Raw genomic sequence first — 72089 nt, 5'->3', positions numbered from 1 at the left:
TTGTAACCAAACTCATAGCGATGGGGGTGAGAGTTCATAGTAGCAAATAAAAATTAAAAAAAAATGAAAATAAAAAAATTAAAAATAAAAGGTTATTGAAATTTAAATCTTGAACTTTAATTTTGAAGTTTGAAATTTGAAATTTGAATTTTGAAATTTGAAATTTGAAATCTGAAAAATTTTGAATTTTTAAATTTTAAAATTCGAATTTTGAAAAAGTCAACAGTATAAGATAAAAATTTGAAAAAGATTTAAATTTTGAAAAGGTTTGATTTTTAAAATTTTAAATCTAAAATTTTAAATTCGGATTTTGAAATTTAAATATTGAATTTTGAAATTTGATTTTTTTGAAATAAGATAAGATAAGATTTTGAAAAAGATATGATTTTTTTGAAAAAGATTTGAATTTTGGGAAATTGAATTTTGAAATTTTAAATTTTGAGTTTTAAATTTTGAATTTTTGAATTTAGTGAGGAAAGAGAAAAACAATAAAATGACACCAAACTTAAAATTTTTAGATCAAAACGAAGAAAACAACTAAGAACAACTTGAAGATCAGGATGAACACGAAGAACAAATTTTTGAAAAAAAATTTAATAACTAAATAAAAACCAATAACCTCTTAATTTATGAAAAAGCAAAAATAAAAATAAAAACAAAAATAAAAATAAAAATAAATAAACAAGCGAAAAGCAAATATTTACAATAACCAATAATAAAGCACACGTTTGCAGGTATAGCTTCTAAACCAACAAAAGTCCTTTCTTACAAACGTTTTGGTTGTCACAAGTAACAAACCCCTTTTTAAAATTGATAACCGAGTATTTAAACCTCGGGTCGTCTTCTCAAGGAATTGCAGGGAGGTGTTCTTATTATTGGTTATGAGTTTCTAAATTGGGGGTTTTTAATGTATAAGATAAAAAGCGAGAATAGTAAATGGCAAGAAAGTAAATTATATTAAATTAAATAGATAATAAAACTCTTGGCAAGGTATGAAAACTGGAAGTCCTATCCTGGTTATCCTTATCAATTGTAATGAGAATTGGATTTTCCTCCCACTTTGTTAACCTCTAATTATGAAGGTAAGTTATGTGGATGAATTAATTCAGATTCCTCAAGTCCTAGTCTTTTCTTGGGAAAAGTTAGAGTTAGTGGAACTCGAATTAATTCTTGAAGAATTCCAATTTTCAATTAACAATGAGTTTGATAACTCAAGAGTCTCCAATAACTCAACCAAAGCCAAAAGGGAAAAATCCAAATTATTTATATAATAAATAAAAGAAAGCAATCATAATTCTGAAATACATCAATTAGCACTAATAAAGATATCACATATGTAACATGGAAGAGTTCATAAATTAAATTAGAAAAATAAATAAAAAGAACATTGAACCTGTGATGAAGAAGAAATAATCCTAAATCCTAAAACTAAATCCTAAGAGAGAGGGGAGAGAACCTCTCTCTCTAAAAACTACATCTACTCCTAAAATTATAAATGTGAAAGCTTATTTTTTATAAATGGATGCATTCCTTTACTTTATAGCCTCTAATCTGTGTTTTCTGAGCCGAGAACTGGGTCAGAAACAGCCCAGAAATCACTGGAGAAGAAATCTACCACGCTGATTTTCGGAACTGCGATGCGTCCGCATGGAGCACGCATTCGCGTCACCTAACGTCAGAGAAACTATGGCATATTATATATCAAATCAAAGCTTCGGACGTTAGCTTTCCAACACAACTAGAATCGCGTCGTTTGGACCTTTGTAGCTAAAGTTATAGCCGTTTGAGTGCGAAGAGGTCAGGCTGGACAGCTTAGCAATTTCTCCAACTTCTTGTATTCCTTCCACTTTTGCATGCTTCCTTTCCATCCTCTAAGCCATTCCTGTCCTGTAATCTCTGAAAACACTTAACACACATATCAAGGCATCTAATGGTAATAAGAGAGGATTAAACATAGGGAACTTAAGGCCAAAGAAGCATGTTTTCAATCAAAGCACATAATTAGGAAGGAAAATGTAAAACCATGCAAATAGTATGAATAAGTGGGTAAAGAGTTGATAAAATCTACTCAATTGAGCACAAGATAAACCATAAAATAGTTGTTTATCAAGGGTCTACCAAGTAGAATGGAGGATGTGCTTCTATTTTCTGTTGGAGGCATTTCAAGGATGTAAAAGTCAACTGGAAAAACCAAATCCTTGATCACCACAAGTACATCTTCCGCTATTTTCATCACTGTGATCACACTTTTATTGGCTAAGGCAAACCATGCCGCCGACTTCTTTAATGGAGCTAAATTCAATTGCACATAGATAGAAAGCGGCATGATGCTTACACAAGCTCCCAGGTCACACATACAATCATGAAAAGTGCGCCCACCAATACAACAAGACACCAAACAAGGTCCAGGGTCACCACATTTCTTTGGAATAGGTTCCATCAAGGAAGAAATTAAACTACCCAAGGATAATGTCTCCAATTCTCCTATCCTATCCTTGTGTGTACACAAGTCTTTCAAAAATTTTGCATACTTTAGAATTTGTTGAATAGCTGGTGCACGAAATTGTGATCTCCAGGCTCGAACAAATCCTGGTAATGGCTCCAAAGCTTGGTGCTCTGATCTTAATTCATAATTGTCACAACTTCGATACAACTAACCAGCAAGTGCACTGGGTCGTCCAAGTAATACCTTACGTGAGTAAGGGTCGAATCCCACGGAGATTGTTGGTATGAAGCAAGCTATGGTCACCTTGTAAATCTCAGTCAGGCAGATATAAAGTGATAATGGAGTTTTCGAAATTTAATAATAGAAGAGGGATAGAGATACTTATGTAGATCCTTGGTGAGAATTTCAGATAAGCGAATGGAGATGCTTTTGTTCCTCTGAACCTCTGCTTTCCTGCTATCTTCATCCAATCAGTCTTACTCCTTTCCATGGCTAGCTTTATGTGATACATCACCACTGTCAATGGCTACTTTCGGTCATCTCTCGGGAAAATGATCCAATGCCCTGTCACGGCACGGCTAATCGTCTGGAGGCATCACCCTTGCCAATGGCTTCATCTTATCCTCTCAGTGAATAATATGCTCACGCACCCTGTCACGGCACGGCTATTCATCTGTCGGTTCTCGATCATGCTGGAATAGGATTTACTATCCTTTTGCGTCTGTCACTAACGCCCTGCAATCGCGAGTTAGGAGCTCGTCACAGTCATTCAATCATTGAATCCTACTCGGAATACCACAGACAAGGTTTAGACTTTCCGGATTCTCTTGAATGCCGCCATCATTCTAGCTTACGCCACGAAGATTCTGGTTAAGAGATCTAAGAGATACTCATTCAGTCTAAGGTAGAACGGAAGTGGTTGTCAGGCACGCGTTCATAGGGAATGATGATGATTGTCACGTTCATCACATTTAGATTGAAGTGCGAATGAATATCTTAGAAGCGAAATAAGATGAGTTGAATAGAAAACAGTAGTACTTTGCATTAATCTTTGAGGAACAGCAGAACTCCACACCTTAATCTATTGAGTGTAGAAACTCTACCGTTAAAAATACATAAGTGAAAGGTCCAGGCATGGCCGTATGGCCAGCCCCTCTGATCTAAGAACCAGGCGTCCAAAGATGATCCTAAGATCCTAAGATGATCAAAAGATGTCTAATACAATAGTAAAGGGTCCTATTTATAATAAACTAGTCACTAGGGTTTACATGAGTAAGTAATTGATGCATAAATCCACTTCCGGGGCCCACTTGGTGTGTGTTTGGGCTGAGCTTAAGTGTAGCACGTGCAGAGGCCATTTGTGGAGTTGAACGCCACTTTCTTTGCCAGTTTGGGCGTTCAACTCTGGTTTTGGATCCTTTTCTGGCGCTGGACGCCAGATTTGGGCAGAAGGCTGGCGTTGAACGCCAGTTTACGTCATCAATTCTTGGCCAAAGTATTGACTATTATATATTGCTGGAAAGCCCTGGATGTCTACTTTCCAACGAAATTGGAAGCGCGCCATTTTGAGTTTTGTAGCTCCAGAAAATCCACTTTGAGTGCAGGGAGGTCAGAATCCAACAGCATCAGCAGTCCTTTTTCAACCTCTGAATCTGATTTCTGCTCAAGTCCCTCAATTTCAGTCAGAAAATACCTGAAATCACAGAAAAACACACAAACTCATAGTAAAGTCCAGAAATGTGAATTTAACATAAAAACTAATGAAAACATCCCTAAAAGTAACTAGATCCTACTAAAAACATACTAAAAACAATGTCAAAAAGCGTATAAATTATCCGCTCATCACAACACCAAACTTAAATTGTTGCTTGTCCCCAAGCAACTAAAAATCAAATAGGATAAAAAGAAGAGAATATACTATAAATTCCAAACTATCAATGAAACATAGTTTCAATCATATGAGCGGGACTTATAGCTTTTTGCCTCTTGAATAGTTTTGGCATCTCACTTTATCCATTTGAAGTTTAGAATGATTGGCATCTATAGGAACTTCAGATTTCGAATAGTGTTATTGACTCTCCTAGTTCAGTATGATGATTCTTGAACACAGCTTCTTTATGAGTCTTGGCCGTGGCCCTAAGCACTTTGTTTTCCAGTATTACCACCGGATACATAAATGCCACAGACACATAATTGGGTGAACCTTTTCAGATTGTGACTCAGCTTTGCTAAAGTCCCCAATTAGAGGTGTCCAGGGTTCTTAAGCACACTCTTTTTTTGCTTTGGATCTTGACTTTAACCGCTCAGTCTCAAGTTTTCACTTGACACCTACACGCCACAAGCACATGGTTAGGGACAGCTTGGTTTAGCCGCTTAGACCAGGATTTTATTCCTTTAGGCCCTCCTATCCACTGATGCTCAAAGCCTTAGGATCCTTTTTATTTGCCCTTGCCTTTTGGTTTTAAGGGTTATTGGCTTTTTCTGCTTGCTTTTTCTTTTTCTTTCTATTTTTTTTTGCCTACATTTTTTTTTTCTGCAAGCTTTGTTTTTTTTTGCTGCTTTTTCTGGCTTCAAGAATCATTTTTATGATTTTTCAGATTATCAAATAACATGTCTCCTAGTCATCATTCTTTCAAGAGCCAACATATTTAACATTCTTAAACAACAACTTCAAAAGACATATGCACTGTTCAAGCATTCATTCAGAAAACAAGAAGCATTGTCACCACATCAATATAATTGAACTAAGTTCAAGGATAAATTCGAAACTCATGTACTTCTTGTTCTTTTGAATTAAAACATTTTTCATTTAAGAGAGGTGATGGATTCATAGGACATTTATAACTTTAAGACAAAGTCACTACTACTAATGATCATGTAATGAAGACACAAACATAGATAAGCACATAACATAGAAAAAGAAAAACAGAAGAAAGAAGAACAAGGAATGAATCCACCTTAGTGATGGTGGCGTTTCCTTCTTGAGGAACCAATGATGTCCTTGAGCTCTTCTATGTCTCTTCCTTGTCTTTGTTGCTCCTCCCTCATTGCTTTTTGATCTTCTCTTATTTCATGAAGCATGATGGAGTGCTCTTGATGTTCCACCCTTAGTTGTCCCATATTGGAACTCAATTCTCCTAGGGAGGTGTTGATTTGCTCCCAATAGTTTTGTGGAGGAAAGTGCATTTGAGGCATTTCCGGAATCTCATAGTGATGAGCTTCATGCGCCTCTTGAGCTCCATGAGTCGACTCTCTTGCTTGCTCCATCTTTTTCTTAGTGATGGGCTTTTCCTCTTTAATGAGGATATCTCCCTCTATGTCAATCCCAGCTGAATTGCATAGATGGCAAATGAGGTGAGGAAAGGCTAACCTTGCCATGGTGGAGGACTTGTCAGCCACCTTGTAGAGTTCTTGAGGTATAATCTCATGAACTTCCACCTCTTCTCCAATCATGATGCTATGGATCATGATGGCCCGGTCTATAGTAACTTCAGACCGGTTGCTAGTGGGAATGATTGAGCATTGAATAAACTCCAACCATCCTCTAGCTACAGGCTTGAGGTCCAATCTTCTTAGTTGAACCGGCTTGCCTTTGGAGTCAATCTTCCATTGAGCTCCTTCTACACATATGTCCATAAGGACTTGGTCCAACCTTTGATCAAAGTTGACTCTCCTTGTGTAGGGGCGTGCGTTCTCTTCCATGTATGGCAAGTTGAACGCCAACCTCACATTTTCCGGACTAAAATCCAAGTATTTCCCCCGAACCATTGTAACATAGTTCTTTGGATCCGGGTTCTTACTTTGATCATGGTTCTTGGTGATCCATGCATTGGCATAGAACTCTTGAACCATTAAGATGCCGACTTGTTGGATGGGGTTTGTTAGAACTTCCCAACCTCTTCTTTGAATTTCATGTCGGATCTCCGGATACTCATTTCTTTTGAGTTTAAAAGGGATCTCAGGGATCACCTTCTTCTTGGCCACAACATCATAGAAGTGGTCTTGATGGGCTTTAGAGATGAACCTTTCCATCTCCCATGACTCGGATGTGGAAGCTCTTGTCTTCCCTTTCCCTCTTCTAGAGGATTCTCCGGTCTTATGTGCCATCAATGGTAATGGAAAAACAAAAAAAGCTATGCTTTTACCACACCAAACTTAGAATATTGCTCGCCCTCGAGCAATAAACAAAAGAATAGAAGAAGAAGAAGAAGAAATATGGAGAGGGAGAGGGAGAGGTGGTTTCGGCCAAGGAGAGTGTAGAGGGGTGTGTTTTGTGAATTTGGTGAAGAATGGAGGTCTTTATATAGGGAAGGGAGGGGGGGTATTGGTTTGGCCATATGGGTGGATTTGGGTGGGAAATTGGTTTTGAATTTTGAAGGTAGGTGGAGTTTATGAGGTAGGTTTATGGGGAAGAGTGGATGGATGTGAGTGATGAAGGTTTAGTGGGGAAGAGAGATTGAGGTGATTGGTGAAGGGTTTTTGGGAAGAGTGTTTATGGGGTTGTATGAAAGAGAGTGGTGAGAAGAGGTGAGTGGAGGTAGGTGGGGATCCTGTGGGGTCCACAGATCCTGAGATGATCCTGTGGGGTCCACAGATCCTGAGTGGATCCTGTGGGGTCCACAGATCCTGAGGTGTCAAGGCATTTACATCCCTGCACCAATTTAGGCATGCAAAATGCCCTTGCACACAACTCTGGGCGTTCAGCGCCAGGTTGGTGCCCATTTTGGGCGTTCAACGCCCATTTGCTGCCATTTCTGGCGTTGAACGCCAGAACCATGCTTGTTCTGGGCGTTCAGCGCCAGAATGCTCCCATTCTGGGCGTTCAGCTTCAGAACTATGCTCTGTTCTGGCGTTTGAACGCCAGACAGATGCTCCTCCAGGGTGTGATTTTTCTTCTGCTGTTTTTGATTCTGTTTTTGATTTTTTTGTTTATTTTGTGACTCCACATGATCATGAACCTAAGAAAACATGAAAAACAATAAAAATAAGAATTAGATAAACATTGGGTTGCCTCCCAACAAGCACTTCTTTAATATCAATAGCTTGACAGTGGGCTCTCATGGAGCCTCACAGATGTGCAGAGCTTTGTTGAGACTCTCCAACACCAAACTTAGAGTTTGGATATGGGAGTTCAACACCAAACTTAGAGTTTGGTTGTGGCCTCCCAACACCAAACTTAGAGTTTGACTGTGGGGCTCTGGTTGACTCTGCTTGGAGAGAAGCTTTTCATGCTTCCTCTTCATGGTTGCAGAGGGAAATCCTTGAGTTTTGAATACAAAGGAGTTCTCATTCCATTGAAGGACTATTTCACCTCTGTCAACATCAATCACAGCTCTTGCTGTGGCCAAGAAAGGTCTTCCTAGGATGATGGATTCATCCTCTTCCTTTCCAGTATCCAGGACTATGAAATCAGTAGGTATGTAAAGGCCCTCAACCTTTACTAATACGTCTTCTACTTGTCCATAAGCCTGTTTTCTTGAGCTGTCTGCCATCTCTAGTGAGATTTTAGCAGCTTGCACCCCATAGATTCCCAGTTTCTCTATTACAGAGAGGGGCATGAGGTTTATTCCTGAACCAAGGTCACACAGAGCCTTAAAGATCATGGTGCCTATGGTACAAGGTATTATGAACTTTCCTGGATCCTGTCTCTTCTGAGGCAATGTCAGTTGATCCAGATCACTTAGTTCATTGATGAACAAGGGAGGTTCAACTTCCCAAGCATCAATGCCAAATAATTTGGCATTCAGCTTCATGATTGCACCAAGAAACTTGGCAGTTTGCTCTTCAGTGACATCCTCATTCTCTTCAGAAGAGGAATACTCATCAGAGCTCATGAAGGGCATAAGGAGGTTCAATGGAATCTTTATGGTCTCTAGATGAGCCTCAGAGTCCTTTGGTTCCCCAGAGGGAAGCTCCTTATTGATCACTGGACATCCCAGGAGGTCCTCCTCCTTGGGTTTCACGTCCTCTCCTCTCCTCAGAGGTTCGACCATGGCGCTTATGTCAATGGCCTTGCACTCTCCTTTTGGGTTCTCTTCTGTATTGCTTGGGAGAGTACTAGGAGGGATTTCAGTGATCCTTTTACTCAGCTGGCCCACTTGTGCTTCCAGATTTCTAATGGAAGACCTTGTTTCATTCATGAAACTTACAGTGGCCTTAGATATATCAGAGACTAGATTTGCTAAATTAGAAGCATTTTGTTCAGAGTTTTCTGTCTGTTGCTGAGTTGATGATGGAAAAGGCTTGCTATTGCTAAACCTGTTTTTTCCACCATTGTTAAAGCCTTGTTGAGGCTTTTGATCCTTCCATGAGAAATTTGGATGATTTCTCCATGTTGAGTTATAGGTGTTTCCATAAGGTTCACCTAAGTAGTTCACAGGGTTCTCAGGATCATAGGCTTCTTCTTCAGAAGATGCCTCTTGAGTACTGTTGGATGCAGCTTGCATTCCATGCAGACTCTGAGAAATCATATTGACTTACTGAGTCAATATTTTATTCTGAGCCAATATGGCATTCAGAATATCAACCTCAAGAACTCCCTTCTTCATAGGCGTCCCATTACTCACAGGATTCCTTTCAGAAGTGTACATGAACTGGTTATTAGCAACCATGTCAATGAGTTCTTTGAGCTTCTGCAGGCGTTTTCTTTAGGTGAATGGATCCACCTGCAGAGGTGTCTAGTGACATCTTTGATAGCTCAGATAAACCATCATAGAATATATCCAGGATGGTCCATTCTGAATGCATGTCAGAAGGACACTTTTTGGTCAACTGTTTGTATCTTTCCCAAGCTTCATAGAGAGATTCACCTTCTTTCTGTCTGAAGGTTTGAACATCAGCTCTTACCTTGCTCAGCTTTTGAGGAGGAAAGTACTTGGCTAAGAAAGCCGTGACCAGCTTATCCCAAGAGTTCAGGCTGTCTTTGGGTTGAGAATCCAACCATAATCTAGCTCTGTCTCTTACAGCAAAAGGGAAAAGCATGAGCCTATAGACTTCAGGATCTATTCCATTAGTCTTAACAGTATCACATATCTGCAAGAATTCAGTTAAGAACTGAAAAGGATCTTCAGATGGAAGTCCATGAAACTTGCAGTTCTGCTGCATCAGAGAAACTAATTGAGGTTTCAGCTCAAAGTTGTTTGCTCCAATGGCAGGAATGGAGATGCTTCTTCCATGTAAACTGGAATTAGGTGCAGTAAAGTCACCAAGCATCTTCCTTACATTATTATTATTTTCGGCTGCCATCTCCTCTGCCTATTCGAAGATTTCTGAAAGGTTATCTCTGGATTGTTGTATTTTAGCTTCTCTTAATTTTCTCTTCAGAGTCCTTTCAGGTTCTGGATCTGCTTTCACAAGAATGTTCTTATCCTTGCTCCTGCTCATATGACAAGAATGAATGGCCAGAAAAATGATAATAATAATAGAGATCCTTTATACCACAGTATAGGGATCCCTTTGTGAGTGGAAGAAAAGAGGGGGAGACAAAGAATGTGATGTAAAGGAAGAAATGCAACTGTACGAATGGAAGAGATGTGAGATGAGATGTTAGGATATGAATGAATAAATAGAATGAGATGGGGGAGGAATAATTTTCGAAAATTATTTTGAAAAAGAGTTAGTGATTTTTGAAAATAGTTTTTGAAAATTGTTAGTATTTTTTTTTTTTTCGAAAATTTTTTTTTTTTAAAATTAAAAATAAAAATAAGATTAATTAGTTAAGAAATTTTTGAAAAAGGGGGAGATATTTTCGAAAATGAGAGAGAGAGAGTTAGTTAGGTGGTTTTGAAAAAGTTAAGAAACAAACAACAAGTTAGTTAGTTAGTTGAAACAAATTTTGAAAAGATAAGAAGTTAGGAAGTTAGAAAAGATATTTTGAAAAGATATTTTTGAAAAAGATAAGATAAGAAGATATTTTTGAAAAGATATGATTGAAATTAGTTTTGAAAAAGATTTGATTTTTAAAATCACAATTAATGATTTGATTCATAAGAAATCACAAGATATGATTCTAGAACTTAAAGTTTGAATCTTTCTTAACAAGCAAGTAACAAACTTCAAATTTTTGAATCAAAACATTAATTGATTATGTTATTTTCGAAAATTTGGTATAAAAATAAGAAAAAGATTTTTTGAAAACTATTTTTGGAATTTTCGAAAATAACTAAGAATTTTGAAAAAGATTTGATTTTTGAAAAAGATTTTGGAAAAGATAAGATTTTCAAATTGAAAATTTGATTTGACTCATGAAAGCAACTTGATTTTAAAAAATTTTGAAAAAGTCAATCCAAATTTTCGAATTTGATGAGAGAAAAAGGGAAAGATATTTTTTTTATTTTTGAAATTTTTATGAAAAATATGCAATGCATGAAATTTTTAGATCAAAACATGTGATGCATGCATGAATGATATGAGTGTCAAGATGAACACCAAGAACACTTTGAATGTCAAGATGAACATTAAGAACATATTTTTGAAAAATTTTTGATGCAAAGAAAACATGCAAGACACCAAACTTAGAATTCTTTAATGCTTAGACACTAAGAATTCAAGAATGCATATGATAAACATGAAAAGACACAAAACAAAAAATCATCAAGATCAAACAAGAAGACTTACCAAGAACAACTTGAAGATCATGAAGAACACTATGAATGCATGAAATTTTCGAAAAAAAAATGCAAGATGCATATGCAATTTACACCAAACTTATAACATGACTCAAGACTCAAACAAGAAACAAAAAATATTTTTGATTTTTATGATTTTCTAATTTTTTTTTGGATTTTTATTTATATTTTTCAAAAATTTAAAAGAAAAAATAAGGATTCCAAAATTTTTAATATGAATTCCAGGAATCTTGCCATGTTAGTCTAAAGCTTCAGTCCAGGAATTAGACATGGCTCACTAGCCAGCCAAGCTTTCAAAGAAAGCTCCAGTCCAAAACACTAGACATGGCCAATGGCCAGCCAAGCTTCAGCAGGTGATCAGAAACAGTAGCAGGTGGATTAACTCCAACTAGCTTGCTCTTGATAACAAATTGCTGCCTCAGTCCAAATGAATTTAGACATGGCTTTACAGCCAGCCAGGCTGCAACATATAATTACATGGGCTGGAGTGATTAGTTGAATACCAATCCCAAAGTAGTTTGGGTATGGCTTTACAGCCAGATATGATTCAACATATTTCATGAAACACTAGAATTCATTCTTAAAAATTTTGAAGCCATAGAATAATTTATTTTTGAAAACATTTTTATTTTTTTCGAAAACAGATGAGAAAATTTTAAAAATTTTTTTTTTTAAAAAATTTTTGAAAATAAAATAAAAAGAAAATTACCTAATTTGAGCAACAAGATGAACCGTCAGTTGTCCAAACTCGAACAATCCCCGGCAACGGCGCCAAAAACTTGGTGTTGTTGCCGGATCAAAACTTGGAACTGGGCACTGTTGTTGCTGGACCAAAAGAGAATTTGGCACTGATGTTACCGGACCAAAAGCTTGCCGAAAACTCAAACAATCCCCGGCAACGGCGCCAAAAACTTGGTGCACGAAATTGTGATCTCCAGGCTCGAACAAATCCTGGTAATGGCTCCAAAGCTTGGTGCTCTGATCTTAATTCATAATTGTCACAACTTCGATACAACTAACCAGCAAGTGCACTGGGTCGTCCAAGTAATACCTTACGTGAGTAAGGGTCGAATCCCACGGAGATTGTTGGTATGAAGCAAGCTATGGTTACCTTGTAAATCTCAGTCAGGCAGATATAAAGTGATAATGGAGTTTTTGAAATTTAATAATAGAAGAGGGATAGAGATACTTATGTAGATCCTTGGTGAGAATTTCAGATAAGCGAATGGAGATGCTTTTGTTCCTCTGAACCTCTGCTTTCCTGCTATCTTCATCCAATCAGTCTTACTCCTTTCCATGGCTGGCTTTATGTGATACATCACCACTGTCAATGGCTACTTTCGGTCATCTCTCGGGAAAATGATCCAATGCCCTGTCACGGCACGGCTAATCGTCTGGAGGCATCACCCTTGCCAATGGCTTCATCTTATCCTCTCAGTGAATAATATGCTCACGCACCCTGTCACGGCACGGCTATTCATCTGTCGGTTCTCGATCATGCTGGAATAGGATTTACTATCCTTTTGCGTCTGTCACTAACGCCCTGCAATCGCGAGTTAGGAGCTCGTCACAGTCATTCAATCATTGAATCCTACTCGGAATACCACAGACAAGGTTTAGACTTTCCGGATTCTCTTGAATGCCGCCATCATTCTAGCTTACGCCACGAAGATTCTGGTTAAGAGATCTAAGAGATACTCATTCAGTCTAAGGTAGAAGGGAAGTGGTTGTCAGGCACGCGTTCATAGGGAATGATGATGATTGTCACGTTCATCACATTCAGATTGAAGTGCGAATGAATATCTTAGAAGCGAAATAAGATGAGTTGAATAGAAAACAGTAGTACTTTGCATTAATCTTTGAGGAACAGCAGAGCTCCACACCTTAATCTATGGAGTGTAGAAACTCTACCGTTAAAAATACATAAGTGAAAGGTCCAGGCATGGCCGAATGGCCAGCCCCTCTGATCTAAGAACCAGGCGTCCAAAGATGATCCTAAGATCCTAAGATGATCAAAAGATGTCTAATACAATAGTAAAAGGTCCTATTTATAATAAACTAGTCACTAGGGTTTACATGAGTAAGTAATTGATGCATAAATCCACTTCCGGGGCCCACTTGGTGTGTGTTTGGGCTGAGCTTAAGTGTAGCACGTGCAGAGGCCATTTGTGGAGTTGAACGCCACTTTCTTTGCCAGTTTGGGCGTTCAACTCTGGTTTTGGATCCTTTTCTGGCGCTGGACGCCAGATTTGGGCAGAAGGCTGGCGTTGAACGCCAGTTTACGTCATCAATTCTTGGCCAAAGTATGGAATATTATATATTGCTGGAAAGCCCTGGATGTCTACTTTCCAACGCAATTGGAAGCGCGCCATTTCGAGTTCTGTAGCTCCAGAAAATCCACTTTGAGTGCAGGGAGGTCAGAATCCAACAGCATCAGCAGTCCTTTTTCAACCTCTGAATCTGATTTCTGCTCAAGTCCCTCAATTTCAGTCAGAAAATACCTGAAATCACAGAAAAACACACAAACTCATAGTAAAGTCCAGAAATGTGAATTTAACATAAAAACTAATGAAAACATCCCTAAAAGTAACTAGATCCTACTAAAAACATACTAAAAACAATGTCAAAAAGCGTATAAATTATCCGCTCATCAATAGCATCAATAAGTGGTATGGTTACCTCAACCTTCTTGAACATTTGAAGCATGTTCAAATCAAATTCCGGTGTTTTCTTTGCCTTCTTCACCATGGAAGGGAATGGAATAGGAATGGACTCATCTACTATAGCTTTCCTCTTGGGTTCCTTGAGGTTTACTCCTTCTTCCTCATGCCTTTTGTCTACCACCTCTTCTTCATGTGTAGCTTCAACAACCACTTCTTCCTCATAAATGTCTCCCATGACCCTTGGAGGTATCTCTTCCAATGTAGTCCCTGATCGTAGAGTGATGGCATTGAGACCACCCTTTGGGTTTGGTTGTGGTTGGGATGGAAGGTTAGAAGAGCTTAAGGGTTGGTTGGTGTTGTTGTTGGGAGTTGAGGGTTGGTTTGACATGGCCATATTTGAAAGCATGTTGGTAAAGTTAGCCAATTGAGCGCCCAAGGCATCAAATTGATCCATGTTGCTCTCGTCCCATTTTTCCATGGCGGCTCTAAGCTCATCAACTTAATTGTTGGAAGATGGAGGAGTTTAGTTGGATTGTTGTCTATGGTGTGGTGCTTGGTACTTGGTGTAGTTGTTTTGGTGCTTGGTACATCGATGGGAATCCTCTGATCTGCGCGGATGCATCCATCCTCGCGCGCCACTTCCAGCTATCCTCATCCACGCGTGCGCATGGAGTGCGCGTGCGCACCAATGCTGAATTTCCCAAAACCCAAATCTTCATGTTCCTTCCTTTTGTTCATGCTTTCTTTCTCTCTTCTAGGCCATTCTTACCCTATTGATTCTGAAATCACTCAACAAATACATCACGGCATCGAATGTAATAAAAGAGGATCAAAATATAGCAATTTTAAGGCAAAATAAGCATGTTTTTCATCATGGAGTAATATTAGGAAGTGAACACAAAACCATGTATTTTTTGTGAATAAGTGTGAGAAATATTGACAAAACCTCCCAAATTCTACACAATATAAACCACAAAATTGGGGTTTATCACTCCGCTGATATCTTGTTTAAGCCTGCCTTCGACAAGCTAGGGTTAGAAGAAAAGGAGTTAAGAGCATACCTCGACACCCTTTTCGAGTTGGGAGACCCACCCATTTGACCTCTTGGTTTCATTCTGTTGCACACCACTTTTGGTAAAGGAATGAAATCCGGAACATTGAGTATAGACTACATTGTAGTTGACATAAGTTCAACCTACAATGTCTTGATAGGTCGGACGGCATTAAACCGACTTGATGCAGGTCTCTGTCCCTCTTCTCTGTATGAAGTTCCCAACTCCAGAGGGAATAGCCACTGTAAGAGGTGCTATAATAAAAGCTTTAACCTGTGTGGATGTACGAAGGGAAAAGTGGTCAATACCATTGAACTCAGAGGTGTCCAAACACAAGAAAAGATGAGATTACAACCCGATGGGAAAATAGAAGATGTGAAAATCGAGACCAAGATGGAAAAACTACAAGCATAGGAGCCAACTTGGATAATGAATTGAAAGCAGATCTTATCAAGCTCTTGCAAATGAATTCCGATGTGCCCGGAATTCACTCCAACCTCAAGAGTCACAAACTTGCTATTTATCCGGGCTCACGACCTGTATAACAAAAACAACGAAAGCTCGGCCTCGAAAGAGCACAAGTCATCGAAGAATAGGTCCAAGCTTTGTTAGAGGCCGGATTCATAAAGGAAGTAACGTACCCCTTATGGTTGGAAAACATAGTGTTTGTGAAGAAACAAAATGAAAAATAGAGAATGTGTGTCAACTATACGGCCTCAATAAGGCTTGTCCTAAAGATCCATACCATCTTCCTAGCACCGATGCTTTGGTGGATTTGGCTTCAAGGTACAGATACCTGTCCTTTACGGATGCTTATTCGAGATATAACCAAATCCCATTGTACAAATCGGACCAAGAGAAAACTTGTTTCATCACCCCAAGAGCTAATTATTGTTATATAGTAATGCCATTCGGATTAAAAATGCTAGATCCACTTACCAGAGGTTAATGAAAAAAGTATTCTCCTCTCAACTTGAAAAAATGATGGAAGTTTACATCAACGATATGCTTGTAAAAACCAAGGAAGAACATAGCCTGTTGTCTGACCTCACAAAAGTATTCAACACGATAAGGCAGCATGGGATGAGATTAAATCCCACAAAGTGCACCTTTGCAGTAAAAGCTAGTAAGTTCCTGGGATTCATACTCAATCAGAGAGGCATCAAAGCCAACCCAGAAAAATACAAAGCCATTATGGAAATGAAGAGTCTAACTTGCTTAAAAGAAGTCTCACATTTAAACGATATGCTGGCAGCTTGTCTAAATTTCTGGCCGGGTCAGCTTTAAAATCTTTACCTTTGCTCACCATCCTCATGAAAGGACACTAGTTTTAGGGGACCCAAGATTGTGAGCAAGCTTTCTAAGACTTCAAAAAAATTCTTGAGTCAACCACCAATTCTGACCCGAACTAAAGTAGGAGAAGAACTCGTGTTGTATTTGGCCGTTGCGGACAAAGCCATAGCGAAGACCCTTGTCCAAGAAGACAAAGAAGGACAAAAACCTATTTACTTCAAAAGTAAAGCGTTGTAGGGGCAAAATTGATCTACCAAAGAATAGAAAGATTTTCCTTTGCCCTCGTCTTGGCTTCTAGAAGGCTTTAACCTTACTTCCAAGCCCACAATATTAAAATCCAAACTAATAAGCCTATGAAGCATATCCTTTAGAAGACAAACATTACAGGTCGGATGCTATAATGGGCTGTGGATCTATCCGAGTTCGATCTTAAATATGAAACCTGGACAACAAACAAGACTTAATATTTTGCCAACTTCCTGGCCGAGTACATAGGAGAGCACCAAGGAAGCCCAACAAGCTGGAGCTTATATGTGGACGGGTCGTCCAACAAAGCTGGAAGCAAGGCTAGGAGTCATTCTCTAGAATGAAGAAGGAACATTAGTAGAGCTCTCGCTAAAATTTGAATTTCCTTCCTCCAACAACCAAGCCTAGTTTGAAGCTATGATAGTTGGCTTAAAACTAGCCAAAAAAGTAGGAGCATTAAAGGTTATCGTGTTTAGTGACTCTGAAGTAATAACCTCTTAGATAAATGGGGATTACCACACCAAAGATCCCAACTTGTAGAGATACTTGGAGAAAACACTAGAGGAACTTGGACAATTCTAGGAAATAGAAGTCAGACACATAGATCAGGAACTTAATTGCCGATCCGATGCCCTTTCCGAATTGGCCAGCACTAAGCAAGGAGCAATAAAAAAAGTCTAATATAGGAAACTCTACATACACCATCAGTGGCCAAGGAAGTCGATAAATTGGATGCATTAATAGTCTCCAATCTAAACTTAGGTTGGATAACTCCTATTATTGAATACCTCAAATTCGATATCATCCCTAAATAAGAAAGGGAAGCAATGATGCCCTTAAAGGAAGCACAAAACTATGCTCTGGTCCATACCGTCTTCAATAAAAGAGGAGTATCTACACCTTTACTAAAATACATCCCGACCTCCAAGACTGAGGAAGTCTTAGAAGAAGTCCATAGTGGTATCTGCAGAAACCACTTAGGAGCACGGTCACTAGCTAAGAAGGTGATACAAGCTGGCTTCTTTTAGCCAAATTTACAAAGGGAGGCAGCCGACTTTATCAAAAAGTGCCCAACCTGCCAAATGCATTCTAATTTCCATGTGGCACCACCAGAAGAGCTCATCAGTGTCACCTCACCATGACCTTTTGCAAAATGGGGTCTGGACATGCTCAGACTGTTTTCTCTGCCACCCGAACGGGTAAAATACCTCATAGTTGGGATTGACTATTCCTCTAAGTGGATTGAGACAGAACCTCTAGCAACCATCACATCTCAAAAAAGTGAGAGATTCCTGTACAAAATTATCATCACCCGATTTGGAGTTTTGTATTCCATCACTACGGACAATGGTACTCAATTCACTAACTCGGCCATTAAAAGCTTGATGGCAAGCCTCAAGATTAAATACCAATTCACATCGGTAGAGCACTAGTGCACGAAAATTGTGATTCACACTTTTCACATCTCCGCACAACTAACCAGCAAGTGCACTGGGTCATCCAAGTAATACCTTACGTGAGTAAGGGTCGATCCCACAGAGATTGTCGGCTTGAAGTAAGCTATGGTCATCCTTGTAAATCTCAGTCAGGCAGATTTAAATGGTTATGAGGTTTTGATCATTAAAATATAAATAAAACATAAAATAAAATAAAGTTACTTATATAATTCATTGGTGGGAATTTCAAATAAGTGTTTGGAGATGCTTTGTTGCTTCTGAACCTTCGCTTTCCTATTGCCTTCTTCCAACCATGCGTTACTTCCTTCCATGGCAAGCTGTAAGATCCTCTCAGTGAAAATGGTCCTCTACAGTTTCTGCACGGCTAATCAACTATTGGATTTCTCGCCTCGGATGAAATATACTAGGTACAGCTACTGCATGGCTAATCATCTGTCGGTTTCCGCTAGCGTCGGAATAGAATCTATTGGTCCTTTTGCACACTGTCACTGTGCCCAACATTTGCAGGTTTGAAGCTCGTCATAGTCATCCCTTCCTGGATCCTATTCGGAATACCATAGACAAGGTTTAGACTTTTCGGATCCCAGGAATGCTGCCAATATTTCTAGCCTATGCGACGAAGATACTAATCTCATGGACTCGGTCCGTGTATTAGATATCCAAGAGAATATACTCCAGCTGTCGTCCAATGACTACGTTGAACATCGTGTAGACCGCTTTGTGGTTGTCAGGCACGCGATCTTGGCTAAGCGAGTAATGAAGATTGGGTGATTGTCACGGGTCACCCCTTTATTCTGACTTAAGTGAATTAAGTACGAGAGTATATCTTAGAGAAGTAGGCGTGAATTGAATAGAAAACAGTAGTAATTGCATTAATTCATGAAGAACAGCAGAGCTCCACACCTTAATCTATGGGGTGTAGAAACTCCACCCTTGGAAATACATAAGTGAAAGAAGGTCTAGGCATGGCCGTGAGGCCAGCCTCCAAACATGTACAATGGTGTATAAGATCAAAGTGATCAAAACATATTCCAAAGATATAAAATAAATCTCTAAAAGTAGTTTTTATACAAAACTAGTAACCTAGGGTTTACAGAAAATGAGTAACTAAGTGCAGATAGTGCAGAAATCCACATTCCGGGACCCACTTGGTGTGTGCTTGGGCTGAGCATTGAGCTTTACACGTGCATAGGCTGTTCCTGGAGTTAAACACCAGCTTTGGTGCCAGTTTGGGCGTTTAACTCCAATTCTGGTGCCAGTTTGGGCATTTTACTCCAAGATGTTTTAGGCTGGTTTTGGACGCCAGTTTGGGCCATCAAATCTCGGGCAAAATATGGACTATTATATAGTTCTGGAAATCCCAGGATGTCTACTTTCCAACGCAATTGAGAGAGCACCAATTGGGCTTCTGTAGCTGCAGAAAATCTATTTCGAGTGCAGTAGGGTCAGATTCCAACAGCATCTGCAGTCCTGTTTCAGCCTCTGAATTAGATTTTTGCTCAGGTCCCTCAATTTCAGCTAGAAAGTACCTAAAATCACAAAAAAACACACAAACTCATAGTAAAGTCTAGAAATGTGATTTTTGAATAAAAACTAATAAAAATATAATAAAAAGTAACTAAAACATACTAAAAACTATGTAAAAATAATGCCAAAAAGGGTATAAATTATCCGCTCATCACAACACCAAACTTAAATTGTTGCTTGTCCCCAAGCAACTAAAAAAAAAATAGGATAAAAATAAGAGAATATACAATGAATTCCAAACTTATTAATGAACTTAGTTCCAATTAGATGAGCAGGACTTGTAGCTTTTTTGCTTCTGAACAGTTTTGGCATCTCACTTTATCCTTTGAAGTTCAGAATGATTGGCATCTATAGGAACTCAGAATTCAGATAGTGTTATTGATTCTCTTAGTTCAGTATGTTGATTCTTGAACACAGCTACTTTATGAGTCTTGGCCGTGACCCTAAGCATTTTGTTTTCCAGTATTACCACCAGATACATAAATGCCACAGACACATAACTGGGTGAAGCTTTTCAGATTGTGACTCAGCTTTGCTAAAGTCCCCAGTTAGAGGTGCCCAGAGCTCTTAAGCACACTCTTTTTGTTTAGGACCATGACTTTAACCGCTCAGTCTCAAGCTTTTCACTTGACACCTTCACGCCACAAGCACATGGTTAGGGACAGCTTGGTTTAGCCGCTTAGGCCAGGATTTTATTCCTTTGGGCCCTCCTATCCATTAATGCTCAAAGCCTTAGGTCCTTTTTACCCTTGCCTTTTGGTTTAAAGGGCTATTGGCTTTTTTCTGCTTGCATTTTCTTTTTCTTTCTTTTTTCTTTTTTCTTTTTTTTTTGCCATTTTTTTCTCTTTTTTTTCCGTAAGCTTTTCACTGCTTTTTCTTGCTTCAAGAATCAATTTTATGATTTTTCAGATTGTCAATATGATTTCTCCTTTTTCATTATTCTTTCAAGAGCCAACAATTTTAACATTCATAAACAACAAATTCAAAAATATGCACTGTTCAAGCATTCATTTAGAAAATAAAAAGTATTGCCACCACATCAAAATAATTAAACTAATTTCAAGATAGAATTCGAAATCATGTACTTCTTGTTCTTTTGCAAATAAAAACATTTTTCATTTAAGGTGAAGGATTCATAGGACATTCATAGCTTTAAGACATAGACACTAGACACTAATGATCATGTAATAAAGATACAAACATAGACAAAACATAAAGCATAATTTTCGAAAAACAGAAAAATAAGAACAAGGAAATTAAAGAACGGGTCCACCTTAGTGATGGCAGCTAGTTCTTCCTCTTGAAGATCTTATGGAGTGCTAGAGCTCCTCAATGTCTCTTCCTTACCTTTGTTGCTCCTCCCTCATGGCTCTTTGGTTCTTTCTGATTTCATTGAGGATAATGGAGTGCTCTTGGTGCTCCATCCTTAGTTGCCCCATGTTGGAACTCAATTCTCCTAAGTAGGTGTTGATTTGCTCCTAATAGTTTTGTGGAGGAAAGTGCATCCCTTGAGGCATCTAAGGGATTTCTTGATGAGGAATTTCCTCATTCTCTTGTTGAGGTCCATGAGTGGGCTCTCTTGTTTGCTCCATCCTTTTTTTAGTAATGGGCTTGTCCTCATCAATGAGGATGTCTTCCTCTATGACAAGTCCAACTGAATTAAATAGGGTACAGATGAGATGAGGGAAGGATAACCTTGCCAAAGTAGAGGGCTTATCCGCCACCTTGTAGAGTTCTAGGGATATGATATAATGAACTTCTACTTCCTCTCCAATCATGATGCTATGGAGCATGATAACCCGGTCTATTGTGACTTCAGACCGGTTGCTAGTAGGAATGATAGAGCGTTGGATGAACTCCAACCATCCCTTAGCCACGGATTTGAGGTCAAGCCTTCTTAGTTGAACCGGCTTGCCTCTTGAGTCTCTCTTCCAGTCCAATAGGACTTGGTCCAACCTTTGATCAAAGTTGACCCTTCTAGTGAAAGGGTGAGGATCTCCTTGCATCATTGGCAAGTTAAATACCAACCTCACATTTTCCAGACTGAAATCCAAGTAATTCCCCCGAACCATTGTGAGCTAATTCTTTGGTTCGGGTTCACACTTTGATCATGGTTCTTAGCGATCCATGCATTAGCATAGAACTCTTGAACCATTAAGATTCCGACTTGTTGAATGGGGTTGGTGAGAGTTTTCCAACCTCTTCTTTGAATCTCATGCCGGATCTCCGGATATTCACTCTTTTTGAGCTTGAAGGTGACCTCGGGGATCACCTTTTTCTTGGCCATAACTACATAGAAGTGGTCTTGATGGACCTTTGAGATGAATCTCTCCATCTTCCATGACTCAGAGGTGGAAGCTATTAACTTCCTTTTCCTCTTTCTAGAGGTTTCTCTGGTCTTAGGTGACATTGATGGTTATGGAAAAATAGAAAAGCAGAGCTTTTTCCACACCAAACCCACCCATTCTCACACGAATTCCCTTAAAAACTTGGTGCACGGAAACCGTGATTCACACTTTTCACATCTCCGCACAACTAACCAACAAGTGCACTGGGTCGTCCAAGTAATACCTTACGTGAGTAAGGGTTGATCCCACGAAGATTGTCGGCTTGAAGCAAGCTATGGTCATCCTTGTAAATCTCAGTCAGGCGGATTCAAATGGTTATGAGGTTTTGATAATTAAAATATACATAAAACATAAAATAAAATAAAATAAAGTTACTTATGTAATTCATTGGTGGGAATTTCAGATAAGCGTCTGGAGATGCTTTGTTGCTTTTGAACCTCTGCTTTCCTATTGCCTTCTTCCAACCATGCGTTACTTCCTTCCATGGCAAGCTGTAAGATCCTCTCAGTGAAAATGGTCATCTACAGTTTCTGCACTGCTAATCAACTATCGGATTTCTCGTCTCGGATGAAAAATACCAGGTACAGCTACCGCATGGCTAATCATCTGTCGGTTTCCACTAGCGTCAGAATAGAATTCATTGATCCTTTTGCACACTGTCACTGCGCCCAACATTCACAGGTTTGAAGCTCGTCACAGTCATCCCTTCCCAGATCCTACTCGAAATACCACAGACAAGGTTTAGACTTTCCGGATCCTAGGAATGCTACCAATAATTCTAGCCTATACCACGAAGATACTAATCTCACGGACCCGGTCTGTGTATTAGATATCGAAGAGAATATACTCTAGCTGTCGTCCAATGACTATATTGAACATCATGTAGACCGCTTTGTGATTGTCAGGCATGCGATCTTGGCTAAGCGAGTAACTCACCCCTTCATTCTGACTTAACTGAATTAAGTACGAGAGTATATCTTGGAGAAGAAGTAGGCGTGAATTGAATAGAAAACAGTAGTAATTGCATTAATTCATGAAGAACATCAGAGCTCCACACCTTAATCTATGGGGTGTAGAAACTCTACCGTAGAAAATACATAAGTGAAAAAGGTCTAGGCATGGCCGAATGGCCAGCCCCAAAACGTGAACAATGGTCTATGATAGTATTCCAAAGATTCCAAAGTGATCAAAAGATATTCCAAAGTTATAAAATAAATCTCTAAAAGTAGTTTTTATACTAAACTAGTAACCTAGGGTTTACAGAAAATGAGTAACTAAGTACAGATAGTGCAGAAATCCACTTCCGGGGCCCACTTGGTGTGTGCTTGGGCTGAGCATTGAGCTTTACACGTACATAGGCTGTTTCTGGAGTTAAACGCCAGCTTTGGTGCCAGTTTGGGCATTTTACACCAAGATATTTTAGGATGGCTTTGGACGCCAGTTTGAGCCATCAAATCTCGGGCAACGTATGGACTATTATATATTGATGGAAAGCCCAGGAGGTCTACTTTCTAACGCAATTGAGAGCAAGCCAATTGGGCTTCTGTAGCACCAGAAAATCCATTTCGAGTGCAGCAGGGTCAGAATCCAACAGCATCTGCAGTCCTTTTTCAACCTCTGAATCAGATTTTTGCTTAGGTCCCTCAATTTCATCCAGAAAATACCTAAAATCACAGAAAAACACACAAACTCATAGTAAAGTCCAGAAATGTGATTTTTGAATAAAAACTAATAAAAATATTATAAAAATAGGTTCCATTAATGGTTATAGAAAAATAGAAAAGCAGAGCTTTTTCCACACCAAACTTAAAAGGTTTGCTCGTCCTCGAGCAAAAGAAGAAAGAAAGGAGTAGAAGAAGAAGAAATGGAGGAGATGGAGGTAGGGGTGGCGAAACGGGCCGAATCTGCCGGGTCAAACCGCCAAAACCGCCAAAAAAGGCAGGTCGGGACGAGATTTTAAACCCGCTAAATTTTAAAAACCCGCCAAAACCGCACTGCCAAAACCGCGGGCCAAGGCGGGGCGGGGCGGGCTGGACCGGCGGGCTGACATATTGTTTTTTAAGGGTAATTTCGTAAATTTGCAAGTGATATATAAATAGGAAAATTAGGTTTTCCTTCTCCTCCTTCCCACAAACAGCCGGCCCTAGCCCCCCTAACCCTTCGTCCCTTACTAGTTACTCCCTTCCCTGACCGGCTGACCCTGACTCCCTGAGATGCCAGAGATGGTGAGACCTCAGACCGACGAACCCTGACCCCCAGCTTCATCCTTCAACAGCTCAGCTCCCTCGTATGTCCTTACTCCTTGGCAGACCCACACCCGTGACACCCACACCCACACGGTGCTACTGCAGACTGCGGAACTGCCTCGCCTCAGTGCCTCCTGCTCAGCTACACCCACACGGCAGACGGCATACCCACACGGCCACACCCGACCTAACGCAGTAACGCCGGTCACTCAGCTCAGCCACACCCACACCCCAGACGGCCAGACCTTTGACCTTCATCCCTTTCGGCGTTCGTTGACCCACTCCCTCCTCCCTCGCTCCTCCTCACTCCTCAGCAGCTCGGCTCCCTCCTCACTTGCTCCTCCCTGCGGCGGCCTTTCCTCACTCGCTCCTCTCTGGCGCCTCTGCCTTTCGCCTTCCTTTCTCTCCTCCTGTCGTCGTCGGCAGCTTTGTCTCGTCGGTGCCTCTGCTCGGCGGTTCTGTGACTGGCGGACTCCTGGAATCGCTCCTCTCTCCTCCTCTTCCTACTCGACGGCTCTGCCATTACTATTAGTAAATGATTTACATTTTACAGTTGCTGAATAAGTGAATATGTATGTGACAAATCTGATGATGATGTTTATCTTAGCAAAAATGATTTTCTGATTCCTCACATCGTCATTCTCAAGAGTCAAGATCAGTTACTGTTATTACTTATTATTGTTATTATTTTTTCCATGTCAATTCGTTCAGCCTGATTTCAGTTTTCTGCAACTGGGTATTATTGTTTGATTATGTTTGAATATTGTTTTTCTGCCTGATTTGAGTTTTCTGCAACTGGGTATTATTGTTTGATTATATTTGAATATTGTTTTTCAGCCTGATTTGAGTTTTCTGCAACTGGGTATTATTGTTTGATTATGTTTGAATATTGTTTTTCAGCCTGATTTGATTATGTTTCTGCAACTAGGTATTATTTAGTTAGTACTAAATTACTTATTGATTATGTTTGATTATTGTTTGAATATTTTTGACTGATTTAAATATTTTTATGTATTGAGATTATTTAGATTGAGCTGTTGATTCTGCAATGGATAATTCTGTCTCTATGGAAGTTGATGGTCGGAATGCAACACAAAATCCTGAAAATATGGAAAGATCTGAAACGACTGAAGATATTAAAAAGAAAAAGACGAAGGCAACAACATCTGATGTGTGGAGATATTTCACAAAGCTGGGACCTGGTGATGATGGAATAGATCGTGCTCAATGTGATGGATGCAAACAGAAGTTTAAGGCTGGTGGTAAACAATATGGGACATCGACACTTAAGCGTCATTTGGACAGGTGCGTGAAAATAGACTTCGAGGATATTGGTCAAACTTTGATAGAAATGCAAAATAAAATGGGGGCTCTCAAGATAGATAATCATGTATCGCGTGAGATGTTTGCTGCCTTTGTGATTGATTGTGATGTTCCCTTTTCTATTGTTGATAATCAGAAATTTAGGAATTGGATAAAATACATCAGTCCAACTCTAGGCCTAATTACTAGAAATACTCTTAAGGAGGATGTGCTGAAAATTTACTTAAGGGAAAAAGATAAGCTTAAAAGTACTTTATTAGCCATTCCTAATAGAGTTTGTTTGACTTCTGATTTGTGGACATCCATCACTACAAAAGGTTATTTATGCCTAACTGCTCACTTTGTTGATTTGAATTGGAAATTGCAAAGTAAAATTTTGAGTTTTTGTCATATGCCTCCTCCTCACACGGGATTTGAATTGTCTTCCAAGATTTTTGAGCTTTTAAATGAATGGAGAATTGAAAAGAAGATTATGACTCTTACACTAGATAACGCATCTGCTAATGATACATGCCAATATCATTTGAAAAGTACATTAAATATGCATGATTGGTTGTTGTGTGATGGGGAGTTCTTTCATATTCGTTGTTCTGCTCATATCTTGAATCTTATTGTGCAAGATGGATTAAAAATTGCTCATGATGCATTGGATAAGATTAGGGAAAGTGTGAAATATGTAAGGGGATCGGAGAGTATAATGATAAGGTTTAAAGAATGTGTTTTAGTGATTCAGGATTTGACTTTTACAAGTGGGTTGCATCTAGATGTTACTACTCGATGGAATTCTATGTACATTATACTCGAAAGTGCTATCAAGTATCGAAAGACCTTTGAGTATTTGAAGGCAACCGACCATGCTTATAAGTATTGTCCTTCGGTTGATGAATGTGGGAGAGCTGAAAAGATATGTGAATTTTTATACCCCTTTTATGAAACTACTAATTTGATTTCTGGCACATCTTACCCTACTTCAAATTTGTATTTTCTACAAGTCTATCATATTCAATGTGTTTTGATGGGAAGTTTGAGAAGTGAAGATGAGCTTCTAAGGAGCATGGGAGAAAAGATGATGAACAAATTTAAGAAGTATTGGGAAAAGTATAGTGTCATTCTTGCATTTGGTGCTATTCTTGATCCTAGACTTAAGATTTCTACTTTAGAGCTTATGTATGAAGAGATTGATGTTGAGACTGCAAAAGGGAAGGTGGAACATGTGAAAAAGAAATTATATAAGCTTTTTGAAAAATATGACAAAAATTCTCTTCCAACTGTTCAAGCACAAGGACCTAGTAATCAATCTTCATCCATGGCCCATACCCCTGAAAGTGCAAGCAAGAAGCGACTTGCGATTATTGGCGTAAGTAATGTCTAACATATTTAAATTCTCTTATTAATTGACATTATTCTATCTTAACAAGATGTGATTATTTGATTTATTTCTATTTTGATAGAAATTGATGAAACGAAACCATCAAGCTGAGGTCTCTAGTGGAAAGAATCCACTTGATACATACTTGGAGGAGCCACTTTTGTCAAAGGATTGCTTTGAAGATTTAGATGTTTTGGAATGGTGGAAATTATATGAGAGTCGTTATCCGAAGTTATCAATCATGGCACGTGACTTATTGAGTATTCCAATTACTACGGTTGCATCGGAATCTGCCTTTAGTATTGGAGCTCATGTCATTAACAAATATAGAAGTCGAATGTTGCCAGAAAATGTTGAGGCTGTGATTTGTACTCGCAATTGGAATAAAGGCTTTGTTGATGGTAATTACATTGTTAGTTACTAATTTAATATTTATATGACATTTAAGTATTTATATCTTGTTCTAAATTCGGGTATTCTTCTAATTGTAGGTGAAGGCGAAGGTGAAGATGTGAATCCTCAAGGTGCTAGGCGAGGCGGTGTTTCAACTTCTGGATCAGATTCAAATTTTGTTGATTTAGAAGTTGATAATTGATTTATGTGTGTTGATTTAAGGGTTTTTTGGGTATCTTGTTGATTTATGAATTATGTTGTGTTTTGTTTGAATTATAGTAGGATTTATGTGTGGATTATATGTTTGTTTTGTTATTATTATGCACTTATGTTTGAGACTTTGAGAGTTGAGACTTATTATTTGTTATGTTATTTTTATTATTGTTAATTTCAATCAAAAAAATTATTATGTTCAATTATAATTTTTTTATGCATTAATAATTAATTTAGAATATTACTCTATATATTAAAAAACTAATTCGATGAAATAATTTTATTATAAAATAAAATAATTGTTAGTTCTTAGTGCGTTAAATTTAATTTTATCATAAAAAAAATTTGGTTTAAAAAAAAAAGAGGTGGGCCGGCCTGCCAACCCACCAGTCCGCCCTTTGGCGGGGCGGGGTAGCAAGTTGAGCCCATATCAGTTTGGCGGGGCGGGCCAGCCCGCCCCATATTTGGGCAGGCTTTGGCGGGGCGGGGCGGGCCAGCCCGTTTTGCCACCCCTAGATGGAGGGAGTAGTGGTTTCAGCCAAGGGGGTGGTAGTATGTATGATGTGTGAAATTAAAGGTAGTGAGGAGGGGTATTTGGGGAAGAGTTATTGATGGGATTGGTCTAGGGTATTTGGGAAAGAGTGTTATGGAAAGGTGTGACGAGGAGAGAAGAAGAGGTGGTGTAGGTGGGGATCCTGTGGGATCCACAAATCCTGATGTGTCAAGGAATTCTGCTCCCTGCACCAATTTGGCATTCAAATGCCCTCTGTGTGACAATTCTGGCATTAAACGCCAGCTCTGCTACCTTTCCTGGCATTAAACGCCAGTTTGCTGCCCCTTTTTGGCGTTTAACGCCAGCCAAACACCCCTTACTGGCGTTAAACGCCAGTTTGTCTGCCATTTCTGGCGTTTAACGCCAGCCAGATGCCAGACACCCTTTTCTGGCGTTAAACGCCCAGAGTGCTGCCCATTCTAGCGTTTAACGCCCATAATGCTGCCAGACTGGGCGTTAAACGCCCATTCTGCTATCCTTACTGGCGTTTAAACGCCAGTAAGCCTGTCCTCCAGGGTGTGCTATTTTTGATGCTGTTTTTTTTTTATTTTTGCTTTAATTCTGCAGTTGTTTGTATGACTTCATATGATCATCAACCTAAAGAAAACATAAAATGACAATGGAATATAAATAAATATAGTTAAATAACATTGGGTTGCCTCCCAACAAGCGCTTCTTTAATGTTAATAGCTTGACAGTGAGCTCTTAAAGAGCTTCACAGAGACTCAGAGCTTGATGATGGACTCCCAACACCAAACTTAGAAGTTGAGTGTGGGGGCTCTATTTGACTCTGTATTGAGAGAAGCTTTTCATGCTTCCTCTCCATTATTATAGAAGAAGATCCTTGAGCCTGAAATACAAGGTAGTCCTCATTCAATTGAAGGACTTACTCTCCTCTATCCACATCAATCACAGCTCTTGTTGTGGCTAGGAAGGGTCTTCTAAGGATGATGGATTCATCCTCTTCCTTCCCAGTGTCTAGGATTATGAAATCAACAGGGATTTAAAAACCTTCAACCTTCACTAAGACATCCTCTACAAATCCATAAGCATGTTCCTTGAATTGTCTGCCATCTCTAATGAGATTCTTGCAGCTTGTACCTCAAAGATCCCTAGTTTCTCCATTACAAAGAGTGGCATGAGGTTTATACTTGAACCAAGGTCACACAGAGCCTTCTTAAAGGTCATGATGCCTATAATGCAAGGTATTAAAAACTTTCTGGGATCCGGTTTCTTCTGAGATAATTTCTGTTGAGCCAATGTATTTAGTTCATTGATGAGCAATAGAGATTCAACCTCCCAAGTCTCATTACCAAATAACTTGGCATTCAGCTTCATGATTGCTCCTAGATGTTGAGCAACTTGCTCTTCAGTAAAATCTTCAACCTCTTCAGAGGAAGAATACTCATCAGAGCTCATGAATGGCAACACTAAGTTCAGTGGAATCTCTATGGTCTCTATATGAGCTTCAGATTCCTTTGGTCCCTCATTAGGGAACTCCTTAGTGGTCAGTGGACGTCCATTGAGGTCTTCCTCATTGGAAATCACTGCCTTTTGACTCTCTCCAAGTTCGGCCATGTTGGACGTGTTTATGGCCTTGCACTCTCTTTTTGGATTTTCTTCTGTATTGCTTGGGAGAGTACTAGGAGGAGTTTCAGCCACTCTTTTACTCAGTTGACCCACTTGTGCCTCTAAATTTCTAATGGAGGACCTTGTTTCAATCATAAAACTGAGAGTGGTCTTGGATAGATCAGAGACTATGGTTGCTAAATCAGAGGGGCTCTGCTTAGAATTCTCTGTATGTTGCTCAGAAGATGATGGAAAAGGCTTGCTATTGCCAAACCTATTTTTCCCACTATTGAAGCCTTGATTAGTCTTCTATTGATCCTTCCATGAGAAATTTGGAAGATTCCTCCATGAAGAATTATAGGTGTTTCCATAGGATTCTCCCATGTAGTTTACCTCTTCCATTGCAGGATTCTTAGGGTCATAAGCTTCTCCTTCAGGGGAGGCTTCTTTAGTACTGCCTGATGCAGCTTACATTTTGGTCAGACTCTGAGAAATCATATTGACTTGCTGAGTCAATATTTTGTTCTGTGCTAATATGGCATTCAGAGTATCAATCTCAAGAACTCCTTTCTTCTGAGTTGTCCCATTATTCACAGGATTTCTTTCAGAAGTATACATGAACTGGTTATTTGCAACCATTTTAATGAGTTCTTGGGCTTCTGCAGGCATCTTTTTCAGATGAAAAGATCCATCAGCAGAGTGGTCTAATGACATCTTGGACAATTCAGACAGACCATCATAGAATATACATAAGATGCTCCATTCTGAAAGCATGTCAGAAGGACACCTTCTGATCAGTTTCTTGTATCTTTCCCAAGCTTCATAGAGGGATTCACCTTCCTTCTGTTTGAAGGTTTGGACTTCCACTCTAAGCTTGCTCAACTTTTAAGGTGGAAAGAATTTGGCCAAGAAAGCATTGACCAACTTTTCTCATGAGTTCAGGCTTTCTTTAGGTTGTGAGTCCAACCATATCCTAGCTATGTCTCTTACAGCAAAGGGAAAAAGCATAAGTCTGTAGACCTCAGGATTAACCCCATTGGTCTTAACAGTGTCAGAGATTTACAAGAATTCAGCTAAGAACTTATAAGGATCTTCCAATGGAAGTCCATGAAACCTGCAATTCTGCTGCATTAGAGAAACTAATTGAGGCTTAAGCTCAAAGTTGTTTGCTCCAATTGCAGGAATTGAGATGCTTCTTCCATAGAAGTCAGAAGTGGGTGCAGTAAGTGACCAAGCATCTTCCTTGCATCTCCACCATTGTTGTTATTTTCGGCTGCCATGTCTTCTTCTTTTTCGAAAATTTCTGTAAGGTCCTCTCCAAAGTGTTGTGATTTAGCTTCTCTTAGCTTCCTCTTCAGAGTCCTTTCAGGTTCAGGATCAGCTTCAACAATAATGTTCTTATCCTTGTTCCTGCTCATATGAAAAAGAAGAGAACAGAAAAGAAGAGGAATCCTCTATGTCACAGTATAGAGATTCCTTTATGTGAGTAGAAGAATAGAAGAATAGAACGAAGAAGGGAGAAGAAGGAGAATTCGAACACAGAGAGAGGGAGAGGGTTCGAATTATAAGAAGAGGAGAGGTGTTAGTAAATAAATAAATAAATAGAAAGAGATGAGAGATTGAAGAGTATTCGAAAATTAATAAAATAAAAATATTTTTGTTTTTATTTTAATTTTTAGTTAGAATTTGAAAATTAAGAAGAAAATTAAAATTAAATTAAAATTTAAAACAATTAGTTAATTAAAAGGAATTTTGAAAAAGGGGTTAGTGATTTTCGAAAATTAGAGAGAGAGAAAAGTAGTTAGGTGGTTTTGAAAAAGATAAGAAATAGTAAAACAAACAAAAAGTCCAGTAGTTAATTGAAAAAGATTTGAAAATCAATTTTGAAAAGATAAGATGTTAGAAAAAGATTTGAAATTAAGTTTTGAAAACGATATAATTGAAAGATATGATTGAAATTTATTTTGAAAAAGATTTGAAAAAGAAATTAAAAAGATTTGATTTTTGAAATTAAAGTTGATTACTTGACTAACAAGAAACTAAAAGATATGTTTCTAGAATTTAAAGATTGATCCTTTCTTAATAGGCAAGTAACAACTTGAAAATTTTTGACTCAAAACATTAATTGTTAGCATTAATTTCGAAAATATGAAATAAAAATAAGAAAAAGATTTTGAAAATTTATTTTGGAAAATTTTCGAAAATATTTAGAAGAAAAAAATGAAAAAGATTTGATTTTTGAAAAAAAAGATTTGAAAAGATAAAATTTTTAGATTAAAATTTTTGACTTAACTGAAAAAAATATATGATTTTGAAAATTTTTTGACTAATTTAATGCAAGATTTAGAAAATTATGAAATAAAATTAAGGAAAAGATTTCGAAAATTATGAAATAAGATTTTTGAAAATATTAAAAGAAAAATGAAAAAGATTTTGAAAAATTTTAAGAAATTCGAAAATATGAAAGAAAAATAAAAAAGAGATTTAAAAAGATAGAATTTTTAAATTGAAATTTTAACTTGACTAATAAGAAACAATAAATTTTAAAAATGTTTGACCAAATCAACCCAAAAATTCGAAATTTATGAGTAAAATAAGGAAATATTTTATTTTTGATTTTTTTGAATTAATGAAGAGAGAGAAAAACATCAAAATGATGCAAAACATAAACATTTAAGATCAAAACTAATAATGCATGCAATAACACTTTGAATGTCAAGATGAACACCAAGAACACTTTGAAGATCATGATGAACATCAAGAAAATATTTTCAAAAATTTTTAAGAAAAGAAAAACATGCAAGACACCAAACTTAGAAATTTTTAAACTTTAGACACTAATAATTCAAAAATGCATATGAAAAACAAGAAAAGACACTAAACAAGAAAAATTAAAGATCAAACTAGGAAAATTATCAAGAACAACTTGAAGATCAAAGAAGAATACAATGCCTGAATTTTCGAAAATTTAAGAAAATTAAAAGAATGCAATTGACACCAAACTTAAAATTTGACACAAGACTTAAACAAGAAACACAATTTTTTTTGGTTTTTTATGGTTTTATTAAAAAAATTTTTGAATTTTTCGAAATTAAAAATAAAAAGCTTAAACATAAAATAAAATTACCTAATCTAAGCAACAAGATGAACCGTCCGTAGTCCAAACTCGAACAATCCCCGGCAACAGCGCCAAAAACTTGGTGCACGGAAATCGTGATTCACACTTTTCACATCTCCGCACAACTAACCAGCAAGTGCACTAGGTTGTCCAAGTAATACCTTATGTAAGTAAAGGTCGATCCCACAGAGATTGTCGGCTTGAAGCAAGCTATGGTCATCCTTGTAAATCTCAGTCAGGCGGATTCAAATGGTTATGAGGTTTTGATAATTAAAATATAAATAAAACATAAAATAAAATAAAGTTACTTATGTAATTCATTGGTGGAAATTTCAGATAAGCGTCTGGAGATGCTTTGTTGCTTCTGAACCTCTACTTTCCTATTGCCTTCTTCCAACCATGCGTTACTTCCTTCCATGGCAAGCTGTAAGATCCTCTCAGTGAAAATGGTCCTCTACGGTTTCTACATGGCTAATCAACTGTCGGATTTCTCGTCTCGGATGAAAAATACCAGGTACAGCTACCGCATGGCTAATCATCTGTCGGTTCCCACTAGCATCGGAATAGAATCTATTGATCTTTTTGCACACTGTCACTGCGCCCAACATTCGTAGGTTTGAAGCTCGTCACAGTCATCCCTTCCCGGATCCTACTCGGAATACCACAGACAAGGTTTAGACTTTCTGGATCCCAAGAATGCTGCCAATAATTCTAGCCTATACCACGAAGATACTAATCTCATGCACTTGATCCGTGTATTAGATATCTAAGAGAATATACTCCAGCTGTCGTCCAATGACTACGTTGAACATCATGTAGACCGCTTTGTGGTTGTCAGGCACGCGATCCTGGCTAAGCGAGTAACGAAGATTGGGTGATTGTCACGGGTCACCCCTTCATTCTGACTTAACTAAATTAAGTATGAGAGTATATCTTGGAGAAGAAGTAGGTGTGAATTGAATAGAAAACAGTAGTAATTGCATTAATTCATGAAGAACAGCAGAGCTCCACACCTTAATCTATGGGTGTAGAAACTCCACCGTTGAAAATACATAAGTGAAAGAAGGTCTAGGCATGGCCGTGAGGCTAGCCTCTAAACGTGTACAATGGTCTATAATATCAAAGTGATCAAAAGATATTCCAAAGATATAAAATAAATCTCTAAAAATAGTTTTTATACTAAACTAGTAACCTAGGGTTTACAGAAAATGAGTAACTAAGTGCAGATAGTGCAACAATATACTTCCGGAGCCCATTTGGTGTGTGCTTGGGCTGAGCATTGAGCTTTACATGTGCATAGGCTGTTCCTGGAGTTAAACGCCAGCTTTGGTACTAGTTTGGGCGTTTAACTCCAATTCTGGTGCCAGTTTAGGCGTTTTACGCCAAGATGTTTTAGGCTAGCATTGGACGCCAGTTTGGGCTATCAAATCTCGAGCAAAATATGAGCTATTATATATTGCTGGAAAGCTTAGAATGTCTACTTTCTAACGCAATTAAGAACGCGTCAATTGGGTTTTTGTAGCTCCAGAAAATCCATTTTGAGTGCAGCAGGGTCAGAATCCAACAGCATCTGCAGTCCTTTTTCAGCCTCTGAATCAGATTTTTGCTCAGGTCCCTCAATTTCAGCCAGAAAATACCTGAAATCACAGAAAAATATACAAACTCATAGTAAAGTCCAAAAATGTGATTTTTGAATAAAAACTAATAAAAATATAATAAAAAGTAACTAAAACATACTAAAAACTATGTAAAAACAATGTCAAAAAGGGTATAAATTATCCGCTCATCAAGCACGCTCATGCCAACGGACAGACAGAAGCTGCGAATAAAGTCATATTGGCAGAGCTCAAGAAAAGGCTGTAAGAGGCAAAAGGAGCATGGGCCGAAGAACTTGCACAAGTCCTATGGGCATATCGGACAACTCCCATTCTACAATTGGAGAATCTCTGTTCCGACTTGCTTATGGAATAGAAGCTATGATTCTTGTTGAAATAAATGAAGAAAGCCCAAGAGTAAGGTTCTACAAGGAAGTAGAAAATATCCAAACTCAAAAAGAAGAGCTCGACTTCCTCCCAAAAGTCCAGGAACAAGCTCGGATAAGAGAGGTAGCATTAAAACAAAGGATCTTTGCAAGATACAACAGGAAGGTCATTAGAAGGAACTTCACCTCAAACGGCCTTGTTTTAATAATAAATGATGTCGGGGTGCAGAAGTCAGGCGAAGGAAATCTGGCTGCAAATTGGAAAGGACCTTTCAAGATCATAGAAGTCTTAGTAAAGGTTTACTACAAAGTGTCCGACCTACAAGGGAACGAGCTCCCTAAGTCGTGACATGCATGTAATATGAAGAGATACTACAGTTAGAAAGCGAACCTTGTTCCTTGATGTACTCTTTTTCCCAACTTCATGATTTTTTTTCAAAAAGGATTTTCTTGGGGAGGGTTTTAATGAGGCATCAAAACAAGGGCTAGGAGTCAAAAGTAAAAGACTTTTAGTAGCTAAGATACTTGTAAATTATTCTCATCTAATGATAATTCATCCTTTATTCCATTATTTATTCTACGACATGCACTAATTTAAGCTCGAAAAAATGCAAAAAATATTGCCCGATCTAGATGGTTGACAAGATGAAGCGACGAGGTCCAAGTTAGCGTAAAGAGGTTATATACGCAGATCATGGCCAAATCTCAAAAAACCACTCATAGCAAGTCGGTAAAAAAGGTGGCCTCAAAATGTATCACAAAAATAACTTAAAAGAACATGACCGACCTCGAAATGTCGGCCCTAGATCTCCAGAATGGAAAAAGAATTGTCAAAAGAGAAATTTCTAAGGTACTTTTGACCTTGAAAAATTCACTTGAATTAAAGAAAAGGTCAAATAACTTAGAAAACTATTTTCAAAAAGAATAATATTCTTATCAAGCATAAGTTACAAAGACACCAGTAAACAATACAAGGTGTAGCAAAAGCTATTATGTTTCAAAAAAGAAAGCTCACAAAGGGAAAAAATCCATCTGAGACATTTTTTAGAAGAGTACTTCAACAACCAAGTTATTACAAAATAAAGTGTTCACAAAGGACCCACAAGCCGGGCCATCAAATCTTAAGAAAAGAAAATCATGAAAGGGAGTCTTGATTGCTAGAACTCATGTTAAAAGCTTCTTCGAGTTGAGACGAGAAGATTGGGAGGGTCTCTTCAAGCCGGGTCGGGGAGGATAGGTCTTCATCCATCCGAGTTGGGGAGCTTTAGGAGGTCCTCATAGCCCGAAAACCCAATGTCTTGAGGTCTTCGGAAGGAGCATTATCATCAGGGGGGAACGATCTTCCTATCAATCACAATGATGTCGGGATCAATGAAAGAGATATAACTCGGGAGCAACTACTCAGAATTGGGCCTTTAAGTTCTCGACCATTTTGTCCATCCCATAGGAGACCGACTCCTCAATATCCGATACTTCTCCCTTGCCCTAGCCAATTCATCCACCAAGTCCAACTTCTCCCCAAAGACTCGAGTATAACTCTCCTTAACTTTCTTCTTCAAGCCTTTGACCATGGTGCAGGCGGTCTCAGATTGTTTTACCCTTTTCTGAGCTTTATAAAGATCGGACACCAGAACCTCCTTCTCCTTCTCCCACTCCTGTTTAGACTCTCGCAAAGTTGCCACCTCAACTTGTAGATCAGACAAGGTTCGCTGGGTGGCACCAAGGGGGTTCTTCTCTAGCTCACTTAGTAAAGCTTTTCACACTCCGACCGTCTGAATTTCACCTCGGTCCAACACCTGAAGATGATTTTCTAAAGAAACATCATCCATACTGATAAAACTGTTGGGAAGGACGTGTTTCTCATAAAAACCTACGACATCAAAGCCTTGTTCATGCACACTTCAAATTTCAAAGGTCTTGCACTTTTCTGGATTTGGCTCAGAAAAAGGAGGAATAGGGGGGAAAGTATGGATATTAGATCCAGCAGGAGGAAAAGGATCAGGAAGACCCTTAACCGAGGAAGAGGGGCCCGAGTCTGATTTGGAGGAGGAGAGTTTACCTAACTTCTCGACCTCTTTTAACTGTATAACTCGGACAGTAGCAGCATTCTTCTTAGCTTGGCAAATGACTTTCAACGCATTCGATCCACTGGTAATCCTTGCTGCAAAACTGTTCATACCCCGGGTCGCACTACCCGACCTGGGATGATTAGCGACAAAGTGACTGACCTCTTCAGGTCAGGCTATCCGACCTCTTCTCAAAGAGGTCGGCCAAATCGACAAGAAAGCCCAACAAAGGGCCCAAATAGAGGAACACGACCCACATCCAAAGGCAATCCAAGCCTATAAAGATAAAGGCGGTTCCCTTGAAGATAAGCTGACTTCACCCCAAATAAGATAAGATAAGATAAGATAACTAACTTATCTTATCTTAAAGGTCAGCCCACACTACTATAAATACACTGGAGCACTCAGGTATAACTCATACTCTGATTCTACAATAAACCTGCTTAATACCCGTGCTAACTTAAGCATCGGAGTCTCTTGCAGGTACCCCCCTCCGGTGGCCCAGGATCAGTAGTGCAGCAAGTCCAACAAGTCAGACACAACAGCTTCGGCCGTCACTAGCCAGCCGGACACGCCATCTCCGACCAGTACAGAAGATCTCATCCGAGATCGACCTCCAGTTTTGGGTAACCCTCGGAACAAAAACCAAGCATCAAAATCAAGTAAGACAAGCATAATAGATAGAAAAAAAAATGAATCTAGAAAATGAAAAGAAACTTTACCTACCTCGATATGGACATAGCTCGGCTTTTGATGAATCCACATTTAATGATAAATTTTGGATTGATTTGAGTTGATTTCATAATATAAACCCAAATTTATTCACCTAAATAGCATACTTTTGTGTTCTCTCCCTAAATTATGTCTAATTGTGAAAACATGCTATTTTGTGCTTATTTTAATCAATTTTATTCCACCTTCATTCCATTTGATGTCTTGATGGTTTTGATGAGTCATATCAGGTGTAAGAGGTTGGAATGGCTTGATCAGAGTGGAAGAGACGCATGCAATTGGGAGAAAACATGAAGAAAACAAAGGAGAAGCACACAGCCATGTGTGCGTACGCACAACTCTATGCGTACGCACAAGATGGAGATTGGTGCGCAGAAATCGTGACGGTTCCATTCCTTGGTAACAGCGCTGAAAACTTTATACGCACATTCATAATCTTAATTCTTTGTCACAACTTCGCACAGCTGACCAGCAAGTGCACTGGGTCGTCCAAGTAATAAACCTTACGTGAGTAAGGGTCGATCCCACGGAGATTGTCGGCATGAAGCAAGCTATGGTCACCTTGTAAATCTCAGTCAGGCAGATTCAAATGTATTAAGAGATTATAATGTACTAAAAGATAATTAAAATAGGATAGAGATACTTATGTAATTCATTGGTGAGAGTTTCAGATAAGCTTATAGAGATGCTTTCGTTCCTCTAAACCTCTGCTTTCCTGTTGTCTTCATCCAACCATTCCTACTCCTTTCCATGGCAAGCTTTATGTAGGGCATCACCGTTGTCAATGGCTACATCCCATCCTCTCTATGAAAATGGTCCAAGGCGCTGTCACTGCATGGCTAATCATCTGTCGGTTCTCGATCATACTGGAATAGGATTTACTATCCTTTTGCGTCTGTCACTACGCCCAGCACTCGCGAGTTTGAAGCTCGTCATAGCCATCCCTTCCCAGATCCTACTCGGAATACCACAGACAAGGTTTAGACTTTCCGGATCTCAAGAATGTCCATCCATGGGTTCTAACTTATACCACGAAGATTCTAATATCTCGGACTCGGTCCCCTGTATTAGATATCCAAGAGATATTCATTCTAGCTTGTTTACATGTAGAACGGAAGTGTTTGTCAGGCACGCGTTCATAAGTGAGAATGATGATGAGCATCACATAATCATCACATTCATCATGTTCTTGGGTGCGAATGGATATCTTAGAATAGGAATAAGCTTGAATTGAATAGAAAAACAGTAGTACTTTGCATTAATCTGTGAGGAATAGCAGAGCTCCACACCTTAATCTATGGTGTGTAGAAACTCTACCGTTGAAAATACATAAGTGATAAGGTCCAGCCATGGCCGAATGGCCAGCCCCCTTGAAAGTCTAAGATAGCATAAAACTGATCAAAGATCTTTACAAAGATAGTAAAAATTCCTATTTATACTAAACTAGTTACTAGGGTTTACAGAAATGAGTAAATGATGCAGAAATCCACTTCCGGAGCCCACTTGGTGTGTGCTTGGGCTGAGCATTGAGCTTTACATGTGTAGAGGTATTTCTTGGAGTTGAACTCCAGTTTGTAACCTGTTTCTGGCGTTTAACTCCACTTTGCAACCTGTTTCTGGCGTTTGACTCCAGAATGCAGCATGGAACTGGCGTTCAACGCCAGTTTACGTCATCTATCCTTAATCAAAGTATGGACTATTATATATTTCTGGAAAACACTGAATGTCTACTTTCCAACGCAATTAAGAGCGTGCTATTTGGAGTTCTGTAGCTCTAGAAAATCTACTTTGAGTGCAGAGAGGTCAGAATCCAACAGTATCTGCAGTCCTTCTTCAACTTCTGAATCTGATTTTTGCTCAAGTCCCTCAATTTCAGCCAGAAATTACCTGAAATCACAGAAAAACACACAAACTCATAGTAAAGTCCAGAAATGTGAATTTTAATTAAAAACTAATAAAAATATACTAAAAACTAACTAAATTGTACTGAAAACTATGTAAAAACAATGCCAAAAAGCGTATAAATTATCCGCTCAATGCAACACCTTGTTGCTTGTCCCCAAGCAACTGAAAATTAAATAGGATGAAAAGAATAGAATATACTATAAATTCCAAAATATCAATGAAACTTAGCTCCAATCAGATGAGCGGGACTTGCAGCTTTTTGCCTTTTGAATTGTTTTGGCATCTCACTTTTTCCATTGAAGTTCAGAATGATTGGCATCTATAGGAACTTAGAATTCAGATAGTGTTACTGATTCTCCTAGTTCAGTATGTTGATTCTTGAACACAGCTACTTTATGAGTCTTGGCCATGGCCCTAAGCACTTTGTTTTCCAGTATTACCACCGGATACATAAATGCCACATGACACATAACTGGGTGAACCTTTTCAGATTGTGACTCAGCTTTGCTAAAGTCCCCAATTAGAGGTGTCCAGGGTTCTTAAGCACACTCTTCTTTTTGCTTTGGACCTTGACTTTAACCGCTCAGTCTCAAGTTTTCACTTGACACCTTCACGCCACAAGCACATGGTTAGGGACAGCTTGGTTTAGCCGCTTAGGCCAGGATTTTATTCCTTTAGGCCGTCCTATCCACTGATGCTCAAAGCCTTGGATCCTTTTTGTTTACCCTTGCCTTTTGGTTTTAAGGGCTATTGGCTTTTTGCTCTTGCCTTTTGGTTTAAAGAGCTTTTGGCTTTTTCTGCTTGCTTTTTCTTTCTCTTTCTCTTTTTTTTTTTCGCTATTTTTTTTCGCAAGCTTTCTGTATTCACTGCTTTGTCTTGCTTCAAGAATCATTTTTATGATTTTTCAGATTATCAAATAACATTTCTCCTTTTTCCTTATTCTTCAAGGGCCAACATATTTAACATTTAGTAAACATCAACTTCAAAAGATATATGCACTGTTCAAGCATTCATTCAGAAAATAAAAAGTATTGTCACCACATCAAAATAATTAAACTAGTTTCAAGGATGAATTCGAAACCATGTACTTCTTGTTCTTTTGTAATTAAAACAGTTTTCATTTAAGAGAGGTGATGGATTCATATTCATAACTTTAAGGCATAGACACTTAGACACTAATGATCATGTAGTAAAGGCACAAACATAAAAAACACGTAAGGCTCAAAAACCAAAAAACAGAAAATAAATAGACAAGGAGATTAAGGAATGAGTCCACCTTAGTGAGGGTGGCGTCTTCCTCTCCTTGAAGAACCAATGGTGCTCTTGAGCTCCTCTATGTCTCTTCCTTGTCTTTCTTGCTCCTCCTTCATAGCTCTTTGATCTTCTCTAATTTCATGGAGGATGATGGAGGGCTCTTGATGCTCCACCCTTTGTTGTCCCATGATGGAACTTAATTCTCCTAGGGAAGTGTTGATTTGTTCCCAATAATTCTGTGGAGGAAAGTGCATCCCTTGAGGCATCTCAGGAATTTCATGGTGAGGAATCTCCTCATGCTCATGTTGAGGTCCATGATCTCTTATTTTCTCCATCCTTTTCTTAGTGATGGGCTTATCCTCTTCAATGAGGATATCTCCCTCTATGTCAATTCCAGCTGAATTGCAGAGGTGGCATATGAGGTGAGGAAAGGCTAACCTTGCCCAAGTGGAGGACTTGTCAGCCACCTTGTAAAGTTCTTGAGGTATAATCTCATGAACTTTCACCTCTTCTCCAATGATGATACTATGGATCATGATGGCCCGGTCTATAGTAACTTCAGACCGGTTACTAGTAGGAATGATTGAGCATTGAATGAACTCTAGCCATCCCCTAGCCACTGGTTTGAGGTCATGCCTTCTTAGTTGAACCGGGTTGCCTCTTGAGTCACTTTTCCATTGAGCTCCTTCCTCACATATGTCTGTGAGGACTTGGTCCAATCTTTGATCAAAGTTGACCCTTCTTGTGTAGGGGCGTGCGTTCTCTTCCATCATTGGCAAGTTGAACGCCAGCCTTACATTTTCCGGACTGAAATCTAAGTATTTCCCCCGAACCATAGTAAGCCAATGCTTTGGATTCGGGTTTACACTTTGATCATGGTTCCTAGTGATCCATGCGTTTGCATAGAATTCTTGAACCATTAGGATCCCAACTTGTTGAATGGGGTTGGTGAGAACTTCCCAACCTCTTCTTTGGATCTCAAGTTGGATCTCTGGATACTCATTCTTTTTTAGCTTGAAAGGAATCTCAGGGATCACTTTCTTCTTGGCCACAACTTCATAGAAGTGGTCTTGATGGACCTTTGAGATGAATCTCTCCATCTCCCATGACTCAGAGGTGGAAGCAATTGCCTTCTCTTTCCTCTTTCTAGAGGTTTCTCTGGCCTTAGGTGCCATAAATGGTTATGGAAAAACAAAAAGCTATGCTTTTACCACACCAAACTTAAAATGTTCGCTCGTCTCCGAGCAAAAGAAGAAAGAAAGAAGTAGAAGAAGAAGAGAAATGAGGGAGAGGGAGAGAGAGTAGGTTTCGGCCAAGTGGAAGAAGAGGGGGTTGTGTTGTATGAAATAGAAGAATGAATGAAGGGTTTATATAGAAGTGGGGAGGGGTTTAGGGTTCGGCCATTTAGGGTTGGGTTTGGAAGGGAAAATATTTTGAATTTGAAGGTAGGCGGGGTTTATGGGGAAGAGAAGATGGATGTGAGTGGTGAGGGGGTGATGGGAAAGAGTGATTGAAGTGATTGGTGAAGGACATTTGGGGAAGAGAATTATGAAAAGGTGTGAAGAGGAGAGAATAGGGTTAGGTGGGGATCCTGTGGGGTCCACAGATCCTGAGGTGTCAAGGATTTTTCATCCCTGCACCCTTTAGACGTGTAAAACGCCCTATACATGCAATCCTGGCGTTTAACGCCAGACTGCTGCCTGTTTCTGGCGTTAACCACCACTTCCATGCTCTATTCTGGTATTTAACGCCAGGTAGATACTTTTTTCTGGCATTAAACGCCAGACTGTTCTCCTCCAGGGTGTGCTATTTTTTATTCTATTTTTCACTCTGTTTTTGATTTTTCAGTAGTTTTTGTGACTTCACATGATCATCAACCTAAAGAAAACATAAAATAACTATGGAAAATAAATAAATATAATTAGATAACATTGGGTTGCCTCCCAACAAGCGCTTCTTTAATGTCAATAGCTTGACAGTGAGCTCTCATGGAGCCTCACAGATGTTCAGAGCAAGGTTGGAACCTTCCAACACCAAACTTAGAGTTTGAATGTGGGGGTTCAACACCAAACTTAGAGTTTGGTTGTGGCCTCCCAACACCAAACTTAGAGTTTGACTGTGGGGGCTTTGGTTGACTTCGCAATGAGAGAAGCTTTTCATGCTTCCTCTCCAAGGTTACAGAAGGAGATCCTTGAGTTTTAAACACAAGGTTGTCCTCATTCAGTTGAAGAACTAACTCTCCTCTGTCCACATCAATCACAGCTCTTGTTGTGGCTAGGAATGGTCTTCCAAGGATGATGGATTCATCCTCATCCTTCCCTGTATCCGGGATTATGAAATCAGCAGGGATGTAAAGGCCTTCAACCTTTACTAGCACGTCCTCTACTTGTCCATAAGCCTATTTTCTGGAGTTGTCTACCATCTCTAATGAGATTCTGGCAGCTTGCACCTTAAAGATTCCCAGTTTCTCCATTACAGAGAGTGGCATGAGGTTTATCCCTGATCCAAGGTCACATAGAGTCTTCTCAAAGGTCATGGTTCCTATGGTACAAGGTATTAAGAACTTTTCAGGATCCTGTTTCTTCTGAGGCAATGTCAGTTGATCCAGATCACTTAGTTCATTGATGAGCAAGGGGAGTTCATCTTCCCAAGTCTCATTACCAAATAATTTGGCATTCAGCTTCATGATTTCACCAAGGTACTTGGCAACTTGCTCTTCAGTAACATCTTCATTCTCTTCAGAAGAAGAATACTCATCAGAGCTCATGAATGGCATAAGGAGGTTCAATGGAATCTCTATGGTCTCTAGATGAGTCCCAGATTCCTTTGGTTCCTCAGAGGAAAACTCTTTGTTGATCACTGGACGTCCTAGGAGGTCTTCCTCACTGGGATTCACGTCCTCTCCCTCCCTTGTAGGTTCGGCCATGATGATTAAATCAATGGCCTTGCACTCTCTTTTTGGATTCTCTTCTGTATTGCTTGGGAGAGTATTGGGAGGGGTTTCAGTGACCCTTTTACTCAACTGGCTCACTTGTGCCTCCAAATTTCTAATGGAGGACCTCGTTTCATTCATAAAACTTAGAGTAGCCTTAGATAGATCAGAGACTATGTTTGCTAAGCTAGATGGATCCTGCTCAGAGCTCTCTATCTTTTGCTGAGTGGATGATGGAAAAGGCTTGCTATTGCTAAACCTGTTTCTTCCACCATTATTAAAGCCTTGTTGAGGCTTTTGTTGATCCTTCCATGAGAAATTTGGATGATTTCTCCATGAGGGATTATAGGTGTTTCCATAGGGTTCACCCATGTAATTCACCTCTGCTATTGCAGGGTTCTCAGGATCATAAGCTTCTTCTTCAAAAGATGCCTCTTTAGTACTGTTGGATGATTCCTTCAATCCATTCAGACTCTGAGAGATCATATTGACTTGCTGAGTCAATATTTTATTCTGAGCCAATATGGCATTCAGAGTATCAATTTCAAGAACTCCCTTCCTCATAGGCGTCCCATTACTCACAGGATTCCTTTTAGAAGTGTACATGAACTGGTTATTTGCAACCATGTTAATGAGTTCTTGAGCTTCTGCAGCCGTTTTCTTTAGGTGAATGGATCCACCTGCAGAATGGTCCAGTGACATCTTTGATAATTCAGACAGACCATCATAGAATATATCCAGGATGTTCCATTCTGAAAGCATGTCAGAAGGACACCTTTTGGTCAGTTCCTTGTATCTCTCCCAAGCTTCATAGAGGGATTCACCTTCCTTTTGTCTGAAGGTTTGAACATCCACTCTAAGCTTACTAAGCTTTTGAGGAGGAAAGAACTTGGCTAAGAAAGCTGTGACCAGCTTATCTCAAGAGTTCAGGCTATCCTTAGGTTGAGAGTCTAACCATATTCTAGCTCTGTCTCTTACAGCAAATGGGAAAAGCATAAGCCTGTAGACCTCGGGATCAACCCCATTGGTCTTAACAGTATCACAGATCTGCAAGAACTCAGTTAAGAACTGAAAAGGATCTTCAGATGGAAGTCCATGAAACTTGCAGTTCTGTTGCATCAGAGAAACTAATTGGGGTTTCAGCTCAAAATTGTTTGCTCCAATGGCAGGAATTGAGATGCTTCTTCCATGTAAATTGGAATTTGGTGCAGTAAAGTCACCAAGCATCTTCCTTGCATTGTTATTATTTTCGGCCATGTCTCCTTCTTTTTCGAAAATTTCTGTCAGATTTTCTCCAGAGAGTTGTGCTTTAGCTTCCCTTAGCTTCCTCTTCAAAGTTCTTTCAGGTTCAGGATCAGCTTCAACAAGAATGTTCTTGTCCTTGTTCCTGCTCATATGAAAAAGAAGAGAACAGAAAATATGGAATCCTCTATGTCACAGTATAAAGATTCCTTATGTAAGTAGAAGAGAAGAGAAGAAATTCGAACACAGAAGGAGGGAGGGGTTCGAATTTTTAAGAAAGAGAAGTGTTAGTAAATAAATAAATAATTAGAAAATAAAAGTATTTTTGTTTTTAAATTGAATTTAAAATAAAAAATAAAAATTAAAGTTCAAAATTAAGAAAGGAAAATTGAATCAAATTAAATTAAATTTAAAACAATTAGTTAATTTAAAAAGGACTTTTGAAAAAGGTGAAGGTGATTTTCGAAAATTAGAAAGAAAGAGTTAGTTAGGTAGTTTTGAAAAAGGTAAGAATCAAACAAAAAGTTAAGTAGTCAATTGAAAAAGATTTGAAAATCAAATTTTGAAAAGATAAGAAGTTAGAAAAGATTTTGAAATTGATTTTGAAAAAGATATGATTGAAACTTAATTTGAAAAAGATTTGAAAAAGAAATTTGAAAAGATTTGATTTTTGAAATCAAAGTTGATTACTTGACTAACAAGAAACTAAAAAGATATGATTCTAGAGTTTAAAGATTAAACCTTTCTTAATAGGCAAGCAACAACTTAATATTTTTGAATCAATCACATTAATTGTTAGTATTAAATTCGAAAATATGAAATAAAAATAAGAAAAAAAATTTTGAATATCAATTTTGAAATTTTCGAAAATCATAAAAGAAAAATGAAAAAGATTTGATTTTTGAAAAAGATAAGATTTTTAAATTGAAAATTTGATTTGACTCATAAGAAATAACTAAATTTTAAAAATTTTTGACAAAATCAAATCAAATTTTTGAAAATTATGAGTGAAATAAGAGAAAGATATTTTTTATTTTTGAATTTTTAATGAAGAAAGAGAAAAATAACCCAAAGACTCAATGCATAAAAATTTTAGATCAAAACATGTGATGCATGCAAGAACACTATGAATATCAAGATGAACACCAAGAACACTTTGAATGTCAAGATGAACACCAAGAACTTATTTTTGAAAAATTTTCAAGAAAAGAAAATATGCAAGACACCAAACTTAAAAATTTTTATTCTTTAGACATTAACAAATTGAAAATGCATATGAAAAACAAGAAAAGACACAAAATAAGAAAATATGAAGATCAAACTAGAAGACTGGCTAAGAACAACTTGAAGATCATGAAGAATGCAATGCATGAAATTTTCGGAAATAATTTTTTAGAAAATTAAAAAGATGCATTTGACACCAAACTTAAAACTTGACTCTAGACTCAAACAAGAAACACAAAATATTTTTGGTTTTATTATTTTATTAAACTTCTTTTTTTTTGTATTTTTCGAAAATTAATTGAGAAAAACGAAAAAAAGAAAAAAATTTTGTATTTTTCGAAAATAAAAAATAAAAAGCTTTAAATTAAAATAAAATTACCTAATCTGAGCAACAAGATGAACCGTCAGTTGTCCAAACTCAAACAATCTCCGGCAACGGCGCCAAAAACTTGGTGCGCAGAAATCGTGACGGTTCCATTCCTTGGTAACGGTGCTGACAACTTTATACGCACGTTCATAATCTTAATTCTTTGTCACAACTTCGCACAGCTAACCAGCAAGTGCACTGGGTCGTCCAAGTAATAAACCTTACGTGAGTAAGGGTCGATCCAATAGAGATTGTCGGCTTGAAGCAAGCTATGGTCACCTTGTAAATCTCAGTCAGGTGGATTCAAATGTATTAAGAGATTATAGTGTACTAAAAGATAATTAAAATAGGATAGAGATACTTATGTAATTCATTGGTAAGAGTTTTAGATAAGCGTATAGAGATGCTTTCGTTCCTCTGAACCTCTGCTTTCCTGCTGTCTTCATCCAACCATTCCTACTCCTTTCCATGGCAAGCTTTATGTAGGGCATCACCGTTGTCAATGGCTACATCCCATCCTTTCTGTGAAAATGGTCCAATGCGCTGTCACTGCATGGCTAATCATCTGTCGGTTCTCGATCATACTGGAATAGGATTTACTATCCTTTTGCGTCTGTCACTACGCCCAGCACTCGCGAGTTTGAAGCTCGTCATAGCCATCTCTTCCCAGATCCTACTCGGAATACCACAGAAAAGGTTTAGACTTTCTGGATCTTAAGAATGGCCATCCATCGGTTCTAACTTATACCACGAAGATTCTAATATCTCGGACTCGGTCCCCTGTATTAGATATCCAAGAGATATTATTCATTCTAGCTTGTTTACATGTAGAACGGAAGTGTTTATCAGGCACGCATTCATAAGTGAGAATGATGATGAGCGTCACATAATCATCACATTCATCATTTTCTTGGGTGCAAATAGATATCTTAGAATAGGAATAAGCTTGAATTGAATAGAAAAACAGTAGTACTTTGCATTAATCTGTGAGGAACAGCAGAGCTCCACACCTTAATCTATGGTGTGTAGAAACTCTACCATTGAAAATACATAAGTGACAAGGTCCAGGCATGGCCGAATGGCCAGCCCCCTTGAAAGTCTAAGATAGCATAAAACTGATCAAAGATCTCTACAAAGATAGTAAAAATTCCTATTTATACTAAACTAGTTACTAGGGTTTATAGAAATGAGTAAATGATGCAGAAATCCACTTCCGGGGCCCACTTGGTGTGTGCTTGGGCTGAGCATTGAGCTTTACATGTGTAGAGGTCTTTCCTGGAGTTGAACGCCAGTTTGTAACATGTTTCTGGCGTTTAACTTCACTTTGCAACCTGTTTCTGGCCTTTGACTCGAGAATGCAGCATGGAACTGGCGTTCAACGCCAGTTTACATCATCTATCCTTAATCAAAGTATGGACTATTATATATTGCTGGAAAGCCCTGGATGTCTACTTTCCAACGCAATTGAGAGCGTGCTATTTGGAGTTCTGTAGCTCCAGAATATCTACATTGAGTGCAGGGAGGTCAGAATCCAACAGCATCTGCAGTCCTTCTTCAACCTCTGAATCTAATTTTTCCTCAAGTCCCTCAATTTCAGCCAAAAATTACCTGAAATCATAGAAAAACACACAAACTCATAGTAAAGTCCAGAAATGTGAATTTTAATTAAAAACTAATAAAAATATACTAAAAACTAACTAAATTGTACTGAAAACTATGTAAAAACAATGCCAAAAAGCGTATAAATTATCCGCTCATCAGAGATCAGCAAGTGTGTGTACGCACAACTCCTATGCGTACGCATAGGATGAAAATCAGCAAGTGTGCGTACGCACACACCTGTGCATAAGCACAAGTACCAGTGCATGACTTCATTAAAAATTCACGTGGCTCGCGATTTTGAGGGCTCTTTGGCCCATTTCTGATGGCTTGGAAGCTTATAAGGAAGCTTATAAGGAAGGGCTCTTTGGCTCGTACAACACACTTAGGAGTAGTTTTAGGTAGTTTAGGTTAGGTTTTTCTCTCAACTTTCTTAGGATGTAATTAGGGTTTATTTACAAGTTTTCATTCCCAATTTTGATCTTGGATTATAGCTATTTCCATTGTAAGTATTCCTTAATTTTCTATTTTATTGCACTACTTGTTTTACATTTTCTTACACTTTAATTTACTTTGTCAATATATACATAGTTTTGCAATTTTGAGTTTTGGTTAATGAATTTGATGTTTGATGGTTATTTTGTGTTTATTGAGTTGCTATTGTTGATTTTGTTCCTTGGTTGTTCATAGTTTTTATCATTTTTCCCAATTTTGCCATATTTTTATGATTGTGCCCTCCATGTGTTTGATAAAATTTCAATTTTGACTATGGGATAGATTTCTACCCCTTGGCTTGGGGGATTGAGTATATGGATTACTAGAGTCATAATGTCTGACATTTAGTGATAATTCTTGGGTTATTAGTTGTTATTGTTTCCACTAACGCTAGCTTTTTACTAAGGTAACTAGTAAGTTAGCTAGGATTTGTGGATTAATAACAATTATGCTCACTTGACTTATCCTTCGATGTTAAGGGTTAACTAAGTGAGATTAATCCATAATAATTATCATAGTTGTGGTTTTGGCAAGGAAGGAATTCCATAACTCATCCCAAGTCAAGGTTCCATTTATGTTTTGAACCACATTTCCACCAATTTTGAGTCTTACTTGTTTATATTACATATATAGTTCTTTTATTCCTTTATTAGTTTATTAATTGCAATTTTGGATTGTTCTTTAATTCCTTTATTTTGTTTGATTTCATCATTGGAAACCCCTTGCTTTTCACAACCAATTTTATGCACTTGTTGTCACTAGTTCCTTGGGAGTACGACCCAAGAGTTTAAATACTCTCGGTTATTTGATTTGAATTGTGACAATTTCTTGAATTAAACTTTGATTAGGGTTGATAAACACCAATTTTGTGGTTTATCTTTTGTTGAATTTAGGGAATTTTGTCAACTTTTCTCACATTTATTCAACGAAATAGCAAGGTTTTGTGAATTTCTCCTAATTTGTGCTTAAACGTAGAAACATGCTTTTTAGACCCAAAAATTGATAAATTTAATTCACTTTAATTCCATTCGATGCCTTGACATGGTTGTTAAGTGATTTCAGGATTAGAAGGCAAAGATTGATTTGAAGGAATGAAGAAAAAGCATGCAAAAATGGAGAATTCATGAAAAAATGAGGATTTGCTGAACTCAAGGCCACATGCACGCGTCACCCACGCATACGCATGAAAGAGAAAGTTGCCAGTGACGCATATGCGTGACAAGCGGCACGTGACTTCATTAAAGGCAAAATGTTGGGGGCGATTTCTGAGCTCAATGAGGCCCAAATCTAACTCATTTCTGATGCTTTTGAACCCAAGAATTGTAAGGAAATGTGGGGGAGTAGTCAAAGTATAGTTTTTATCATGTTGTTGGTTAGAATTCTAGAGGGAGAAGATCTCCCTTCTCTCTAGAATATAGGGTAGTTTAGGTTAAATTTTCTTAGATCCAACTTTTAATTCTTGTTTTTACTTCAACTCTTTTTATATTTTATTATTCCATTGTCTCAATCTTCTTAGTTTTTCTTGTTAATTTCTTATTTTGCTCTCTTTTATGTTGATGAACCCTTAATGGATTTCTATTTTCTTTTAATGCAATTTTATGTTTCCATGTCTTTTTTATGATTATCTTAACTGATATTGTTGACTTCCTGTTTGTGTTAGTTATGGGTTTCATTAATTCTTCCATTTTGTGAAGTTTTCCTTTTATGCCTTCCAAGTGTTTGACAAAATGCTTGGTGATGAGCGGATATTTTATACGCTTTTTACATCACTTTCATATAGTTTTTAGTAGTTTTTATTATATTTTTATAGGTTTTAGTGTTAAATACACATTTTTAGATTCTACTATGAGTTTTTATGTTTTTGGACAATTTTAGATATTTTCTGGCTGAAATTGAGGAGCCGGAGCAAAAGTCTGATTTAGAGACAGAGAAAGCACTATAGATGCTGTCCAGATCTAACCTGCCTGCATTTGGAAGAGCTTTTCTGGAGCTATAGAAGTCAAAATGGAGGGTTCATATCTTGCTTTGGATTAGAAGGCCCAAAACTGGCATCCAACGCCAGCTTCATGCCCCTTCCAAGCGTCCAGCGCCCAAAGAGTAGAGCCCAGCGTCCAAATGCCCAATAAGGACCCCCTAGCCAGTGTTTCACGTCCTAGAAGCCTCATAGCACGTGGATCTCATCAAAACTCAGCCCAAACACTCACCAAGTGGGTCCCATAAGTGGATTTTAGTACTAAATAGACTGTTTTACTCTTTTTGTGTAATCCTTAGTCATTAACCTAGTATTTAAAGAACTTTTACACCTCTCACTGAGGGAGGTCTACCATATTTTCATTTTTCCATTGTGTTTTTACTTCAGTATAAGTTTCTAAACCTCCTAGGTTGAGGGGAGGAGCCATGTTGAGTCCTATGAATTAATAAAAGTATTACTATTTCTTCTCCGATCCGTGTTTGATCTGTTTCTAAGATGTATATCTGATCTTCATCGTGGTGAATAGGATTATCTGACAAATTAGCTCTATTCATCACACTAAGACGAACATGCCTGACAAACACCCTCGTCTACTTAGGTTCGTGTGAATACATGACTGGAAAGCATGAGCCAACAGCTATGTTTATACATCTCTTAGACGGTTAATCCACGACTTCGTTGGGGACTTCTCGAGACACCAGTTCAGCCGATTTCCAGGGAGATTATGGTCTCCGTGATATAGGCTAGAATCCAAAGAAGCAGCATTCTCTGATCCGAAAGATTCGACCTTGTTTGTGGCACTTTGAGTAGGATCGCCAGGAGAATGACTTGCTAGCACTTCACCCTTTGTCAGATTGGATGACCACAGCGGCGTTCAATCTGTAGCAGAAGAGATCAATGACCGTGGCCCATGGCGTTGATCACATACAGGCTGCCATAGAAGAAAATCATTCACAAGCAAAGAAGAGAGTAGTACCAGAGTTCTGTTCATTCAGAAAGGCAAAACAACTCCAACTCTCAACTCTATTCGTATCATCTAATCCAATTGGTTTTACCCCTTTCAACATTTATGACATATAATTATTCAAGGCTTACATAATATTCCAACAACCTTCTGATTCTGCCTGACTAAGACCTGCAAGACAATCACAGCTTGCTTCAAACCACAGTCCTCGTGGGATCGACCCTGACTCGCTCAGGTATTACTTGGACGACCCATTGCACTTGTTGGTATAACAGTACGAAGGTGTGAGGAATCGTGCTACCAAGTTTTTGGCGCCGTTGCTAGGGATTGTTGAGTTGGGACAAACTGAAGGATTGTCTTGCTCCCTAAATCAGGTAATTTATTTTTACATTATTTTAATTGAGTCTTTTATTTTTATCTTCTTCTTCTCTAATTTTTGAAAATAAAAAAAACCTTTTCAAAATTATTTTTATTTTCTTTGTTGAATTTATGTTTTTGTTGAGTCTTTGATTTTTGTAAGGGTATAACTTTGATTAAAGTCTTTTATTTTTATTTTCCTCTTTTTCAAATTTTCGAAAATTTTAAAACCTTTTTCAAAAATATTTTTCTTTTCTTTGTTTGATTTTTGTTCTTGGTATTGAGTCTTGCATGTTCTTGTTTTTCAATTCCAAAATTTTTTAAACCCTTTCAAAAACCTTTTTCATATAGTTTATTTTTGGCATCCTTAGATGTTTGTTTGAGTCACAGTGTTAATGTTCTTGTTGAGTCTTGCATTTTCTTTGAGTCCTATGTTCTAAAAATTTTTAAAAATATTTTCTTTGTTTAAATCTTGTGTCAAGTCTTTAAGTTTGGTGTCTTCTTGTTATTTTTCTTTTGTTTTTCGAAAATTTTGGTTTGGTTTTCTAAACATTTTAAGTTTGGTGTTCTTGTTATGTTCTTATGTTCTTTGAGTCTTTAAGTTTTGTTCTTTTGTGTTGTTGTAAGTCTTCAAAGTGTTCTTGAGTCTTGTTTGTGTTTTGATCTTAAAATTTTTAAGTTTGGTGTCCCCTTGTGTTTCCCTCCAAATTTTCGAAAATAAAGGGGTGCTAGATCTAAAAAATTTTAAGTCTTGTGTCTTTTTTGTGTTTTTCTCTTTCATAAATAAATTTCAAAATCAAAAAAATATCTTTTTTATCTTTACTTAATTATTATTTTCTAAATTTTTGATTAAAAATTTAGATTTCTATTTTAAAATTTTATCTTATCATATCTTAGGTCACAAGTTTTCAAAAATCAAATCTTTTAAAAAAAAATCATATCTTTTTCAAAAAAAATCTTATCTTATCTTTTTTCAAAATTCAAATTTTAACATTATATCGTTTTTAAAATTTTTTAAAAATTTTATCTTTTTCTAATTTCAAATTTTGATTTCAAATCTTTTCTTATCTTATCTTCTATTTTATTTTAAATTAAAATCTTTTCTTAATTAATATCTTATCTTCTCTCTCATCTTTTTCAAAACTACCAAACTAACTCTTCCCTCCTTAATTTTCGAAAATCATCTCTCTTCTTCTCTCTCTCCTTTTTCAAAGCTACCTAACTAACTCTCCTCTCTCTTAATTTTCGAAAATTTCCCTCTCTTCTATCTCTTCTATTTTCAAAAATTTGACATCTAAATTTTAAATTCTTTTTAAATTAATTAACTAATTTTTGAAAATTAATTAAATATATAAATAAAAATAAAAATATTTAAATTCTTATTTACTTTTTCTATTGATACTTCTTCTCCTTTCACATCTATTCATTCGACTTCTTCTCATCCTCTCTCATCTTCCATCTTCACTTCTTCTATCTTCTTTTATTTACTCTTATCTACTATTTCCAAGGTATTTTTCTTCTACTTCTTTTACTTCTTTTCTTTCTTCTTCTTCTTTCTTTACTTCTGACTTTAAGGAGGAGCTTCTTGCCAATTGGCACAAAGAGCTTTCTTCTTTTCCATATTTCTTTTTCTTTTCTTCTTGTTTATGACCAGGAACAGGAATAAAAAACACCTCTTAACTCCTGATCTTGAACCTGAGAAGACTCTGAGGATGTGTTTACAACAAGCTAACACACAATACTCTGGAAGAGACCTTTTAGAAATTTTTGAACAAGAAACAGGGGACATGGCCGAACCACAAGAGGAGCCAAGAAAGGTCCTTGGTGACTTCACCATGCCTACCTCTGACTTTTATGGCAGAAGCATTGCTGTACCTGCCATTGGAGCTAACAATTTTGAGCTTAAGCCTCAGTTAGTCTCCCTTCTACAGTAGAATTGCAAATTTCATGGACTTCCAATAGAAGATCCATATCAGTTTTTAGCTGAGTTCTTGCTAATCTGTGATACTGTAAAAACAAATGGAGTGAATCCTAAGGTTTATAAGCTTATGCTCTTTCCCTTTGCAGTAAGAGACAGAGCTAAGCTATGGTTGGAAGCCCAACCCAGAGAGAGTCTTGACTCTTGGGAAAAGCTAGTTAATGCTTTTCTGGCTAAGTTCTTTCCCCCTCAGAGGATGAGCAAAATTAGAGTGGATATTCAAACCTTCAGATAAAGAGAAGGTGAATCCTTCTATGAAGCTTGGGAAAGATACAAGCAATTGATCAGGAGATGTCCTCTTGACATGTTCTCAGAATGGTCCATGATAGGCGTGTTCTATGATGGTTTGTCTAAGATATCCAAGATTTTATTGGATAGCTCTACAGGTGGATCCCTCCACCTAAAGAAAATGCCTGCAGAAGCAAGAGAGCTCATTGAAATGGTTGCTAACAACCAATTCATGTACACCTCTGAGAGGAATCCTATAAACGATGGAACGTCTCAGAAGAAAAGGAGTTCATGAAGTTGAGACTCTGAATGCCATCCTAGCTCAGAATAAGATCTTAATCCAATAGGTCAACATGATCTCCCAACATCTGACTGGGATGCAAACTGTAGCTGGTAGTAATTAGGAAGCTTCTTTTGAGATAGAAGCTTATGATCCTGATCAACCCACCATGGAGGAGGTGAATTACATGGGAGAACCCTATGGAAACACTTACAACCCTTTGTGGAGGAATCATCCTAACCTCTCAGGGAAGGATCAACAGAAACCTCAGCAAGGTTTCAATAACAACCAACGTGGTAGGAACCTGAATAGGTTCAATAACAGACCACCATTCCCATCTTCTCAAGAGAATATGGAGACCTCTAAGCAGAGCCTTTCTGACATAGCCATTCTAGTCTCCAGCCTCACTAAGACCACCCATACTTTTATTAATGAAATAAGGTCCTCCATTAGAAACTTGGAGGTACAGGTTGGTCAACTGAGTAAGAGGATCCCTGAGACTCCTCCTGACACTCTTCCCAGTAATACTGAGGTTAATCCTAGAGAAGAGTGCAAGGCCATAACCATAGAGGTAGAGGCCGAACTTGAGGAGAATGGGAAGGTATTGAATGCCAGTAAAGAAGCCTTCACTTGGCGTTCAACGCCCACAAGGGCAGCAAGCCTGGCGTTAAACACCAGTGAGGAACTCCTCACTTGGCGTTTAATGCCCATTTTGGTAGAAAAACTGGTGCTAAACGCCAGTGAAGAACCTCTCACTGGGCGTTCAACACCCACAAGCCCAGGGAAGCTGGCGTTGAACGACAGCAAGGACATCCCTACTGGGCGTTCAACGCCCAGAATGCTAGAGGGACTGGCGTTTAACGCCAGTCAGGGTGGACAGCAAGGGCGTTCAACGCCCAATAAGTTAACCAAGCTTGTGTTGAACGCCAGCCCAAGCATACCCTTTGAGTGCCTAAATTCCACTCAAGAACCCTCTAGCCCAGAACCAAAGGAAACCATAAAGACAATCGAGGTTCTGATGAGCGGATAATTTATACGCTTTTTGGCATTGTTTTTAGTATGTTTTTAGTAGAATCTAGTTACTTTTAAGGATGTTTTCATTAGTTTTTATGTTAAATTCACATTTCTAGACTTTACTATGAGTTTGTGTGTTTTTCTGTGATTTCAGGTATTTTCTGGCTGAAATTGAGGGACTTGAGCAAAAATCAGATTCAAAGGTTGAAGAAGGACTGCTGATGCTGTTGGATTCTGACCTCCCTGCACTCAAAATGGATTTTCTGGAGCTACAGAACTCAAAATGGCGCACTTCCAATTGCGTTGGAAAGTAGACATCCAGGGCTTTCCAGAAATATATAATAGTCCATACTTTGCCTAAGTTTAGATGACGCAAACTGGCGTTCAACGCCAGCTCTCTGCCCAATTCTGGTGTCCAGCGCCAGAAACAAGTTGCAAAGTGGAGTTCAACGCCCAAAATGGCACAAAAGCTGGCATTCAACTCCAAGAATGACCTCTCCACGTGTAGAATTCAAGCTCAGCCCAAGAACACACCAAGTGGGCCCCGAAAGTGGATTTATGCATCAATTACTTACTTCTGTAAACCCTAGTAGCTAGTTTATTATAAATAGGACTTTTTACTATTGTATTAGACATCTTTGATCAGTTTTATGCTATCCTAGACCTCCATGGGAGGCTGGCCACTCGGCCATGCTTACCCTATATTCACTTATGTATTTTCAACGGTAGAGTTTCTACACTCCATAGATTAAGGTGTAGAGCTCTGCTGTTCCTCATGAATTAATGCAAAGTACTACTGTTTTCTATTCAATTCAACTTATTCCGCTTCTAAGATATTCATTCGCACTTCAACATGAATGTGATGAACGTGACCATCATCTTCATTCTCTATGAACGCGTGCCTGACAACCACTTCCGTTCTACCTTAGATTGAATGAGTATCTCTTAGATCTCTTAATCAGAATCTTCGTGGTGTAAGCTATTTTGATGGCGGCATTCATGAGAATCTGGAAAGTCTAAACCTTGTCTGTGGTATTCTGAGTAGGATTCAGGGATTGAATGACTGTGACGAGCTTCAAACTCGCGAGTGCTGGGCGTAGTGACAGACGCAAAAGGAGGGTGAATCCTATTCCAGTATGATCGAGAACCTCAGATGATTAGCCATGCTGTGACAGAGCATTTGGACCATTTTCACAAGAGGATGGGATGTAGCCATTGACAACGGTGATGCCCTTACATAAAGCCAGCCATAGAAAGGTGTAAGACTGATTGGATGAAGGCAGCAGGAAAGCAGAGGTTCAGAGGAACGAAAGCATCTCTATGCGCTTATCTGAAATTCTCACCAATGATTTACATAAGTATTTCTATCATTATTTTATGTTTACTTCTTATTTAATTTCGAAAACTCCATAACTATTTTATATCCGCTTGACTAAGATTTACAAGGTGACCATAGCTTGCTTCATACCAACAATCTCCGTGGGATCGACCCTTACTCACGTAAGGTTTATTACTTGGACGACCCAGTGCACTTGCTGGTTAGTTGTATCGAAGTTGTGACAAATTATGAATTGAGATTAGAGCACCAAGTTTTTGGAGCCATTACCAGAGATCACAATTTCGTGCACCAAGTTTTTGGCGCCGTTGCCGGGGGTTGTTCGAGTTTGGACAACTGACGGTTCATCTTGTTGCTCAGATTAGGTAATTTTCTTTTTGTTTTATTTTCAAAAATTTTTCAAAAATCTTTCAAAATTTTCTCCTTTGTTTTCGAAAAAAATTTTAAAATAAAAATGTTTTCAAAAATATATTTTTTCTTCAGAATTTTTAAGAATGAATTCTAGCGTTTCATGAAGCATGTTGAAGCCTGGCTGGCTGTAGGGAATGTCAGGCGTGTCATGTCTGAATTACATACTAAAGCTTGGCTGGCTATTAAGCCATGCCTGACCCTTTGATTGAAGCTTTAGACTAAAGAGCATAAGATTCCTGGAATTCATATTAAAAATTTTGGAATCCTTATTTTTTTTTTTCAAAATGATTTTCAAAAAAAAAATTAAATGAAAATACAAAAAAAAAATCATAAAATCATAAAAAAATCAAAAATATTTCATGTTTCTTGTTTGAGTCTTGAGTTAAGTTGAAAGTTTGGGGTCAATTGCATACTCATCTTGCATTTTTCGAAAAATTCATGCATTCATAGTGTTCTTCATGATCTTCAAGTTGTTCTTAGTAAGTCTTCTTGTTTGATCTTGATGTTTTCTTGTTTTGTGTTGTATGGTATTTTTCATATGCATTCTTGCATCCATAGAGTCTAAGCATCAAAGATTTCTAAGTTTGGTGTCTTGCATGTTTTTTTTTTGCATTAAAAATTTTCAAAAATAAGTTCTTGATGTTCATCATGATCTTCATAGTGTTCTTGGTGTTCATCTTGACATTCATAGCATTCTTGCATGCATTCATTGTTTTGGTGTAAAAATTTTCATGCATTGCATCATTTTAATGTTTTTCTCTCTCATCATTAAAAATTCAAAAATAAAAAAAATATGTTTCCTTTTCTCTCTCAAAATTTCGAAAATTAGATTTGACTTTTTCAAAAAATTTTAAAATCTAGTTGTTTTTATGAGTCAAATCAAATTTTCAATTTAAAAATCTTATCTTTTTCAAAATCTTTTTCAAAAATCAAAACTTTTTCATTTTTCTTAGTTATCTTCGAAAATTTTAAAAATATTTTTTAAAAATCTTTTTCTTATTTTAATATATCAAATTTTCGAAAATAACAATAACAATTAATGTTTTGATTCAAAAATTTCAAGTTTGTTACTTGCCTGATAAGAAAGATTCAAACTTTAAATTCTAGAATCATATTTTGTGATTTCTTGTGAATCAAGTCATTAATTGTGATTTTAAAAATCAAATCTTTTTTAAAACTAATTTCAATCATATCTTTTTAAAAATATCTTTCTATCTTATCTTTTTCAAAATCATATCTTTTTCAAAAATTTGATTTTAAAATATCTTTTCTAACTTCTTATCTTCTTATCTTTTCAAAATTGATTTTCAAATTTGTTTCAACTAACTAACTAACTTTTTGTTTGTTTCTTATCTTTTTCAAAACTACCTAACTAACTCTCTCTCTCTCTCTAATTTTCGAAAATATCTTCCCTCTTTTTCAAAATTTTTTTTTAATTAACTAATTATTTTAATTTTTGATTTTAATTTTTGAAAAATTACTAACCTTTTTCAAAAACTATTTTCGAAAATCACTAACTCTTTTTCAAAAAATTATTTTCGAAAATCCTCTTTCTCTCTCATCTCCTTCTATTTATTTATTCATCTACTCACACAGGGACCTCTATACTGTGGTAAAAAGGATCCATATTATTATTATTTTTCTGTTTCCTCTTTTTCATATGAGCAGGAGCAAGGACAAGAACATTCTTGTTGAAGCAGATCCAGAACCTGAAAGGACTCTGAAGAGGAAACTAAGAGAAGCTAAATTACAACTATCCAGCAAGCACCTGTCAGAAATTTTCGAACAGGAAGAGGACATGGCAGCCAATAATAATAATAATGCAAGGAGGATGCTTGGTGACTTTACTGCACCTAATTCCAATTTACATGGAAGAAGCATCTCCATCCCTACCATTGGAGCAAACAATTTTGAGCTGAAACCTCAGCTAGTTTCTCTGATGCAGCAGAACTGGAAGTTTCATGGACTTCCATCTGAAGATCCTTTTCAGTTCTTAACTGAATTCTTGCAGATCTGTGATACTATTAAGACTAATGGAGTAGATCCTGAAGTCTACAGGCTCATGCTTTTCCCTTTTGCTGTAAGAGACAGAGATAGAGTATGGTTGGACTCTCAACCTAAGGATAGCCTGAACTCTTGGGATAAGCTGGTCAAGGCTTTCTTAGCCAAGTTATTTCCTCCTCAAAAGCTGAGCAAGCTTAGAGTGGATGTTTAGACCTTCAGACAGAAAGAAGGTGAATCCCTCTATGAAGCTTGGGAGAGACAAAAAGGACTGACCAAAAGGTGTCCTTCTGACATGCTTTCAGAATGGACCATCCTGGACATATTCTATGATGGTCTGTCTGAATTAGCTAAGATGTCATTGGATACTTCTGCAAGTGGATCCATTCACCTAAAGAAAACGCCTGTAGAAGCTCAAGAACTCATTGACATGGTTGCTAATAACCAGTTCATGTACACTTCTGAGAGGAATCCTGTGAGTAATGGGACGCCTATGAAGAAGGGAGTTCTTGAAATTGATACTCTGAATGCCATATTGGCTCAGAATAAAATATTGACTCAGCAAGTCAACATGATTTCTCAGAGTCTGAATGGAATGCAAGCTGCATCCAACAGTACTCAAGAGGCATCTTCTAAAGAAGAAGCTTATGATCCTGAGAACCCTGTAATAGTAGAGGTAAATTACTTAGGTGAACCTTATAGAAACACCTATAATCCATCATGGAGAAATCACCCAAATCTCTCATGGAAGGATCAACAAAAGCCTCAACAAGGCTTCAATAATGGTGGAAGAAATAGGTTTAACAATAGTAAACCTTTTCCATCATCCACTCAGTAACAGACAGAGAACTCTGAACAAAATACCTCTAATTTAGCAAACTTAGTCTCTGATCTATCTAAGGCCACTGTAAGTTTCATGAATGAAACAAGGTCCTCCATTAGAAATTTGGAGGCACAAGTGGGCCAGCTGAGTAAAAGGATCACTGAAATCCCTCCTAGTACTCTCCCAAGCAATACAGAAGAAAATCCAAAAGGAGAGTGCAAGGCCATTGAATTGATCACCATGGCCGAACCTGTAAAAAAAGGAGAGGACGTGAATCCCAAGGAGGAAAACCTCCTGGGACGTCCAGTGATCAATAAGGAGCTTCCCTTTGAGGAACCAAAGGAATCTGAGACTCATCTAGAGACCATAGAGATTCCATTGAACCTCCTTATGCCCTTCATTTGCTCTGACGAGTATTCATCTTCTGAAGAGAATGAGGATGTTACTGAAGAGCAAGTTACCAAGTACCTTGGTGCAATCATGAAGCTGAATGCCAAATTATTTGGCATTGAAGCTTGGGAAGATGAACCTCCCTTGTTCACCAATGAACTAAGTGATCTGGATCAACTGACATTGCCTCAGAAGAAACAGGATCCTGGAAAGTTCTTAATACCTTGTACCATAGGCACCATGATCTTTAAGGCTCTGTGTGACCTTGGTTCAGGAATAAATGTCATGCCCCTCTCTGTAATAGAGAAACTGGGAATCTTTGGGGTGCAAGCTGCTAAAATCTCATTAGAGATGACAGACAATTCAAGAAAACAGGCTTATGGACAAGTAGAGGACGTGTTAGTAAAGGTTGAAGGCCTTTACCTCCCTGCTGATTTCATAGTCCTAGATACTGGGAAGGATGAGGATGAATCCATCATCCTAGGAAGACCTTTCCTAGCCACAGCAAGAGCTGTGATTGATGTGGACAGAGGAGAATTGATCCTTCAAATAAGTGAGGACAACCTTGTGTTTACAACTCAAGGATCTCTCTCTGCATCCATGAAGAGGAAGCATAAAAAGCTTCTCTCAAAACAGAGTCAACTAGAGCCCCCACAGTCAAACTCTAAGTTTGGTGTTGGGAGGCCACAACTAAACTCTAAGTTTGGTGTTGGAGAGTCTCAACAATGCTCTGAACATCTGTGAGGCTCCATGAGAGCCCACTGTCAAGCTATTGACATTAAAGAAGCGCTTGTTGGGAGGCAACCCAATTTTTATTTATCTAACTATATTTTTCTTAGTTATATGTCTTTATAGGTTCATGATCATGTGGAGTCACAAAATAAATATAAAAATCGAAAACGGAATCAAAAACAGCAGAAGAAAAATCACACCCTGGAGGAAGACCTTACTGGCATTTAAACGCCAGTAAGAAGCATGTTTTGGGTGTTCAACGCCAGAACAGAGCATGGTTCTGGCGCTGAACGCCAGAAATGGGCAGTATCTGGGCGTTTGAACGCCAGAAATGCACCCTGGAGAAGAGCTGGCGCTAAACGCCCAGAACAAGCATGGTTCTGGCGTTCAACGCCAGAAATGGGCAACAAATGGGCGTTCAACGCCCAGAACAAGCACCAATCTGGCGCTGAACGCCCAAAGTTGTGTGCAAAGGCATTTTACATGCCTAATTTGGTGCAAGGTTGTAAATCCTTGAACACCACAGGATCTGTGGACCCCACAGGATCACCTCAGGATCTGTGGACCCACAGGATCCCCACCTATCTCCACTCACTTTTTCTCACCCCTCTTTCACACAATCCCATAAACACTCTTCCCCAAAACCCTTCACCAATCACCTCAATCTCTCTTCTCCATCACCTCTTCACCACTCACATCCATCCACTCTTCCCCATAAACCTACCTCATAAACTCCACCTACCTTCAAAATTCAAAATCAATTTCCCACCCAAACCCACCCTAAATGGCCGAACTTACCCCCCTCCCTTCCCTATATATACCCCTCCATTCTTCCTCATCTTCTCACAACACAACCCTCCTTTCTCTTCTTGGCCGAAACATACCTCCCCCCTCCTCTCCATATTTTCTTCTTCTTCATCATCTATTCTTTCTTTTCTTGCTCGAGGGTGAGCAAAAGTCTAAGTTTGGTGTGGTAAAAGCATAAGCTTTTTGTTTTTCCATTACCATTGATGGCACCTAAGATCGGAGAATCCTCTAGAAAAGGGAAAGGGAAGACAAAAGCTTCCACCTCCGAGTCATGGGAGATGGAAAGATTCATCTCCAAAGCTCATCAAGACCACTTCTATGATATTGTGGCCAAGAAGAAGGTGATCCCTGAGGTCCCTTTCAAACTCAAGAGAAATGAGTATCCGGAGATCCGACATGAAATCCAAAGAAGAGGTTGGGAAATTCTAACAAACCCCATCCAACAAGTCGGCATCCTAATGGTTCAAGAGTTCTATGCCAATGCATGGATCACTAGGAACCATGATCAAAGTAAGAACCCAAATCCAAAGAATTATGTTACAATGGTTCGGGGGAAATACTTAGATTTTAGTCCGGAGAATGTGAGGTTGGCATTTAACTTGCCTATGATGCAAGGAGATGAGCGCCCCTACACTAGAAGGGTCAACTTTAATCAAAGGTTGGACCAAGTCCTCATGGACATATACGTGGAAGGAGCTCAATGGAAGATTGACTCCAAAGGCAAGTCGGTTCAACTAAGAAGACTGGACCTCAAACCTGTGGCTAGAGGATGGTTGGAGTTCATCCAACGCTCCATCATCCCCACTAGCAACCGATCTGAAGTTACTGTGGATCGGGCCATTTGGAGAGGAAGTAGAAGTTCATGAAGTCATCTTCCTTGAACTCTACAAAATAGCCGAAAAGCCCTCCCCTGGGGCAAGGCTAGCTTTTCCTCATCTTATTTGCCATCTATGTTACTCAGCTGGAGCTTTCATAGAAGGAGACATTCACATTGAGGAAGAGAAGCCCATCACTAAGAAAAGGATGGAGCAAGCAAGAGAGCCCATTCATGGATCTCAAGAGGCGCATGAATCTCATCACCATGAGATCCCGGAGATGCCTCAAATGCATTTTCCTCCACAAAACTATTGGGAGCAAATCAATACCTCCCTAGGAGAATTAAGTTCCAACATGGGACAACTAAGGGTGGAACATCAAGAGCACTCCATCATCCTTCATGAAATAAGAGAAGATCAAAAAGCAATGAGGGAGGAGCAACAAAGACAAGGAAGAGACATAGAAGAGCTCAAGGACATCATTGGTTCCTCAAGAAGGAAACGCCACCATCACTAAGGTGGACTCATTCCTTGTTCTTACTTTCTCTGTTTTTCGTTTTCTATGCTAAGTGCTTATCTATGTTTGTGTCTTCATTACATGATCATTAGTATTTGGTAACTTTGTCTTAAAGTTATGAATGAATCCATCACCTCTCTTAAATGAAAAATGTTTTAATTCAAAAGAACAAGAAGTACATGAGTTTCGAATTTATCCTTGAACTTAGTTTAATTATATTGATGTGGTGACAATACTTTTTATTTTCTGAATGAATGCTTGAACAGTGCATATATGTTTTGAAGTTGTTGTTTAAGAATGTTAAATATGTTGGCTTTTGAAAGAATGATGACAAGGAAACATGTTATTTGATAATCTGAAAAATCATAAAAATGATTCTTGAAGCAAGAAAAAGCAGCAAAGAGCAAAGCTTGCAAAAAAAAAATAGAAAGAAAAAGAAAAAGCAAGCAGAAAAAGCCAGAGCTCTTAAAACCAAGAGGCAAGAGCAAAAAGCCAATAACCCTTAAAACCAAAAGGCAAGAGTAAATAAAAAGGATCCCAAGGCTTTGAGCATCAGTGGATAGGAGGGCCTAAAGGAATAAAATCCTGGCCTAAGCGGCTAAAACAAGCTGTCCCTAACCATGTGCTTGTGGCGTGTAGGTGTCAAGTGAAAACTTGAGACTGAGCAGTTAAAGTCAAGGTCCAAAGCAAAAAAAAAAAAAAGAGTGTGCTTAAGAACCCTGGACACCTCTAATTGGGGACTTTAGCAAAGCTGAGTCACAATCTGAAAAGGTTCACCCAATTATGTGTCTGTGGCATTTATGTATCCGGTGGTAATACTGGAAAACAAAGTGCTTAGGGCCACGGCCAAGACTCATAAAATAGCTGTGTTCAAGAATCATCATACTGAACTAGGAGAATCAATAACACTATCTGAACTCTGAGTTCCTATAGATGCCAATCATTCTGAACCTCAATGGATAAAGTGAGATGCCAAAACTATTCAAGAGGCAAAAAGCTACAAGTCCTGCTCATCTGATTGGAGCTATGTTTTATTGATAGTTTGGAATTTATAGTATATTCTTTTCTTTTTATCCTATTTGATTTTCAGTTGCTTGGGGACAAGCAACAATTTAAGTTTGGTGTTGTGATGAGCGGATAATTTATACGCTTTTTGGCATTGTTTTTAGTATATTTTTAGTAGAATCTAGTTACTTTTAGGGATGTTTTCATTAGTTTTTATGTTAAATTCACATTTCTGGACTTTACTATGAGTTTGTGTGTTTTTCTATGATTTCAGGTATTTTCTGGCTGAAATTGAGGGACTTGAGCAAAAATCAGATTCAGAGGTTGAAGAAGGACTGCTGATGCTGTTGGATTCTGACCTCCCTGCACTCAAAATAGATTTTCTGGAGCTACAAAACTTAAAATGGCGCGCTTCCAATTGAGTTGGAAAGAAGACATCTAGGGCTTTCCAGCAATATATAATAGTCCATACTTTGCCCAAGTTTAGACGACGCAAACTGGCGTTCAACGCCAGCTCTCTGCCCAATTCTGGCGTCCAGCGCCAGAAACAAGTTGCAAAGTGGAGTTCAACGCCCAAAATGGCACAAAAGCTGGCGTTCAACTCCAAGAATGACCTCTCCACGTGTAGACTTCAAGCTCAGCCCAAGCACACACCAAGTGGGCCCCAGAAGTGGACTTATGCATCAATTACTTACTTCTGTAAACCCTAGTAGCTAGTTTATTATAAATAGGACTTTTTACTATTGTATTAGACATCTTTGATCAGTTTTATGCTATCCTAGACCTCCATGGGAGGCTGGCCACTCGGCCATGCTTACCCTATATTCACTTATGTATTTTTAACGGTAGAGTTTCTACACTCCATAGATTAAGGTGTGGAGCTCTGCTGTTCCTCATGAATTAATGCAAAGTACTACTGTTTTCTATTCAATTCAACTTATTCCGCTTCTAAGATATTCATTCGCACTTCAACATGAATGTGATGAACGTGACAATCATCATCATTCCCTATGAACGCGTGCCTGACAACCACTTCCGTTCTACCTTAGATTGAATGAGTATCTCTTAGATCTCTTAATCAGAATCTTCGTGGTGTAAGCTAGATTGATGGCGGCATTCATGAGAATCCGGAAAGTCTAAACCTTGTCTGTGGTATTGCGAGTAGGATTCAGGGATTGAATGACTGTGACGAGCTTCAAACTCGCGAGTTCTGGGCGTAGTGACAGACGCAAAAGGAGGGTGAATCCTATTCCAGTATGATCGAGAACCTCAGATGATTAGCCGTGCTGTGACAAAGCATTTGGACCATTTTCACAAGAGGATGGGATGTAGCCATTGACAACGGTGATGCCCTTACATAAAGCCAGCCATGGAAAGGAGTAAGACTGATTGGATGAAGGCAGCAGGAAAGTAGAGGTTCAGAGGAACGAAAGCATCTCTATGCGCTTATCTGAAATTCTCACCAATGATTTACATAAGTATTTCTATCCTTATTTTATGTTTACTTCTTATTTAATTTCGAAAACTCCATAACTATTTTATATCCGCTTGACTGAGATTTACAAGGTGACCATAGCTTGCTTCATACCAACAATCTCCGTGGGATCGACCCTTACTCACGTAAGGTTTATTACTTGGACGACCCAGTGCACTTGCTGGTTAGTTGTATCGAAGTTGTGACAAATTATGAATTGAGATTAGAGCACCAAGTTTTTGGAGCCATTACCAGAGATCACAATTTCGTGCACCAGGTTCCTTTGAATGCACTTATACAGTGCATAAGTTCTGATGACTACTCATCCTCTGATGAGGATGAAGACACTAGGGAAGAGCAAGTTGCTCGTTTTCTAAGAGCTCTAATGAAGCTGAATACCAAATTATTTGGTACAAAGCCTCTAGAGGAAGAACCTGCACTGCTCACCAAAGAACTCGATGCTTTGGTTCAGCAAGAGCTACCTCAGAAGCTTCTAGATCCTGGATGTTTTCTAATCCCTTGCACCATAAGCACCATGACCTTTGATAAGGCTCTGTGTGACCTAGGGTCAAGTATTAACCTCATGCCACTCTTTGTAATGAAGAAGCTGGGAATCCTTGAGGTACAAGCTGCACACATCTCATTAGAGATGCCAGACAAGACCCTGAAGAAGCCATATGCTTAGTAGAGGATGTTTTGATGAAAGTTGAAAACCACTACATCCCTGCCAACTTCATTGTCTTAGATATTGGAGAGGATGAGGATGACTCTGTCATCCTTGGAAGACCTTTCCTAGCCACAGTTAATGCCATCATTGATGTGGCTATGGGAGAACTGACCCTACAATTAGAGGAGGATCACATCTTATTCAAGATGCCTCATCCCAGTTCTCCCTCTACAAAAGTGATAACTATGCAACACCTAGTGTGCCAACCCTCTCTTTCTATGCAGAGCTCTGTAGAGCCCCCAGACATCAATTCTAAGTTTGGTGTTGGGCAGCCCTCAATAAGCTCTAAGTACAGAGGTACTAAAAAGAAAGTACCTAAAGGCTGGAGGGACGAGAAAATCCCAACTGAAGGCCTCTCACCTGGTATGAGAGTTGTCTTCACTAAGAAGCTAGCCTTACCACATACAGTGAGTCGTGTCTTAACTCTAGAGCATGTAGAGCTCATTCATGAGAGGACAAGAAGAAAATTCACTTTAAGGGGAAAAAATCTGAGCCCATACTCACCTCCGTAAGGAGCTAAAGGTCAAGCTAGTGACGTTAAAAGAGCGCTCGTTGGGAGGCAACCCAACTTTACTCAACTATGTTTTTTTTTATTTTGTTTTTCTTTCAGTTGTTAGAGTCATGATCATATGTATCAGTCAAGAGACAGAATTCACAACAGTGAAACAAGATCACTCCAGATGGAGTGTTGAAGTTGAACACCAGTGAGGAAGCCCACACTAGGTGTTCAACACCCTAAAAGGGGAGCATTGCTGGCGTTGAATGCCAACCAGGGAGCAGCCCCTGGGCGTTCAAATGCTAGTGTAGAGAAGCAGGGAATCTGGAATTCCCTAACCTCTCAGGACTAGTGGGTCCCGCGGAAGCTCCACCTACCCCACCTTATTCTTCCCATTGATCATATTTGCTCGAAGACGAGCAAAACTCTTAAGTTTAGTGTTGCAAAAGCTTTGCTTTGTGACTTTTACCACTCTTAAGTATAGAAGAAGAGGATGGAGCAACTAGGAAGCATGCACATGAGCCTGTGCAGCAGCCTACAAAGACAAAGGAGTAATATTGAAGAGATCAAGCACTACATGGGATCCTCAAGGAGGAGCACTAGCCACCGTCAGTCAGGTGGATTCGTTCTCTTTTACTCCTTTCTTGTTATTTTTCTGTTTTCTGTCTTTGAACTTATCTGTTCTCTTGTTCTAGTTGCATGATCATTTACCTTGATGTCTTAAAGTTGTAAAATGTTCCATATATCTCTCACCTTGCTTAAAAGAAAAATTTTATTAAAGAATTGAGAGATGCATGAATTTCAAGTTTAAAATAAGATTAGTTTAATCATGTTGATGTGGTGTCATTGCTTTTGTTTTTTGAATGTATGAAATAAATAGTGCATATTTGAAGTTGAAATTTATGAATATTAGCTCTTGAAAGAATAAGGAAAAAGGAAAAGTATTATTGATAATCTGAAAAATCTAAAATTGATTCTTGAAGCAAGAAAAAGCAGCAAAAAGAAAAAGAAAAAGCTTGCATGCGAAAAAAAAATGGCGAAAAAAGTAAAAAGAAAAAAAATAAGCAAGTAGAAAAAACCAATATCTCTTTAAACCAAAAGGCAAGAGCAAAAAGCCAATAACCCTTTAAACTAAAAGGCAAGGGTAAAAGAACCCAAGGCTTTGAGCATTAATGGATAGGAGGGCCCAAAGGAATAAAATCCTAGCCTAAGAGGCTAAACTAAGCTGTCACTAACCATGTGCTTGTGGCGTGAATGTGTCAAGTGAAAAGCTTGAGACTAAGCGGTTAAAGTCGTGGTCCAAAGAAAAAAGAGTGTGCTTAAGAACTCTGAACACCTCTATCTGGGGACTGATGAGCGGATAATTTATACCCTTTTTGGCATTGTTTTTACATAGTTTTTAGTATGTTTTAGTTACTTTTATTATATTTTTATTAATTTTTATTCAAAAATCACATTTTTGGACTTTACTATGAGTTTTTGTATTTTTCTGTGATTTCAAGTATATTCTGGCTGAAATTGAGGGACCTGAGCAAAAATCTGATTCAGAGGCTGAAAAAGAACTGCAGATGATGTTGGAATCTGACCTCCCTGCACTCGAAGTAGATTTTTTGGAGCTATAGAATCCCAATTTGCGGGCTCTCAATTGCGTTGGAAATTAGACATCCTAGGCTTTCTAGAAATATATAATAGTCCATACTTTTCTCGAGATTTGATGGCCCAAACTGGCATTCAAAGTCAGCCTAAAAATTCTTGGCGTAAAACGCTCAAACTTGCACCAGAATTGGAGTTAAACGCCCAAACTGGTACCAAAGCTGGCGTTTAACTCCAGGAACATCCTAAGCACGAAAAAGCTTCAATGCTCAGCCCAAGCACACACCAAGTGGGCCCTGAAAGTGGATTTCTACACTATCTGCACCTAGTTACTCATTTTCTGTAAACCCTAGTTACTAGTTTAGTATAAAAAATACTTTTAGATTTATTTTATGTCTTCTGTCTTCCTTTGACCACCTTTAGGTCTGGGACCATATGATGTAACTTTTAAACTTTGAGACCTCCATGGGAGGCTGGCCACTCGGCCATGTTTACCCTCTTTTCACTTATGTATTTTCTACGGTGGAGTTTCTACACCCCATAGATTAAGGTGTGGAGCTCTGCTATTCTTCATTAATTAATGCAATTACTACTATTTTCTATTCAATTCATGCCTACTTCTTCTCTAAGATATACTCTCGTACTTAATTCAGTTAAGTCAGAATGAAGGGGTGATCCGTGACAATCACCCAATCTTCGTTACTCGCTTAGCCAAGGTCGCATGCCTGACAACCACAAAGCGATCTACATGATGTTCAACGTAGTCATTGGACGACAGCTGGAGTATATTCTCTTGGGTTTCTAATCTAAGATTAGAACCTTCGTGGTATAGGATAGAATTATTGGCAGCCATTCCTAGGATCCGGAAAGTCTAAACCTTGTCTGTGGTATTCAAGGAAACAGGCTTATGGACTTGTAGAGGATGTTTTGGTGAAGCTTAAAGGCCTGTACATCCCTGCTGATTTCATAATCCTAGATACTAGGAAGGATGAGGATGAATCCATCATCCTTGGAAGACCCTTCCTAGCCACAGCAAGAGCGGTGATTGATGTGGACAGAAGAGAGTTAGTTCTTTAATTGAATGAAGACTACCTTGTGTTTAAGGCTCAAGAATCTTCTTCTGTAACTATGGAGAGGAAGCATGAAAAGCTTCTCTCAATACAGTGTCAACTAGAGCCCCCACGCTCAACGTCTAAGTTTGGTGTTGGGAAGCCAACACCATTAAGCTCTGAGTCTCCGTGAAGCTCTCTAAGAGCTTCATTGTCAAGCTATTGACATTAAAGAAGCGCTTGTTGGGAGGCAACCCAATGTTATTTAACTATATTTATTTATATTCCATTGTTATTTTATATTTTCTTTAGGTTGATGATCATGTGAAGTCACAAAAACAACTAAAAAATCAAAAATAGAATGAAAAACAACATAAAAAATAGTACACCCTGGAGGACAGGCTTTACTGGTGCTTAAACGCCAGTAAGGATAGCAGAATGGGCGTTTAACGCCCATCCTGGCAGCATTCTGGGCGTTAAATGCCAGAATAGGCAGCACTCTGGGCGTTTAACGCCAGAAAGGGCTGTCTGGCACAGGATAGCGTTAAACGCCAGAAATGGGCATCTGGCTGGCGTTTAATGCCAGAAATGGGCAGCAGAGTGGCGTTTAACACCAGGAAAGGTAGCAGGACTGGCGTTTAACACCAGGAAAGGCAGCAGAGCTGGCGTTAAACGCCAGATTTGGCACAAAATGGGCCTTTGAACACCAGCATGGTGCAGGGACTTGAATTCCTTGACACCTCAAGATCTGTGGACCCCATAGGATCCCCACCTACCCTACTTTTTCTTCTCTCCTCTTTACACCTTTTCATAACACTCTTCTCCAAACACCATTGACCAATCACCTCAATACCTCTTCTCCACAACCTCTTCACCACTCACATCCATTCATCATTAAACCCCACCTACCTCACCATTCAAATTCAAACCATTTCCCTCCCAAACCCACCCACTCATGACTGAATCCCCCTCTCTCCCACACTATATATATCCCTCCTCAGTACCTTCATTTTCACACATCACAAACACTTCTACCCCCTTGGCCGAACCACTTCTCTCACTCCATCTCCCTCATTTCTTCTTCTTCTACTCCTTTCTTTCTTCTTTTGCTCGAGGACGAGCAAATCTTCTAAGTTTGGTGTGGGAAAAGCTAAAGCTTTTTATTTTTCCATAATCACTAATGGCACCTAAGGCCGAAGAAACCTCTAGAAAGAGGAAAGGGAAGGAAATTGCTTCCACCTCCGAGTCATGGGAGATGGAGAGATTCATCTCAAAGGTCCATCAAGACCACTTCTATGAAGCTGTGGCCAAGAAAAAGGTGATCCCCGAGGTCCCCTTTAAGCTCAAAAAGAGTGAATATCCGGAGATCCGACATGAAATCTGAAGAAGAGGTTGGGAAATTCTCACCAACCCCATTCAACAAGTTGGAATCTTAATAGTTCAGGAGTTCTATGCCAATGCATGGATCACTAAGAACCATGACCAAAGTGTGAACCCGAACCCAAATAATTGGCTCACAATGGTTCGGGGGAACTACTTGGATTTTAGTCCGGAAAATGTGAGGTTGGCATTCAACTTGCCAATGATGCAAGGAGATCCTCACCCTTTCACTAGAAGGGTCAACTTTGATCAAAGGTTGGACCAAGTCCTTAGGGACATTTGTGTGGAAGGTGCTCAATGGAAGAGAGATTCAAGAGGCAAGCCGGTTCAACTAAGAAGGCTTGACCTCAAACCCGTGGCTAGGGGATGGTTGGAGTTTATCCAACGCTCTATCATTCCTACTAGCAACTGGTCTGAAGTTACTATAGACTGAGCTATCATGATCCATAGTATCATGAATGGAGAGAAAGTAGAAGTTCATGAGATTATATCCCTTGAACTCTACAAGGTGGTAGACAAGTCTTCCACTTTGGCAAGGTTAGCCTTCCCTCATATCATTTGTACCCTATCCAATTCAGTTGGAATTGTCATAGAGGAAGACACCCTCATTGAAGAGGACAAGCCCATCACTAAGAAAAGGATTGAGCAAACAAGAGAGCCCACTCATGTACCTCAATAAGAGCATGAGGAAATTCCTCATCATGAAATCTCTGAGATGCCTCAAGGGATGCATTTTCCTCCACAAAACTATTGGGAGCAAATCAACACCTCCCTAGGAGAATTGAGTTCCAACATGGGACAACTAAGGGTGGAGCACCAAGAACAATCCATCCTCCTCCATGAAATTAGAGAAGACCAAAGAGCCATGAGAGAGGAGCAACAAAGGCAAGCAAGAGACATAGACGAGCTCAAGCACTCTATAAGATCTTCAAGAGGAAGAACTAGCCGCCATCACTAAGGTGGACCCGTTCTTTAACTTCCTTGGTCGTTATTTTCTGTTTTTTGTTTCCTATGCCTTATGTTTTATTTATGTTTGTGTCTTTATTACATGATCATTAGTGTCTAGTGTCTATGTCTTAAAGCTATGAATGTCCTATGAATCCATCACCTTTCTTAAATGAAAAATGTCTTTAATTACAAAAAAACAAGAAGTACATGGTTTCGAATTATATCTTGAAATTAGTTTAATTATTTTTGATGTGGTGGCAATACCTTTTGTTTTCTGAATGAATGCTTGAACAGTGCATATTCTTGAATTTGTTGTTTATGAATGTTAAAATTGTTGGTCAAGTGAAAAGCTTGAGACTGAGCGCTTAAAGTCGTGGTCTAAAGCAAAAAGAGTGTGCTTAAGAGCTCTGGGCACCTCTAACTAGGGACTTTAGCAAACCTGAGTCACAATCTGAAAAGGTTCACCCAGTTATGTGTCTGTGGCATTTATGTATCCGGTGGTAATACTGGAAAACAAAATGCTTAGGGTCACGGCCAAGACTCATAAAGTAG

At 38.5% G+C, this 72089-nt stretch overlaps 4 non-coding genes across 4 annotated transcripts; 2 read left to right on the top strand and 2 right to left on the bottom strand.

The window, feature by feature from the left end:
- The first annotated feature begins 30093 nt into the window (after positions 1-30093).
- Positions 30094-30201, top strand: LOC112731327 (small nucleolar RNA R71). Its single transcript, XR_003167110.1, has one exon. It is a non-coding gene; the product is annotated as a small nucleolar RNA R71 (small nucleolar RNA).
- A 13868-nt stretch (positions 30202-44069) lies between these two features.
- On the top strand, positions 44070-44177 carry LOC112732042 (small nucleolar RNA R71). The gene has a single exon (XR_003167784.1). It is a non-coding gene; the product is annotated as a small nucleolar RNA R71 (small nucleolar RNA).
- Positions 44178-53713: 9536 nt separating this feature from the next.
- On the bottom strand, positions 53714-53820 carry LOC112731170 (small nucleolar RNA R71). The gene has a single exon (XR_003166960.1). It is a non-coding gene; the product is annotated as a small nucleolar RNA R71 (small nucleolar RNA).
- A 5154-nt stretch (positions 53821-58974) lies between these two features.
- LOC112732165 (small nucleolar RNA R71) lies at positions 58975-59082 on the bottom strand. The gene has a single exon (XR_003167902.1). It is a non-coding gene; the product is annotated as a small nucleolar RNA R71 (small nucleolar RNA).
- Positions 59083-72089: the final 13007 nt, after the last annotated feature.

This window comes from Arachis hypogaea, chromosome 12 (assembly GCF_003086295.3).
Source record: "Arachis hypogaea cultivar Tifrunner chromosome 12, arahy.Tifrunner.gnm2.J5K5, whole genome shotgun sequence".
NCBI lineage: Eukaryota > Viridiplantae > Streptophyta > Magnoliopsida > Fabales > Fabaceae > Arachis > Arachis hypogaea.
The sequence above is the reverse complement of the archived record's forward strand: the minus strand, read 5'-3'. Positions and strand labels throughout refer to the sequence as shown.